The 70,783-nt window shown below is 40.5% G+C and overlaps 10 protein-coding genes across 13 annotated transcripts in view; 6 read left to right on the top strand and 4 right to left on the bottom strand.

The window, feature by feature from the left end:
- gipr (gastric inhibitory polypeptide receptor) overlaps positions 1 to 1,413 on the bottom strand; it is a 13,418-nt gene extending 12,005 nt beyond the window's left edge. For all 4 annotated transcript variants that reach the window (XR_012594690.1, XM_074641190.1, XM_074641192.1 and 1 more), the window contains exon 1: positions 1,252 to 1,413. The gene's annotated coding sequence lies outside the window, so the exon portion shown is untranslated. The remainder of the gene's footprint in view (positions 1 to 1,251) is intronic.
- An 8,206-nt stretch (positions 1,414 to 9,619) lies between these two features.
- LOC141771201 (claudin-3-like) lies at positions 9,620 to 15,301 on the bottom strand. Its single transcript, XM_074641213.1, has 2 exons — positions 14,734 to 15,301; positions 9,620 to 10,994 (listed from the first exon to the last, which is right to left on the bottom strand). The coding sequence occupies exons 1-2, from the start codon at positions 15,208 to 15,210 to the stop codon at positions 10,308 to 10,310; spliced, it is 1,164 nt and encodes a 387-aa protein (XP_074497314.1). The 5' UTR covers positions 15,211 to 15,301; the 3' UTR covers positions 9,620 to 10,307.
- A 4,696-nt stretch (positions 15,302 to 19,997) lies between these two features.
- Positions 19,998 to 21,420, bottom strand: LOC141771181 (claudin-9). Its single transcript, XM_074641189.1, has one exon. It carries the CDS (start codon positions 20,956 to 20,958, stop codon positions 20,290 to 20,292), a length of 669 nt encoding a protein of 222 aa, XP_074497290.1. The 5' UTR covers positions 20,959 to 21,420; the 3' UTR covers positions 19,998 to 20,289.
- Positions 21,421 to 30,988: 9,568 nt separating this feature from the next.
- Positions 30,989 to 56,824, top strand: cldnj (claudin j). The gene is made up of 2 exons (XM_074641212.1): positions 30,989 to 31,115; positions 54,962 to 56,824. Exon 2 carries the CDS (start codon positions 54,989 to 54,991, stop codon positions 55,622 to 55,624), a length of 636 nt encoding a protein of 211 aa, XP_074497313.1. The 5' UTR covers positions 30,989 to 31,115; positions 54,962 to 54,988; the 3' UTR covers positions 55,625 to 56,824.
- Positions 31,032 to 41,388, top strand: cldnf (claudin f). Its single transcript, XM_074641210.1, has 2 exons — positions 31,032 to 31,115; positions 40,011 to 41,388. The coding sequence occupies exon 2, from the start codon at positions 40,184 to 40,186 to the stop codon at positions 40,928 to 40,930; it is 747 nt and encodes a 248-aa protein (XP_074497311.1). The 5' UTR covers positions 31,032 to 31,115; positions 40,011 to 40,183; the 3' UTR covers positions 40,931 to 41,388.
- On the top strand, positions 32,570 to 37,745 carry LOC141771202 (claudin-4-like). The gene is made up of 2 exons (XM_074641214.1): positions 32,570 to 33,145; positions 36,330 to 37,745. Exons 1-2 carry the CDS (start codon positions 32,669 to 32,671, stop codon positions 36,972 to 36,974), a joined length of 1,122 nt encoding a protein of 373 aa, XP_074497315.1. The 5' UTR covers positions 32,570 to 32,668; the 3' UTR covers positions 36,975 to 37,745.
- Positions 42,144 to 43,373, top strand: cldne (claudin e). Its single transcript, XM_074641187.1, has one exon. The coding sequence runs from the start codon at positions 42,239 to 42,241 to the stop codon at positions 42,869 to 42,871; it is 633 nt and encodes a 210-aa protein (XP_074497288.1). The 5' UTR covers positions 42,144 to 42,238; the 3' UTR covers positions 42,872 to 43,373.
- LOC141771180 (claudin-4-like) lies at positions 45,405 to 53,091 on the top strand. Its single transcript, XM_074641188.1, has 2 exons — positions 45,405 to 45,982; positions 52,108 to 53,091. Exons 1-2 carry the CDS (start codon positions 45,500 to 45,502, stop codon positions 52,768 to 52,770), a joined length of 1,146 nt encoding a protein of 381 aa, XP_074497289.1. The 5' UTR covers positions 45,405 to 45,499; the 3' UTR covers positions 52,771 to 53,091.
- A 330-nt stretch (positions 56,825 to 57,154) lies between the features above and the next one.
- LOC141771198 (claudin-4-like) lies at positions 57,155 to 58,423 on the top strand. The gene has a single exon (XM_074641211.1). It carries the CDS (start codon positions 57,301 to 57,303, stop codon positions 57,973 to 57,975), a length of 675 nt encoding a protein of 224 aa, XP_074497312.1. The 5' UTR covers positions 57,155 to 57,300; the 3' UTR covers positions 57,976 to 58,423.
- Positions 58,424 to 59,519: 1,096 nt separating this feature from the next.
- Positions 59,520 to 65,427, bottom strand: sbds (SBDS ribosome maturation factor). The gene is made up of 5 exons (XM_074641209.1): positions 65,197 to 65,427; positions 62,001 to 62,130; positions 61,096 to 61,296; positions 60,184 to 60,348; positions 59,520 to 60,079 (listed from the first exon to the last, which is right to left on the bottom strand). The coding sequence occupies exons 1-5, from the start codon at positions 65,322 to 65,324 to the stop codon at positions 59,954 to 59,956; spliced, it is 750 nt and encodes a 249-aa protein (XP_074497310.1). The 5' UTR covers positions 65,325 to 65,427; the 3' UTR covers positions 59,520 to 59,953.
- Between the last annotated feature and the right edge of the window lie 5,356 nt (positions 65,428 to 70,783).

The following is a 70,783-nucleotide window of genomic DNA, read 5'->3' as shown; positions in this document are numbered from 1 at the left end:
TTGTTTCAGTTTCTGTATACAGGTTGTGTGTATTTCTCTGTGGATTGAGCATTGTGATCATTTCACAGTATTAAGTAGTAGACCTGCTTTATAATAAATAAGACATTGAAATCTCACTTTTTACGACATGGGACCTTTAAGGCATACTTTCCCTTATTAGGTTGTTCACTAAAAGGAACAGGATTCAAACAAATGCATCTGCTGTCTGGCTTTGCTGTTTTAGATTTATTTCTCCACTTATTTATGTAGGTATTTCCTTTAATTTGTCACCTATCTGTACTGTCAGCATTAGATCACAATGTATTCAGGCAGCATGAGGTGTATTTTGCAGGGTCTCAGGTGTCAGTGAATTCTGCTTTTCTGATAAATCTCAGAAATCCATTGACTTGATATCGTGGCTGCGTCAATTACAGGGACATGTATGCAGGGAACTATAACTCACTTTATACTCTTGCTGTGACAGGCTTGTTCTGTAATGAATGTGGACTTTCTTTCTGCTTTATTTTTCACTCTCGTTGTCCTTTTTCTTTCCTGTTTCATTTCAAGTACACACCAACAGCAAGATCCCCTTTGGTGAAACTCCTAACTGAAATAAATAACAGCTTCTTTCAATAACTGTAGCGTAACTAATGTTTTTATTCCATTACTGATAACCTCAAAAAGTCAAATATAGTGACAAATGGTCACTTCAAGTTATCGGAGCCCACAGCAAATTATTAATTGATGATTTGGTCATTAATTGATTGTTTTTCAGCGACTCGTGTCTGACAAGTTTATTATTTATCTCACTCATCCCAGAGGTGGATTCAGTGCGTTGCTCAGTCTCAACAGTGAGTCCATCACACTGACAGTGAACTTTAAAGGTACTCCTCCTTGACCTAAATCATTTTGATTGTTATCACTGTCTCACCTTCAACCCAATTTTTTATAAGCTGAGGACAGAAGCTGTACCTCTACAAGTGACCATTTGCAGAGCTCGAGCCAAAGATCCTTTGTTATACAGAACGTGTATTGTTATCCATATGCTTCTTTTAAAAAACCTGTGACGTTATTAAAGGTTTTGTTTACCTGCTTCCATTTGTGTTTTCCTGTCACTTCCATTCACTCTGCCAGACATTTACCATATTATCATATTACAATGAACGATTTATCATTCAGAAAGAAAAGGCATCGGCTACCAAACACTGGAGACACAAAACACGAGATAGAGGCTGCACAAACATAACAGAGAAGAAGAAATGTGGACCTCACCTTTGGGAGTTTCTGTAACCAGACCCCAGCTGTGCAGGTGAGAAGGAAAAAATAAGCAAGTCTGTGTCCTGAAGTGACCTGAGGTGAGGGAAATCACATTATGCAATCATGGTTTACTGTAAAGCTGACAGACATCCACAGAGACACTATCTCTCTGTGATCTGACACACTCATCACGCCTCTCCCTCTTCCCTCCCCTCTCTCTCTCATTGACTTTCTCTGCGGTAAAGTCGCAAGTACTAAGGGTGGAGTAGCCTCTAAACCAACGTATATATAAAAGATATTATTTTATAGGTCCTACCACACTCTAAAGAAAAAATCTGTAGAAAAACAGATAATGTCCTGGCAGAAAATTACCAGGACATTTTCTGTTAAGTTTACGGACATTTTCGTCAACCCTAAAACGGAAATTTCTGTTGATTTACAGGATGTCCTCCGTACCATTCACTGACACTTCTGTTAATCCTAAAACAGAGAATTCTGTAGATTTACAGTATGTCCTCAGTACCTAGCCAATAGCAGGCCCAACCTTTACATTCTGGAGGGAAAACAGACGCTAACGCTAGCATTTGTACATTACCTATCGGTCTCTGTGGACCACCTGAGGCTGAAACTGGGGCTAACTCTACCTGACGTCCACTGAAGTCTAAAATATAAGCATTAATAAAACGTAAATTACAATATCAAACTTGCGTTAGTCTCAAAATGAGTCAGCAAAATATTCCTGGTGTATCTGGTAACGTTAACGGTCGACAACAACTGAACTAAACAACGTTAAGTCCTTAACATAAATCAATTTAGTTGGACATTAATTGTTGATTTTTTTAACACAGAAGTGTGAGAAAGGTTTTTCCACATCCGAAATTTGAACTAAACTTTGCCGTGTGCGATGGTCTCTGCCTCTTCCAACTTTCGCGCGAGCGAAGGTTCTTGTTCCCACAATGCAATGCGTATTTTAAAATAGGGGTAACAGTCCTGTGAAAAATCTATACAGAAAATTCCTTCATATTAAGACGTTACATTGGCCCGTATTTTTACAGACTTTTCTTAGAGTGCAGGAAAGCAACCTCAAAATGTGCCTCTTGATGCATATGATGATGTAGCCTGATAGTGAAGCTCTGGACCCTTGTTTCATCCTTTAATCTTCTCTAATAAAATGCTATAGTGTAAATCAATCACAACTGGTGTGGAAGTCAACTGTCCATACTCAGATTTCTATAGCTTGTCCCATAAATTACATTACCTGGTTCTACTTTTGTCATGTGGGAATGCAAGGAGAGAAACCACGTGGTTGTGACGTTTGTGGGAAAAGATACACAGCAGGGAAATCTGAAGTCAAACATAAAAGTCCACACGGGAGAGAAATTGTTCTTTCCGGTTTGTTGTGAAAGAACCACAGCAGTTTGAATTGTCTTTTATTGTTTCATTATCTTTTATTGTTATCGTTCTCTTGTGTTTGGTTTAAAATATGTAAAATGTTCCAAATTTTGTCAAAGTTGTTTGTAAATGAGAGGGAAGGGACTGTGTTTCCCAAACATCTGATAAATCTTTATTATATTAAAACCAGTGACGGCAGACAGTAGATCTGTGATGGAGGAACCAAAAACAGAAACTGAACACACTGCACATACAGTAAGGGAATATATCTGTATTTAAAATGTGCATTTTGTGTATCTAATCAATACATTAAACTAAGTCATCTTGAATAATAGATTGTATATTCAGAAAGTCTAATGGAGGAGTGACGCCAAGGTGCGTGGCAAAGCAGCGGGATGTGATGAGTTGGGATGTGAACATGAACGTGTTCGATAAGAATAATAATAATAATAAAAATAATAGTGTGATACCGTGAAACTGTGATATTTTCTGAGGTGATTATCATACCATGAAAATCTCATACCTTTACAAACCTACTTCCACCAACACAGTACTCGCATGGACGAGTAGCGCGCCTAGTTTCTGGGTCTATTTGTTCTTGTAGACATCAGTGCCCCCTAATGGTTGGAAGATGAACTTCCAAAAAGAAGCTCTGATGGTTGATTTTCTTGTAAAAATTCAAATTTGACAAATAAACACACTTGCACCACTAAAGTGTGGTTAGCATCTTGAAGTTTAAATGTAAAGTTCTAAAGATATTGCACAGGACTATTGTGCAGTGCATCAATATAACAGTAGTATTTTATTTCATTACACAGCTCTATAATTGAAGAAGCTTCATATAGATTTTTTTAGTATGACCACTTGAGGGCAGCAGAATATCTTTTTTTTTATATTTCCATTGGGCAAAACACTCTTATAGCGCTCTGCTGTTTCTTTTTATTCCACTCCTCTGTTGCAATACTTCTAGAGAGAATATTATATTTGTATGAAAAATGTGTGTTTAATCAGACTTCTCCTTTAAATTTGAACATTAAGATCCTCAAATCCGAGATTTATTTTTGTCATGACCTCCATCTGACATTTTCACTATGTGTGATTTTTGGTGTTATAGCAGCAGCATCTATTTCATTTTTTCATCTCTTCTCGGCCGGTAGCTGTTCAGTGAGTTGAGAATGTTACTCACTTTTAACTCCCACCAAATGTGTTGTGTTGCTTTTTGAATCTCTCTATATGTTTACCTAACCTCTCTCATTAGGCTGCTGTCACCTCAAACGAGCTTCAGCCTGATTTAAAAGTGAAAAGTGATGAGAGTGGGCGTTTCTTATCGGTGCTCAGCTGGGAGGCTCTCTGCTTGGAATGTAAGGGAGGGAAATGCTCTTTTCATCTGACCGGGAGCTTTATCAGCAGGTACATTCGCTCATACAGTATGTGCCTCACCAATGAGCTAATAGGTAGATGTTCCACCAAAATACACACACACACACACACACACACACACATGAAGTCATTTTGCCAGTACAACCTGACCCAAGTGATCCTTTCGCTCACATTTTTGTGTACCTATCTGCATCCTCCCTTTACTTTCTCATTGAATTTTGAAAGAGACAAACCGCAGTATTATTTATGATCACTTCTTCTTGAACAGAGATTAGTTAGATCTTGTCTTAAAGGTACAGTGTGTAAGATTTGGTGTCATCTAGTGTTGTGTGGTTGCAGATTGCAACCAACTGAGTAACCCTCCGCTCACTCCTCCCTTTCCAAGACTGCGGAAACGTGAGCCGCCGAGTGCAAAACCCTGGTAACGCCGTTCGCCTCGCTCAGAGGCCATCCATACCATAATAACACTACTCTAGGAGCAACGGAAGTCAGACGGCGTCTGGCGGTATCACGGTTTAGCAATCTGCGGTTCACGTTACCGCAGTTTCACAAGCGTGTCGGAGAACTACGCTGGCCTTTAGGCAACATATAAACATGAAAGGCGCTCTCTAGAGCCAGTGTTTGGTTTGTCCGTTCTGGGCTACTGTAGAAACATGGAGGAGCAGCATGGCGGACTCCGTGAATTCTAAGGTAACAAAAACACAACGATTCTTAGTTTCAGGTGATTATACACTAATGAAAACATACTTATGAATATTTAAAACATGTCAAAGAAAAATACCATTTAGTAGAGCAAATACAAAACCTGATAATCTGGTTATTCTGTCTGTTGTACCTTTAATGATATTCTTTAAATGGGATGTGGGGATACATAATGTATTAATTTATTACATAAAACACAAACGTGTCAAGTGCATCACCTTCCTCATAAAACATTTGCAAAACTGATTTTTTAAAAGTATTTTAAATCCAGAGTTGTTTGCTATCAGTCTCCTTCTTTTCCTGTTTTTGCACAAAGGGCCATGACGCTCCTTTTCTTTTGATTCCTGCCCATTTCCATGTCAAGAAGCCAAATAAATTCATTATATCACCATCTGATGTAGCTATTCTTGTCTTTGTCAATTGAAATGGTATGACTGATCGTTTGCACATTCTGAAAAACTAAATTAATAAAATAAAAAGCAAATGAAATGTGTTAAATGGAATAACAACGATATGTATCCATGGATTTCTCAATGGTACGCCCTGGGCGCATGCCTTACAATACTATACAAGTGCGCAAAGGATAATCTAGATATTATTTATTACACTTATCTATGATATTATTATTTCAGTTGCTGCCCATAATGATTCAGACTCAACCCAATGCATTATGGGATATATCTTGCCTTCGGACTATGCACACACAGTTATGAACCAAGAACTGTCAAACATGTACTAATAGATTGCAACGAAGATAGAAAGGAATTCATATCAGGATTAATTGATGGAACATCGGGGAATCTGCTATAGGAAAGACATCAAGCAAAGTACACACTCTTCTAATTAATTATTTAAAATCAACTGAAATCATAGAGAGAATTTAGTTTTTTTGTTAATTTAATTTATTTGTTTATTGTACTGCAAATCTATACTGCTCCACACTCCAGTCCAGTAGTTGGCGGTAACCAAAGAAGAAGTAGAAGAAGAGATCTCAAGCTAGTATGATATGGCTGGTACCGATGGATTCCGTAGGTTTTCTAGTTTCATATGATACCTGTATCTTCACTCTTTAAAGGGACTATTTGTAACTTTCAGAATTGCTGCTTAACAGCGACACTTGTGGCCGTGAAGTCAACGAAAGTCAGCGTCGGGCTCGCGCTTGCTCGCTCTAAATATACCTGAATGAGCATCGCTCAAAACAGTGAGGTGACACACGTCAGCTAAAACCACAATATCACTCTATATTTCAGCTGCAGTAATGCTAGCTGACCAGACGAAGGTCTCTCCATGAACATGATTTAGATCTGATCCTAGTGTTGGCTTTTCCTGCCTCACCCTCCTGCACCCACAGGGAGACACCGGCAACCGGAGCCTCTCCTCCGTTGCCTGCTTGCCTTCACTGACACAGCGCGCACCAACAGAGGTTTTTTTTCCGTGTCTTGTGAAGTGACGAGGCTCCGCAGAGAGAAACGTGAACCGTGACACCGGCACCCGGTGTCTCCCTGCGGGTGCAGGAGGGAGACGGTAACGTTTCTCTCTGGAGGAGCTGCAGCAGTTATTTCTGCACAAACGTCCACTGTACATTCACTAGATATTCTCAGAGCTAAACTAACTCTCCTGCAGTGGGGAGTGAGCGCGCGTTCACGTCTAGAGGTGGAGCGAGTACGCGAGAATGCGCGCTCTGTCTGAGTGAAGGCGAGCAGGCAGCGGAGACGAGGCTCCGGCCACACGCGAGCGCGCATATGAGAGCACGCATGTGTCCCGGCCCGCTACATTTATACGCTTACAAAGTTACAAACAGTCCCTTTAAAACTGAGCCCGCTAAAACCTGAAAATCTCAAGTTGCGTTAATGCTTTAAAGAAATGAGTGGCATTAAAACAAATTTGTGTTAACACATTATTATCACGTTAACTTTGACAGCCCTAAAAATAATAGCAAAACGTTACTGACACAAAGTGAGAGAGGAAGAACTGGGCTTTTTTAGGAGGAAGTAGGAAGATGTGAGTAAATCAGGTATGTGTGTTGATACAGTGGAAATCAAGAGTTTCTGGGAGGGGGGGATCCTGATTAGGAAAATGTGAGTATGTGATGGGTGTGTGTATGGATAACAGTAAATGTCAGGGTTTTTAAGAAATAAGTTCCTGATAGGGTTTTATAACGAGGACTGTGCATCGAAATAAAACTCAGGAGGGAGAACGTTCTTTTGTAGAGTTTGGAAGAACATGATTCCTGCTGAGAAAGTTTCAAGCAGACGAACCTGTTATATGTATATATGTGTATATATATATATATATATATATATATATATTATCATGGTTCTGTAACTTTGATTCAGAGAGAAACCTTCTTGTTGAATCCGTTCCTTTGTGGGTCTGTTGTGGTTTAGATTTGGATTTAGATAAGTTGCTGTTGCAGGTAAGAAACCTCGGTGAGTTTCCGTTCCCACTGAGTGGACACAGTGAGCCTGTGTTATTTTCAGGGAGGAGGGGGGATGTGCTTTCTCTTTCTGACTTCAGGTGCCAGGCAACCTCACTGCCCTTCACATTCCCCAGTATCGGTCATGTGACCTGCAGCGTTTGGCCTGAGCCAGCGGAGCGTGACCGGAGAGACTCACAGAAAGCCTTTTTTCTGTATTTTTTTTTTTTTTACAGTCAGCCAGGTTTAGGTATTTGATGAGATTCAGTTTCATCGTGGCCTCAGGAAGCTTTGGTTTAGGCCTCTGTGTGCTATATCGTTGTTGGTGGTTGATTCTCGTTAAAACATGAACATCTCACTTAGTGTTTCATCTGATATGCTACCGTTTGTAAAAAGGGAAACGTGTGTATTTATGGGTGGCTTTGAAGTACACCTGTTTAAGAATCAATGATTAGCTCAACAATGACCTAACATGCCTGAGGGTCTTCGACAAGTCACTGGAACAGCACGCAGGAGACTGCTCACTGGTAAACATGCTCAGCGATCATGATGCTCGTCACGCCTCTGTGGAAAGAGCTCACTTTATGTGCTCTATGTTTTGTGCTTTTTTAGTTAGTGTTTTGTGTAGAGCGGCAACGATTAATCGATTAGTTGTCAACCAGCAAATTAATTGCCAACTATTTTGATAATCGATTTTAGTAATTTTTTAACAAAAAAAAGTCATAATACTCTGATCCAGCTTCTTAAATGTGAATATTTTCTGGTTTCTTTACTCCTCTATGACAGTAAACTGAATATATTTGAGTTGTGGACAAAACAAGACATTTGAGGACGTCATCTCGGACTTTGGGAAACACTGATCGACATTTTTCATTAATTTAATTGCAGTTAATTGCAGCCCTAGCTTGGACATTAAGTATGAATCACTGATACATGCTTCATATGTTTTTGTTATGACCACTTTTCTGTTGTAGGGCATCTTATATTGCTTTTAATATTTTATTTCAAACATTATTTTACTTGTAGGTTTTGTCTTTTTTTGTCATTTGTCATTGTTTTGTGTTGTTAATTAATTTCCAATAATACATATATACATACATTTGCATAAAGCAGCATATTTGTTCACTCCCATGTTGAAAAGAGTATTAAATACTTGACAAATCTCAGTGCAATCTACTTGACAAACTGATGTGATTAAGAAATGTGATTCATTTGCGATGAATCGTGATTAAATATTTTAATCGATTGAGAGCCCTAGCTTTTCGATTTTTTTTTAATCAGCAAGTAAATAGTTGTATTCTAAATTACTAGACATGATTCAAAGAATGCGGCAATTTTACTAAAAATCCCCCAAAACACAGATAAAATATTAACTTGTTCTGCCAAATGTACAAAAGATATTTCCTCATTCACTTCCTGAGTATCTTGGCGGTAGGAAACCTTTGTGTATTGAGGGCTGTAAATGACTCAAAAGCCACATAATCCAGCTGCAGACTGTTACCGAGTGATTTGCTCTCAACTCCCGCCTGACCAATGAATGCACCAAGCCCCTTCTGACTCATCACAGCGTTCTCTGGAAAACAGCATCTCTTAAAGAAAAGCTCAAATGTGATCTCCTCTAATAATCATTAGAATTTCTAATGAGCTCTCATCTGTAGTTACTGTAATCATGACCAGATGTCAAGCTTGTCCTTTTGTTAGAGGCGACATTGATATGGGAGTTAAGAGACAACAGTTGGAAAGTAATGTGATACAGCACAGAGGGAATATTTACTATAAGATGTTCATGAATTTTTCAAGTCGCTTCCTTTGTCAGGTGTGGCTGCATATGTTTAAAGGCTTAACTCGTGTCTGTCATGGAAACTGATGGGTCTTTTAAATGTGTGAGATAACTACTGCTTTGATGCATCTCAGCGTTACATAAAGATCACAGAGATGAGAGGAAGAACAGATTAAATGGAATATCTCTAGGAAACTGCCCTACGACTTTGAGCAAAAAACACTGAATGCTTTTGCCAGGCACTTCTAATTTTACGAGTTGATCTTGTTCAGTGGCCAAAAGTAGAAGTATGTGGTGATACAGGGCAGCTCCCACTAATGAATAATTGTAAAAGTATGTGGCAGGGTGTTGGAAAGAAGTATATGTAAACTCAGCCAAGCATCCAGTGATAACTAAAGTCTGAAGGGGTAAGAAAAGGAATAAATCATGCAACCTGCCTGGAATGGCTCCACTCCTCTGTGCTCATACTTCTCACCTCTGCCCGTTAACTGATCCTGTGGCTAATTGTTTAGAGCGTGTGTGGTTAAGTTGCCGGTTGCCGGTAACGTAGCCCTCGGAATTGAATGTCAGGGTACTCTTACGAAGGCACCTGGATAGGACGTCATTTTTGTCACCGGTTCACTGACTCGTGCAGTGGTGAATACGCCGTTAAATCTTAAGAATGAGCAAATTAGAAGATAATTTATGTTTGAAATGAAACAAGATATGCAGTATTAAAAAAAAAACAGTCATGTTTATTTAAAAAAACAAACACTTGATGGATACATGTTCTGTAAATAACACACAAAGATCATTTCTGTTATGGATGAACCCTTTTGTTCTCCGTCTGTGCTCACTGTAAAGCCACCCCCTCCCCATCCCCACCTTTACCACACTGCACTAAAAGCTGCGTTGAATACAGTTATCATACGTCTTGACAGTTACAGGTGATTAATGATACTCTTACTAGAGTATTTTACAACACATAATCCCGGTCGTACCATTTAACACATCCAATTCTTCCATTTTGAACACAGCAGTGCGTCATTATGAAGGTGACGCATGAAGCAGTCATGGCGGTTTTTATAAAAAGTATTCAGTGGTAAACATTAAGAAGCCAGGGCTGTATAAAAAGTATATACTGATTGTGACAATATCATTTAGCGTGCTGACCTTAAAAAAAGACTAATAACACAATTTTCTTTTTGTTTTGAAACATGATTAAAGGAGATTTCCGCTCCAATGTCCTTTCAGTCTCTGAAAACAAAAAGCCAAAGTCAGAGATTCTTAACATTAAAGGCAAAATCAAACACATCCTTCATTACGGATTCTCCTTGTTTCCTTGAGCTCTCTTCCTCCCTTCAGTTTGGTGTGGAGAGCAGCTTTGAGATTCACTAATGTCTCATTTTCTTTGGCCTCCATTCATACATAGTCTTTCCTTTCCAACCCCGGGCCACCTGCGGACCGCGAGGCAGAGTAAGCCATTCGTGAAGGGTTGTATCTGGTCTCGCGTGGCGGACAAGAGCAACAGAGCAGCCCGCCACCAAGAATCAGGAGGGCGGCAGCTGCCCAGCCGATGTACAGTGCGGCGCCCAGCTCCCTCCGCTGAGCGTCAGTAAGTAAAGGGTTGTAGAAGTCCCTGATTATGGTGTTGGCCGACCAGGAGACGGGAATGAGCTGCATGACCCCGGAAACAATGAAGAAGACCCCGGCGATGATCATCACCTTGGCCTTGGATGCCTCGTCGTCAATGCAGTTGGTGCACTTGGCCCCGGCGATGGAGATTAGCACTGCCAGGATGGCTAACAGGACGGAGATGATGGTGAGGGCGCGGGCGGCTTGCAGGTCTTGGGAGAGGGCGAGCATGGAGTCGTAGACCTTACACTGCATCTGGCCCGTGCTCTGGACCACGCAGGTCATCCACAGGCCCTCCCAGATGATCTGAGCCGTCACGATGTTGCTGCCGATGAAGGCCGTCACCCTCCACATGGGGAGGGCGCACGCCACAATGGCAATAATCCATCCCGAAATGCACAGGGCGATGCCTATCAACTCCAGCCCTACAGACATACTGGAGCGTCTTCTTCTTCTTCTCCCGCTGCTGAATGTGTGTCACACCTGAGAGGAGATCACAGAAAGGAGAAAAGTCAAGCAGAGACCCAACTAGTAATTAAGTTAATTTCAGGCCTCGCATCTGTGAGTGTGTGATGATCTGTTGCCTCAGCGTCACAAGTATCCTTTATAAGGCAGATCAGGTGGAGGGGAGGAGTCCTTGAAGGAGTCGACATCACCAAAACAGGGGGAAGGACCTGGACACACTCTGCTATCAGCTTACACGGCCAGCTTCACAATGGGCCTGGCCACAAAGAGGCCTTTTACAGCTGCAACGCACGCAACTATTGCACGTGTTCTTATAACCAAAGAAACAGTTCTCAGGTGGATTAAAGCGTATTGTATTATAGAAAATAAAAGCTTTTAATTTTATGTACAGATGCAAGAAAAAAACTATTTTCTATATCATGCTGATGAAACAAGTTGTAAATGTGATCAGACCTTTTCAGAATCAGCAGTACATTCAATAATCACTAATAAACTCTTGTTCTTATCTTCAATAAATCCACACTAAAAGATTTTTCATATCTTAACAGATGTTGAAAATGTGAGAGAGTCCACACATAACAACATGTGTGGGGAGCAACGATTTGGCCAAAACGGCCAGAACACCACACACTAACATAAACAACAAGAGTCCCGACTCTCAAAACTGAGAGTCTCTCAAACTATCTTGCGATCAAACGTGACCTTAGAGTAAACAAACATGGCGAACGACGGACTGGAAGACTTAATGTTAGTTTTTGCGCAACTTTGTACTGAAAATTCACAAAGAAAAAAAGAAAATGAATGAATGAAGTCATGGAGAAACGTTATATTAACACTCGTGTTGTTGCCACAAATCAACAAGTTGGTCATTAATTTTTTAAGTCTATCTTACCGCTACTTTATGCTTTGCGTTTGCATTTGCCGGCCGCCATGATAGCAGTTGTCCTTCCGCTTCAGTCAGCTTGGTTCTCAAATGTTCTTTCCCAAATGACCGTGTTATCGCTCGGGGTTCCTCACACACAACCGGATATCTGATCGTAAATATTGAAACATGTTTAATATTTACGATTTGAGATCGTGCGGCCTGGATGGACTTCCGAGCCGATCAGGGATGTAAAAAACACTCTTAACATACCTCACACCACAAGGAATATCTGGAAAGATCATCTTTAGAACCATCAAAAAATCGTTGCTTTGCTGACCGTTGTCGAGAGGTGGGGGAATCGGGGCCCAAAAACAGCTTGATTCTCGTGTAGTTTGTGCCCAGCATAACTTGTAGATCACTTTTTAAAAGTGGCTAATAAATGAAGAATGTCTGACCTTCGTTCATCAGTAACACGCTCCTAACCTTTTTATCACCACTGTGTAGTGAAAACCTCCAAAACAACCGCACTTCAGCATGTAAAAAATAAACATTTATTTTTTTAAATCATACAAAGAGGTTCATAAGACCAAGGATAGGGGAACTTTCTGAGGGCGTGTGTCCATATAGCGTTTTTGTTTTTCAGGCAGAAAAGCGCCAAAGCGCTGGCAGTGCACTGGGGAGCGCTTCAACGCAGCGCTTCATCAAAAAAGCTTTCCCACCGCGCTTGGGCTTTGTTTCTGCTACAAAAATATCTTGGCAACATCTCACCACTCTAACCGCCGTTGACAGACTAGCATCCCCCCTTTGCTATTTATTATCTATTTGGGCTATTAGCTATTTGTTTGACATTGTTTTTTTTCAGATACGCTCGCGGCACGTGGAGAAAACAGACCAAACGCTAAAACTATCGCTAAGGTTCGTCCTGTGCGAACGACCCAAGTGGTTTACATGGGCGCCGAAAGGACACGGGCAGTGCATCTCAGAAAATTAGTTGATTTAATCGACAGATCTGCAAAACTGAGTTTCTCCACAATGAATCACACAAAAGCAGCACTTTAAATCTTGTGTTTACCAGAGATGTGCTCATAAGTTTCTTACAAATTAGTCATTCACCTTAAAAAAAACGACTAAAGAAATCTTAGTCAACTAAGACCAAAACGACAGATTAGTCAACTAATCGACTAAGAGGGGTAAGCCCTACTGAAAAGGAGCACCGGTGACGACACCAGCGGCTTTTTGAAAAGTTGAGATCATTTTAACTAGAAGCGTCGGAACAGCTGCAGAAAAAGTTGGACAAAAGACGATGGGTCGCCGCATACGCTCTCTGCTTATTCGGGAAAAAAAGGTCAGAAAAAAACTCCATATGGACACTCAGCCTTAGTTGGAGTCAGGAGGCTTTCACCTGACAACACTGTTATGTTTGATGGGCCTTAATGACTCCGTCTGTCTGCAGGATGCCCTTGAAATTCTTCGGGGCTTGGACTGTCTCCCCCCCCCTCCAGCGTTGACAGCCCCTCCCCCACTCCCCCTCCTCTGACATGAAGCAGGTTCATTGTTCGTGAAGGCAGGTCAGATAGTCGAGTGTGGGGAAGCTGACAAAGTAGCGGTTCTTGTTATCATAGAGCCAACAGACATGTGGGAGACAGCCAGCTGGATGGAGACTCCCAGTCGTCAGACTAATGGCTGGGAATGCACGGTGCATTGAATCATATACACCTGTTGAGTTGAACTTTACTGAACCTATTTTTGAATGTGTTGTTAAAATTTTCCCATGGATGTTAGTTTAGTTATGAAGAGTAGTTGAATGTACGATCTACCATGACCTGAAGGCCTTTTGAAATATATACTATGGACACATGTATACTGTGTAATAGAGCAGTGGTTCTCAACCGGAGGGTTCAGCACACCTAGGAGGTCGCAGTAGAAATCAGGGCATATATAAATAACTGTATATATAATATAAATAAATGTATATATGTATATAACTGTAATAATAACTGTATTTACTGTATATAAATAACTGTATATATAAAATGATTTAAGGGGGCGCTGGATTATTTAGACGATATCATATGTGTATTAGTAACACAATTTCATTTTTAAATATCAGTGTTATTGTCAAGACCGGTATATCGCGACAACCCTAGTTTCAGCCTCTCAGCTTCAATAAAGATAATGAAACAGACAACCTGAAAAATATAATTGTCAAAAGTGAAAAAACAAGGTCTTTTAATTAAAAACGTAACATGTGAGACATCAAAACATTTCAAAACTGATTTACAAAATGGATAGATAACAAAAATCTGCATTATGTGACCATGACAGACTTCCTCGTACTTCTTAAAGGTTCTTAATAAAACACATACAGTCAATACAGTAAAAAAAAAAAATGCAGATTCACCTAAATTTGGATCACAAATTATACAATTATTTCCATAAAGTATAAAACACAGGGCACACCACGTCACTAACGTGCTTCCAATAGCGCCAAAGATACACACAAAACATTTAACAAAGGAAAACAAGTTTGATGTAGGCTTTGCTCTAAAGGACATACATTATATTGTGACATGAATATCGGGAGTTTTCTCCATCTCAACGTGAAGACAGATATGTATAAGTTATTTAAAAATGTCCTCTCCAGTTCTCTGTGAGCAGTCTTTTCCATGATGGCAACGGTGTGAGAAAAGAGCAGGTGTGAGTTCAGACATAGTCTCTCCTATCGTAGCCACTCGGGGCGAGCGACCTGGTTTGGGAGTACATCATCTTTGACGGTGGCCCGTACCTTTTCTCAGGTTGCGGGGGGCAGCTGGAGCACAGGATGCCCCCTCCAATGAGCAGAAATGCGGCTGCAGCCCAGCCCAGGTACAGTGCCCCACCCATCTCCCTCTTCTGGCCCTCCGGTATGATCGGATTGTAGAACTCCATGATGATAGAGTGGGCAGACCACGACACCGGGATCAGCTGGGTCAGAGAAGCCATGATGAAGGATACCCCGGCGGCGATCATCACCCGAGCCTTGGCCGACTCGTCGTCCACACAGTTGGTGCATTTGGCCCCCATAATGGCCACCATGACTCCCAAGATGCCCAGCACGATGGAGACGATGGTGAGGGCGCGGGCGGCCTGAATATCTGCGCTCAGAGCCAACATGGAGTCGTAGATTTTGCACTGCATCTGACCTGTGCTCTGGACCACGCAGCTCATCCAGATGCCCTCCCAGATGGTCTGCGCCGTGACGATGTTCACCCCGATGAAAGCGGACACTCTCCACATGGGCAAGGCGCAGGAGACGATGGCTGAGATCCATCCCAGGACAGCCAGAGCCACTCCAAGTATCTCCAGTCCCACTGAAGGCATGTCTGAACTATGTGTGAGTCAAAGTGCACAGACGTCTTCTCTATCTGAGTAGCCAGCGGTGGATTGTGTATTCTCTGGAGTGCTGATGGCTCATATAAGCAGCAGAAGGTGGAGTCACTTGGTTATTGGCCAGAGAGGAGTGCAACTCGTCTTCTGTCCCACCTTGTTTGAATGTAAAATCCCCAGCCTTGGCATGTGAACGGCCTCAGCTTAATCATTCAACTTCCTCGCCCCGGTAGCGCTCCCACCTATTTGGGTGAGGGGAGAGTAAACAGAGGGGCCTGTCTCTCAGGTCTGGAGTAGTTAAAGGATAACAGACACGGTAAAGAACGGTGGATGAATGATTGAAAGTGGAAGACACACTATCAACTCCCTCAGGTTCCTCATTGTAATCCTCTCTGACTGAATCTTGGCAACAATATTGCATCATTTTATGGTTTGTGTTATGAAGACTGCAAGTTATACAAAAGGGTTGTGAAACATATTTTCCTTTAATTATTCCTTATTTATATGAAATGACTGCAGAGGGAAGAGGAGGCATGGTGGAAGTGGGAAAAAAATGGTTTAAATGGATCAGGATAGTTCCTAGAAACCGGTGGGAGTGCTCTGATTATCTCAAGGGGGTATGAATTTTTTATCCAGTGAATTTGATAAAACCATTATCCCAAGTTCTGTGGAAAGTCTGCCCGTTTCCATTTACTGTAACCGTCATCTTTTAACGGCCTGAGTGAATCTGAGTGTTATGAACAATCTTGCAATACAGTGGAAAAAACAGCAGCTGGCTTTGGAGAGTAAATAAATACTGAGTAAGAAATACTGACGAGAGAAACCCCAAATGTTGCAGTGAGTGGATACGGAGTGATACCAAAAATCTTTAAAAACACATTTTTTTAAACTTTATTTATTTATTTAAAATTAATACCATTTTAAATGTACGCTTTATTTAGAATATTTTCACTGGTTTACCTTGCTGTCAGACAGCCCCTTCCGACGGGGAACTGAAGCCGTTAAGCCGCGGGCACACTGCCCGCATGAGGCTCGTGTGGCGTCTGCGTCGCGTGGTGGCTGCGTCGCGTGGTGGCTGCGTGATGCAGGAGTCTGGTGTTCACACTAGACGCCTGTCGGCTGCGTGTCGGCTGCGTGTCGGCTGCGTGTCCGCTGCCTGTCAGCTGTGTTTCTGCTGCTGCTGTCAGCCTTTTCTTTCTGCATAGAGTTTGCCTTTTAATGGCCATTTAACTTCATGATAAATATAATTTATATTTATTTTAGACAGAGAAAGGTTCAGAAATGTGTGGTAATTAGTAAATAATAGTAATAATCCACAATTAAAACTCCGTACTGTATTCATTTATGATGCTTTCCAAGTCACTGCTTGTTCCACATCACTGTCCGGCACATATTTCAGAATAAAAGCCTCGTGTTAACAAATGAAGGAATTCTGTGCAAAGAAAACCTGCTTTAAAATAAAAAAATAAAAACAACAACACGTCACGCAGCAGCCACGCGAGCCTCATGCGGGCAGTGTGTCCACCACTTTATCTATGCTCTCTCGCCAAAGCCACCAGACTTCGCAGAACAGTGGAGCTACTGGTCTACCGTTGCCTCGATCAGTTAGCGTTATTGTGTGACTTTGGTTAGTTCGGATTCATCAAAGTCACACAATAACACAAACAAACAAACCGATAGAGGTAGCGGTAGACCAGCAACCCCCGTGTTTTGCATGGCAAGGTAAAGTGGTGAAAATATTCTAAATATAGTGTGTACTTAAACAAATATTTATTTTTTTAGGTGTCTAAAATATGTTTTGCTGCTGCCCCCGTCCACAGCAGTATATTGATTTGCTCCTGTGCTGGTACTCCTGTCTGTTTCTTCAAACTGGGGTCGTGCCGACCGTCATCTACTGTAGGTAATACACAGACTATGGATAAGTAACTCATACAACCCCACTTCTAAACACCAGAAATATCCCTTTAAAAATAATTTCATTTAGAAACAACAAGATAAGGAAATATTGCTCAACTATGTTGGAGTGTGTGCTGCTATGTGATTACGTGATGCTAAAAACAGCTTTTCACAGCTGCCTAGTAAACCCTGGGAAGTTAATAACTGAGACCACATGCGGGAACTGCAATGCAAACAAGACAAACCTCCTGTAAACATACAGCATATGCATGTGGAAAGCACACAGGAAAATCATTTATGAACAGCATAAGTATAACTCTCAGGACACAGACATGTTTCTAGAGATGATTCCAAGGACCACAAAGAGAGACGAGGCCAATGTGTTGGAAGCTGAAACAATTGTCTGTGTGCACAAGGGCAGGGGGTCTTATCAGCGTCCTTGCTCTGAAGGTCGTAAAGTGCATCAGGGGTTTCAACCTCAATTTAACTTGTGCACGTGCCACAGAAAACGACCCTCCTGAATACACACTCAGACCTCCAGTAGCTTTACTATAATACCTCGTCACACTCTGAATCTGAATCTGTAAAATTGCAGTTTATAAAAAAAGAAAGAGACTGAAAATAAAGAGTGGCTGCTTTACCAACGTGATGCGGTGACTAATCAAAAGCTTTACTTTGCCTTTAAACGCACCATGTATTTGATGAGTGTGCAATAACCCAACATTATCTCACAAGTTTCTGATGGCTGCTTGAGGCCATGAAGGAAACGTGGGCCTGTAAAGCCGAAGTTATACTTTCCACGTCAGCAAATACGTGGGGGTTTACTGGGGTCCGTGTGACCTAACTTTTGTCATCAGAGGGTGTACGCATAGGCTCTGTGTGGACAGTGTGACAGTGCGGACCTGCCAATACTACTATGCGTCCGTGGTTTCCACAGCTGTCCGTGTATGATCTACGATCTACTCCCGAAGGAATCATAAACGATCGAAACACTACCAACCCTCAAATGCTGTAACATTTCATTTTTTATAGTCTCTCTTTTGTGCACACTTTGCTTGTAAATGTAGGCGTTTCAGCAAAGATATCATGCTCGTTGTTGTGATTTGTTGGAACTCCTATGGAGTGGTAGCTGGTGCTCTTACGGTAGATATTGCATGGATGTTTGTCTTCTCTAACTCCTGACTGGGAGTCAGCCTGACATAACACATGACTGCACCGCTGGGCTCAGTAACACAATCCTTCCAGCAGGGTCTGCGGTCACTCAAAGGGGAGTTTTCAGGACATTTAGAAGCCTTTCCTTTTAGATCATTAACCTCATTTTTCAAGCCAAAGCAAGTTAAGAAAGCAAGAAATGTTTTCAACCTGCATCTTTGTTTCTTGTTCTTTTATTACTTGTGTGTTGCTTTTAAATCAGGAGTACTGAATTGCCATGCAAGTTTGTATAACTTCTATAAATTGTAGTATGCTCTAAAATCAAACCTGCATTCATTCTAAAAGCCAGCAGGGGGCGACTCCTCTGGTTGCTAAAAGAAGTCTGATTGCATAGAAGTCTATGAGAAAATGAGTCTACTTCTCACTTGATTTATTATCTCAGTAAACATTGTAAACATGAGTTTATGGTCTCAATCGCTAGTTTCAAGTCTTCTTCAATACAGCATGATGTTCATTTAGTAAATTATGGTACCATTTAGAGTCAAATAGACCATAAAGCAGCGGATGCTTTAGGGCGGGGCTACCTTGTGATTGACAGTCGCTACCACGGTGTTGTCCAGTCTGGGAGTTGTCCGTGTTTTCGTCTTACAACTTTAACCCTTTCACAGTGTGTTTTCAGATCAGGAAAGTTTATTATAACCTCTTTGGTCACCTAAAAATGTCTTACTAGGGTTGTACTTAGCTCCACCCTCTCGTGTCACTTCTGGTTGCAAACAGCCCACATGGCGACAACCAAATACCAAAATGTTGGACACATTGTTGGTAAATCCAAAGAGGCGTTATTTTTCCTACAGTACCTTCTGTTGTTTTGTCATTTAGATTTTTTAGAGATTTGAGTCTTAGAGTATTTAGATGCACGTTTATTGTAGTGAATCCCAGCTGGGAAGTAAAGTAAACAGTTGATCCATCTGATCAATAGGGTCTTTGTGGCTCAGCTTGGACTCGGTTACAGTGCAGGCTTTGCAGAAGGAGACTTTTATCTCTCACTCGGTTTCACTCTCGCAAATGGAGGACAGACTACAATGGAAGGGAGGCATAAGGTGCTCCTCTGAAACAAGCCACTCATTGTTTCTCTCCCCCATTTACACTGAAATAAAATACCTCATTTTGGCGTGCACCTCTTATTGGTCAGACTCTGCTGAGCTCTACAGCTGGCGTCTGCCCCTGTTTCTGCATACCAAAGAACTCATGCATGCATAGTTGTTATGTTACACTTAATTTAACCATCAATTTCGGACTCATGGCATGAAAGTGTTAACTCCACCGTGAAGAAGGCTTGAAAACAAGGACATTCTTGTAAAAGTTATGTTCTTTTATTCATGATCTTGTAAAAAAAACTTGCTTTAATCAGAATATAATCTGGGTAGACATTATGCATTTATTTAAGATCAGACAACATCTTAATGTTTCTTAGAAAAAAAGCCAAAACATCCAAGTAAAAGAATGTTTGAAATAAAATATTAAGGCAATATAAGATGCCCACCATTACAGAAAAAATGGTCATAACAAAAACACATCATGAAACATGCATCAGTGATTCGTACTTAATATCCAGGACAGGGCTGCAATTAACGATTATTTTTAATTATTGATTAATCTGTTGATTATTTTCTTGATTAATCAATTAGTTGTTTGGTCTATAAAATGTCAGAAAATGGTGAAAAATGAGCCCAAGATGACGTCCTCAAATGTCTTGTTTTGTCCACAACTTAAAGATATTCAGTTTACTGTCATAGAGGAGAAAAGAAATGTGTAAAACTATTCACATTTAAGAAGCTGCAATCAGAGGATTTTTCCTTTTTTTTCTTAATAAAAATTACTCAAACCAATTATCAAAATATTTGGCGATTAATTTAATAGTTGACAACTAATCGATTAACCGATTGTTGCAGCTCTAGTCCAAGCCCAAGGTGCTGCATTAACATCCATGCACTAGTAGTCATCATATGTTCATATGCCACATGTTCATACATAGTCTCTTCTGGGGTATCCGTTGACTGACATAATCTTGACAGCGGAGTAGTCCACCCGGGGAGGCACGGAGCCGCCACCACTCGCTGCTGTAGCTGCTGTGGACGGACAGGAGCAACAGAGCAGGGCTCCCCCCAGTATGAGGAGGCAGGAGGAAGCCCAGCCAAAGTACAGAGCATTACCAAACTCCCTCTTCCCCGTCTCCTCCAGCATCGGGTCGTAGAAACCCAGCACGATGGCGTGCGCCGTCCAGGACACAGCCACCAGCAGCAGCAGCCCAGCCACCACGAAGGTTACTCCAGCGGCCACCACGAGCCGCGGTTTACTGCTCACGTCCCGGCTACAGTTGGTGCACTTGGCACCGGCCACCGACAGACCGATTCCCACAATGCACAGCACCATGGAGACGATGACCAAGGCACGAGCTGCTTGCAAGTCCACTGGCAGCCCCAGCATGGAGTCGTGCACCCTGCAGTGCATCTGACCTGTGCTCTGCACGGAACAGTTCATCCACAAGCCTTCCCAGATCACCTGGGAGATGACAATGTTCTGACCGATGTACACGGCCACCCGCCACATGGGCAGGCCACATGCCACCATCACCCCCAGCCAGCCGGCCACGGTCAGGATCATCCCGAGGATCTCCAAGCCTGCAGAGTACATTGTTGGAGCTGGGGACGAAGAGGGAGCTTAACAAGACTCTGGTCCAGGGCTCTGTGGGATAGAAGGCCCTCTGTGTCCGCAGGCTCAACCCTCCTGAGATGAAGGCGATATCGGATCCCGTTGGCTCAACGTCCTGCATAAGACTTTTAGTGAGCGAGAAAGAGAGAGGGAGAAACAGATTCTACCTTCTTTATACAGCTTAGACGACTGAAGGTGGAGTCAGCTCAAGGTGGCATCGTGTTTACCTTCAAACTACACTTACAAAAGGAAATACTCTCATATTTTACAACTGGAATTGGTGTCGCATGTGAAAACCATCTGTATTCTCTCTGAAAACATATTTTATCAAGTACCTGTATAGTCTCAGACACCAGTAAACATGTTAAATACACTCGGATTCTGGAGGATAGTGTTGTCTCAAACCACATTTACATTAGAAATGCTTACAGCAACCATTTAGATTAGACTTTATTATATAAAGATGCTTGAACCAGCGTTCCTTTTTAAGTCTTTTTTTTAGTATCTGTGTATGAGACATGCGACAACCTTGAAGGGAATTGCTGAATCACTATCTGAATGAGATCTCCGCGCAAGAAAAAAGAGCAACAATGACGGGCCTTGTGTTTTGCTGGTCAGCTACATAATCCCTCCTGGGAGAAGAAAACCCCGCTGGGTTTGAGTTCACAGGCCTCATTGTCAGTGGACATGTTTGAGGCGTTATCGTTTAAAATGGAGGTAACATAGTTAAATATTTAGATTAGGGCTGTCAAAGTTAACACGATAATAACGTGTTAATGCAAGGTCATTTTAACGCCAATAATTTTGTGATTTTTAGGTCGTAGTGGTCTCAGTTTTAAAGCCAGAGTGAAGATCCTGACATCATATGAAACTAGAAAACTTAATAAATCCATCGCTTGGACAAGGAGGTTAAATAACGCTCCGAACTTTTTGGCGAGGAAAAACTGTCATGGCCATTTTCAAAGGGCTCCCTTCAGCTTTGACTTCAAGAACTGTGAATGTAAATGGGTTCTATGGGTACCCACGAGTCTCCCCTTTACAGACATGCCCACTTTATGATCATCACATGCAGTTTGGGGCAAGTCATAGTCAAGTCAGCACACTGACACACTGACAGCTGTTGTTGCCTGTTGGGCTGCAGTTTGCCATGTTATGATTTGAGCATATTGTTTTATGTTAAATGCAGTACCTGTGAGGGTTTCTGGACAATATCTGTCATTGTTTTGTGTTGTTAATTGATTTCCAATAATAAATATATACATACATTTGCATAAAGCAGCATATTCGTCCACTCCCATGTTGATAAGAGTATTAAATACTTGACAAATCTCCCTTTAAGGTACATTTTGAACGATTAAATATTTGAATGGATTGACAGCCCAAATTTAAATCAACAAAATGCGCTGAGGATATCAGCCTGAAGCAGATAATAATCTTTTGAATCTCCAGGGGACATCCCATTGCAAACGTGAAACCATAAATACATACCCGGGACTTAATGATAGGTCGTCTGTGTAACTAATCCCTTCAGTAAATACCCCCTTTTGTATATGACAGAGAGGACAAAGACCATATTTAGTTTTAGGCCAAAACATTACTTTCTGAGCAAGTCAATCAAACAAAAACTATAAATTATTGTGATCTCGCATTTCATCTATAACTTGAATTACGATTATATCTGAAGCTGAAAATTCTCACCTGAAAATCTAAACAAAAAAAGCAAAGTGAGGTGAAAAAGGCCCAGAAATATCATCATTATCATTTTCTTTTTTTAGCCTTCACAAAATACTGCATCACATCTTTGATGTCTTTATGAGTCAACATCATCCTTTTGTGACTCTGAACACTAAATGAATCAAAGGATAGCTTGTTGTTTCATAGACAAGGGGGCCGTTGAGGTCAGCTGGCCGGCGAGCTCTGTGTCATTACAGGCTTTCCTCTAATCAACAGAGGTCACCTGGGGTCAGTGGTCAGGATGAGTATCTCTGTTATCTTGTGGTTAACCCCCCTTCCACAGATATACATGTACACACATACTCACCCTCCTATCCTCCCACACAAACACAGACACACATCTGACAGGAATCTTAGCATCCGGACCATTTTACTGGCAAAGGGATTTTACATTATTGGGCATCAGTAAAAAGAATAAGCAAAAACATGTATCCTAATCCTTCTTCCATCAGCTTGAATATTTTCATTTAGTTCAGAAAATGTGGCTTTTTTAAAAACTTCATCTTAAAGGGCCTGTTTGTAACTTTTTAAGCGTATAAATGTACCGGGTCGGGACACATGCGCGCTCGCATATGCGCGTTCGCGTGTGGCCGCTGCCTCTCCTCCTCTGCCTGCTTGCCTTCACTCAGACAGAGCGCACATTCTCGCTCAGCTCGCTCCACCTCTGGACGTGAACGCGCGCTCACTCCACACTACAGAATAGTTAGTTTAGCTCTGAGAATATCTAGTGAATGTACAGTGGATGTTTGTGCAGAAATAACTGCTGCAGCTCCTCCAGACCAACGGAGGTTTTCCGTGTCTTGTGAAGTGACGTACGGAGCTCTGCAGAGAGACACGTTGTCGTCTCGTTACCGACTGGGTGCCGGTGTCTCCCTGTTCACTCCGGCTGCGGGCGGAGACGAGACGACAACTCGCTGCAGAGCACCGCTGCCTCAGCCGAAATTGTCACAGAGCGCTCAAAGTTTAAACTATTTCAACTTTGACCTTGTTTGCCGCTGACCTTTTCAAAGGACAACCAATGAGATATCAGCTACAACTGTGGTTGTTGTTGCCTAGAAACAGTGAATGGCGTTCCTTGCCTACTTTCTATAACTCGCTGCAGAGCCCCGCTGCCTCAGCCTGCGCTGAGGTACACACATACTACTGCTGAGGTACACACATACTACATGCGCTGAGGCAGGAAAAGCCAACACTAGTATCAGATCTAAATCATGTTCATGGAGAGACCTTTGTCTGGTCAGCTAACATTACTGCCAAGCAGCTGAAATATAGAGTGATATTGTGGTTTTAGCTGACAATTTCATGTCAGGTATAACCAAGAGCAAAAAATGCAAAATCCAAGAACTAGTTTTGAGAAATACTGTTGTTTGTATTTATTATAAAAAGATGCTAAGGTGAAAAAGTTGGCACATCTTAATGCAAATATTTTAACATATTTCATATTTTTTTATATATATTTTGTTCTTATTTTAGTAGTTATATTTCTTACATCTTTCTTTCTTACGTAATTTACATATTACATACTCCTTTATTTCTATTTTCTTACATTTCTTGTTTATACAAGAGCAACTGTAATGGACAAATTTACCCCCGGGGATCAATAAAGTATTTCTGATCTGATCTGATCTGATAGAAAGGGAAGGTTAAAACATTTGGGAGGCCTGAAACAATGATCCAGGATAGACTTTGGAGACTTTTCAAGAGACTGTAACTGTTTATGTGCATAACAGTGTAAGTGTATGTTTTTACAGGCAGGGGGAGCTACTATTGCATTATCTCTGTGTGTCTGTGTTTGTCTGGTTTTGCAGAAAACACTCTTCATTAGGATTTTGTCTGTTTACGGAGTGACAGTAATAGAAGATTAACGTGTGCATTGCTGATATCAGATCTTTACAAAACAAGGCTGAGTCAATTTAACATCTTTTAAATCTCTTTTTAAACAAACATCTGGGAGCTTCTCCTGATTTTACTTTTTCTATTCCTTACATTACTGGCATTGTTTTTTATCTGTTTTTAGAGAATGATTTTATAATTTGTTGATTTGCATGAAGCACTTTGTAACTTGGGTTTTAAAAAATTGCTCTAAGATTATTGTTATTATATTATAAAAGCACTGATAGGGATGCTTAAAAGGGTTGATTTCAAAAGCATTTGCATCCAAATTGTATTTTTACCCCTCAGTTATTTCTGACGCGTCCAACACACAAGATGCTCATAAATCAATCAGATGTTGTTTTCTTCCTCTGGTTTTGATTTGCGGCTGGCAGCTGTCTCCGTACAAGGAGTGTTCAAGAGAAGGGAGTTTCTGCTTCCAGTGAAATATATGTTTGTGTCTTGGAACCTCTAACAACCAGAGGTCAGAACACCTGGCAACTCTGGATTACCAGATAAATTCAGATAAAACCAGATACAAACTGAATCATAACAGCAGACGTGATTGGCTGATGTTGCCGTCTTGGCAGTGACGACACGGCGTAACTCCCGGCTAATCCAAAAATGAGCAAAGAGGTGGATTGTTTTTGGAGCTGAGGCGGGACTGGGTGATGCAACAGAGCAGACAACTAGCAGCTAGCGACCTGAGATGGCACACACCTGTCACTCAAAGCGGCAACGCCCTCATTTATGCCTAACTTTAAGCCTTAATATAATTTAAACGGGTGAGTTATATAAAAATTCAACCCTGTACAGTTGTCATGAACGGGGAAATTAGCTATAGAGACTAAAACAGTTTTTGTACAAGGCTGTAAACATATTTATTTCTGCTGTAAGTTGGGCATTTTAACATGGAGGTCTGTGGGGATTGACTTGACTTTGGAGCCTCAATTGGCCATTTGAAGAACTGAAGTTTTTAGCACTTCCACATTGGCTTCTTTTCTCAGCAACAGAGGTTAGCGCTTGGGTGCACCACTCGAAATTGTCACAGAGCGCTCAAAGTTTGAAATATTTCAACTTTGACCTTGTTTGCCGCTGACCTTTTCAAAGGACAACCAATGAGATATCAGCTACAACTGTGGTTGTTGTTGCCTAGAAACACTGAATGGCGTTCCTTGCCCACTTTCTTATACTTGCGCTGCGCTTTGCCTTTGCAAGGCTCTGCGCCTGAAGTGCATGTGAAGGCAGCTTAAAAGCCGTTTCACACCAAGCATGGATTTTCGTCCAAAAAATCACATGGAGATTTATAAAAACTGGAAAAAATATTTGGACGGACCTCAATTTCAGTAACTAATGAGCTTTTTTCTGTCCTATGGAACATTTTTCAGGCTATTCTTGTCAATGCAGAAAATTTGCATACGTTTTTTCCCGCATTTTCTAATCGCATTGGTGAGAAACGGCTTTAAGAATGCAAATACCCTGTCATACGTCATAAAACATGTAAAACAATCAACACGATACCATAACTGATACTTAGTCGCTCCATTCTTGCAGTATTCAATACACAACTCATCATTATGAGACTTATAATAATAATAAAGCATGTGCAAGTGGTGTGTAGTTACTCTGAAATAGTATGCAGAACATCACTGAAACTTTGGCAACTCAGATTCAGTCTGAGGCAAGCAGTGTTGCTATGTACAATCAGTTACTTTAGTTTAAAAAACACACCGTTACATCTCACCAGCGCTGCTTTTTTTCTAAAGGTCAAACAATATCTTACTCAATCTGACAAAAAGAGACTGATTTACATTTTGGCTTGGTCTGTCTCGACCTTTGCAATCCTCTTTTCACTTGACTTTGAGAAATCTGTGGACACACACCGCACCCATTACAACAACACGTAGAATATTACACCTGTATTACATCTGTGTGGTTGGAAGATTTGACATTTAAAGCCTGTTATTAGGTTTCAGGTTTCTTGATTTGCGTATGAAGAACTAGATTTACCTCCAGTAAAATGCATGGGGAGGCTGCCTTTGTTTTCTACCAAAATGTATGAACAGCATGTTGAATTGTTTACTGTCCTTAATTCAACTTTGAAGATAGACATTTATGTAAAAATTTATTCACATTTTAAATAATTTCATTCCACTCATTGGATGCCATACTATATTTATAATTTCATGTTGTTTGCTGGGTGGATACAACAGATTGCTCCACAGATGTTTATCCCTGAATAACAGGCCATTCTGTGCTCTTTCATTTAGGGAGTTCACCAGTTTTCTCTGCAGGTGCAGCACCGTGAGTAATCATAACCTGGAAATATACATGTAGCCGCTTGCAGAGCACCTTGCTGAACATTCACCTGTTATGGGAACGGGAGCGAGTCTGACCGGTTTCCATGAGGTGCTGGTGTTTACTGTGGGCTGTTGTTGTTTCACTGTAAGCTTTCCTTAATACTAATTAGAATATTATTTGTGAACAATTACGTCCACATTCACATTCAATTCAAACCTTTTAATTCTTTAGATTTTGTTTGTTGTTGAAGTTACAGAATTTACAAGGAAGCAAATGTTGTTCCAGTGTATTTGTTCAAAGCCAAAATACGCCATAATCCCTACCGCTAACGGATACAAATGAGGAACTGAGAGTGTCCCCAGGCAAAAAATACAAACCCTCAGCCACTCCCGGTTTCACAACCAAAATGGATTCCATCTTGATGATTGTGTTGCCTCTGTTAGCTCATATTACATTTACACTATCTGACTTTCACACATTTACCTGACACGCTCATTTAGACAAACATCAGATGGGATCTGCAGCTCCTATACGTCACCAACATAAAATTAACAAAATAGACCAGAAAGTACATTTAATCCAGTACTGTACTTAAGTACAAATCTGAGGTACTTGTACTTCCATTTCATTAAATTTTATACTTCATTTGAGAGGCAAATATTTTACTTTTTACTCCACTACATTTGTCTGACTTTAGCTTTAGTTACACATTACAGTTTCCCCTTCCTGCACATTGAAAACCACGTATCTCCAGATGTGTTGAAGTTGAATGTTTGTGATAAGCTGAAAGATGAAGTGTTCTTTTATGTGTTGAGAAAATCCTAAATGGCTAAATAAACTCTTTAAAAAGCCTCTCGGATCAGCTGGAAAATGCATCGTCACAAAGCTGAAAACAGGCTGTTTTTCTGACTTTTTAGAGATACATGGTTCTCACAGGACAGCGATGCTACAATCATATGATGATCTTATAGACATTGATGCATTGCTGTAGATCAAACCAGCCAACAGTATATAAAGGAGTTTAAAACATCTATAGCAGTAAAATGCAACATACACATTAATGCAGCTGTAATATTAGTAGTAGTAATAGTAAAACACTGATGAGTACTTTTACGTTTGATACTTAAGTAAGGTTTTGAATGCAGGGCTTTTACTTGTAGTGGAGTATTTCCACAGTTTGGAATTGATACTTATACTTTAATAGAGGATCTGAATACGTCTTCCACCACTGAAAGAGTCAGTATATTGTTTGATATGTATAGATATTGTACACTATTGACATAATTTTTTTTTTAATCAGATCTTCTCTAAGAGATCTGTAAAAATCTCTTCAACAGTCTCTTGAAGACTTCAGGTTTCTGTTTGTGTCATGTGACGATGCATCATGCCCAAACACGCATGACTCACACAAGCATACTTACCGTGCCTAAATTACCCACTGAAACTGTGACTGGCACCTGGACAATGGCCTCGGGGCTCGCTGTGATGACATCACACGCCAAATACAGACATGGTCCGCCCACACAGATACACACACACACGTACCTGTACGTCCCACTCTGACACATGAAACTGCTCGTAGCTTTTTTTACCCAAACAAAGTAACTAAGGACAATTCTCATTACATCACTAAATATTACTAAATCCCCTCATCGTATTTGATGCCTGGTACAGTTTAGTAATGAGCCTAAAGTACTATACTACTTAAAATACCACATTCTAGCATATATCACCTTAAAATATTCATATAGTTACTTGTGATTTAGCTCTGTTGTATTCACCTTGTGGTGTACCCAAAATCATCTTTCATTTATCATATCATATAACATGTTTTTTTGTAGCAACTCAACAGTGAGTTTATGATATTTTTACATACGATATTGGTGTAATATCATCATATAGGGACTGAGAGTCTGTCCTGTCCAGACTCTCTTCAGGTTTTACTCTGTAAACAGCCCGCTCGCACGAAAACGCGCATGGATGCCACGATAATGCGGAGGGCATTTAGCGTGCAATAAGAAAACCATTCTTGCTTTAGGCGTGCATGTGCACTTGTTTAAATTAAAATCTAGAAAACATGGCTGTAGTGTGAAAAGCCAAATGAAGACAACTGAACCCTTCATAGGGCTGCAGGCTGATTTTGCTTCTTTAAACATTTGCACTGATATGCATAATGACCGAACCAGTTTAACTGAAGGGTTTGACACCTGAGTGAGATTCAAAGTCAGCCGTTACTGTGAAGTCTGGGCTTGCCTTGAACTGCCTGTTGACATTTGTCCCATCGGCTCCCTCTGGCATATTCTCACGGCTGCTGGAGTCGAGTCTTTCACCTGCTGCTGCAGAGATTGGACTGTGTTTGCAAAGTTGTCTCAATGAGGAAACTTGAGCTCTTCGTTACAGTTTTCTGACACCATTAATTACTTTAGAAAGTATATCACCTGAGCACACTAAAATGTTGATTACTGCACGGCCTTTACTTTCAAAAACACAAAGTTTCACACAACCAGCTGCATTTAGCACGACTTTATTATACTATCAGTCTGATTTGAAAAGATTTGATAATGCACATACATGACTATTCAGCATGGCATGTCAGCATGACACACACACAGGCTACTCTATTTCATCATCATTTTCATTTTAAAAATGTAAAAACCATCTCCGTTTGCACCAGCGTTTTAGCACCGTTTTAGGAATAATCTCCGTCCATACTAACAAGCCTGAAAAAGCATATCACTTGACCATTCACGGATACACTGGGCATGTGCGTGTTGGTGTAAACAGGAAGCAGAGTTGTCTATTCTGCAGTTGGTTGCTTGGTTACAGAAAATACAATGGAGTAATATTGTCTCCTGTAATTAAAGGTCCCATATCGTGCTCATTTTCAGGTTCATACTTGTATTTTGTGTTTCTAATGGAACATGTTTACATGCTGTAATGTTAAAAAAACACATTATTTTACTCATACTGTCTGTCTGAATATACCTGTCTTTACTCTCTGTCTGAAACACTCCGTTTTAGAGCATTTCTACGGAATTGGAATGGAATTGCAATGGAATTGCGTTGCTAGGCAACAGTTTGGGTCCATGTTTACTTCCTGATGTCATTAACATACATACACTACAACAGGAAATAAACTGAGACACATTTAGAATGTTTACGTTTAAAACCGTGTAATGGTCTAAATATTGTATATTTGTGACATCACAAATGGACAGAAATCCTAACGGCTTGTTTCAAACTCGCAATTTCCGAAATACGGGCTGTGTGTGTATTTCTCCGTATATTGAGCGTTTTGATAGTTTAACAGTATTTATAAAGCACTTAAACCTACTTTATAATATAAAAGACCTGAAAATCACACTTTTTACAATATGGGACCTTTAAAGGTCCTGTTTGATACTTAAGATCTCCCTGTACCTTTTCCACAAAAACACTCAAACAGAGATGAATTTAGTGGGGGAAAAATACTTTTCAACTGTAGCTACAAGGCTACTACTAGGTTACTATGGCCTAACTTAGGTCTTGCTTTAATGAACAGTTACAAATCAAAGTTTTACTACGTTGTGTGTCAAGAAATTTGGTCAACACACGTCTCACTCGTTTCCCCTCGGTTTTGTTGTTGTCACACTCGTAGCTCTGTCCTACTGGAGAGCAGCATTTATGCGTTGTTCGTTTGCAGTTTCTTTGTGAACTTCACAATAGTTGTGTGTAAAAAGTGTGCTGAAGTTGCTGCATGTGTAGGAGTACCATGTTAACGATATGTGAATCTTTCAAAGACGTGTGTTTGTGGCCCACCAGGACCTGTGCATCAGGACTAATCTCACCCTGAAACCATCTCTCCTCAGATTCTTAATTGTGTAAATTCCTCCCTGCCTCCTTGTGTGTGGAACCCAATCTCCATAGCCAGGCCGAAGTAGCTTTAATGATCCTACCTTGGATAAAATAGAGGCATTATAGTCCTAACGGCAGTTTTGGCCCTTAAACACTGCCTCTATTCATGTCTGAAACAATCTGATTCCCTCTCTACCTCTCTTTGCCCCCACTCACTATTCCCTCTTTTTGCAACGGTGTGTCAACAGGGAATCACTTGGCTTAGCGTTCCCCAACATCTCCCTCCTGATATCTCGTGACTGCCGTGGAAAACTGTCGATAAAACAAGTGGGAACCCCGGACTGCAAGGAGTACAAGGCAACCTACAGGAGAAGGCTGCAACCCGTCATCACTGCAAGGTCAGCTTTAATCTCTTGTTTTTTCACCTACTATACATGCTCATAGAAAGTACATCGTACAAATAGGGTTCATAAGAAAACAACTATTGAAATTATTTAATTGTTTTCCTTTCTAATGGAATCATTACCAAAAAATCATGCTCATTATAAACATATTTTCATGGGCGTGACGTTTCACTGAGCCAACGATGCTCTTCTGTGACACTACTATGCAAGTAAAGCTGTTTAAATCAGTGTAGGATGTAATTATGTACTTGATTAATATATTTATACAATAAATAGGGTATAATAACATAATTAATTCAGCATTTACCCAACCAGCTGCATTCTGTGGTTTATAGTTTATCAAAGTAATTTATTTATTATAGACAAAAATGTACAATATGCTCCGTTTCTGTTTAAGTAAAAGTAGTAATACCACAGTGTAGAAATACTCTGTTACAAGTAAAAGTCCTGCATTCCAAATTTTACTTAAGTAAGTACAAAAGTATTAGCATCAAAATATAGTTAAAGTACAAAGAGTAACTCATTCTGCACAACGGCCCATTTCAGAATAATATATCACATCTAGGGCTGTCAGTCGATTCAAATATTTAATCGCAAATTAACTGCACATTTTAAAGTGCTACTCATTTTAAAGTAATACTCTTATCAACATGGGAGAGGGCAAATATGCTGCTTTATGCAAATGTATGTATATATTTATTATTGGAAATCAATTTAAAACACAAAACAATGACAGATATTGTCCAGAAACCCTCACAGGTACTGCATTTAGCATAAAACAATATGCTCAAATCATAACAGGGCAAACTGCAGCCCAACAGGCAACAGCAGCTGTCAGTGTGTCAGTGTGCTGACTTGACTATGACTTGCCCCAAACTGCATGTGATTATCATAGAGTGGGCACGTCTGTAAAGGGGAGACTCGTGGGTACCCATAGAACCTATTTACATTCACATATCTTGAGGTCAGAGGTCAAGGGTCCTGACATCAGTGGGTAGAAAGCACACGTTCACTCCTTTACAGTCAATGTTTGATGAAAATCCCGAAATTCTGAGAAAGTCTTTGCTGTGTCTCTCGTTTCAATCACAAATTAAACATCATGTGCACCTTTACAGCCAGAAAAGTCCAATCTTTAGATCCAGGAAACATTTTGAGAAACTATTTGGGTGATCTCAAAAATGTAAAAAGCAGACGCAAAATAGCATTTTGAGGGTGTGGCTGAGTTTTTTTTTTGAAGTTTGCTAAACTGATCTCAGTACCTGTGAGTCACAGTGTGTTCCCACTGTTCAAAAATTACCTGCCTGAGACAAAAACTGACATGATGACACATGTCCATGTGGGTTTGGTGGTAGTTATCACGTCACAGCTCTGTGTGACAATATGTGCGTGTGAAGCCCCTCCCGATTTGAATGTATAAAAGACCCCCTCCAACCTTACTCAAACATTTACTCCTGGGGATCTCTCAAGCAAGACTTCCCTGACCTCCAGAGACACACACTTTTGGACCTTTTTTTTGGACGACTGTGCAAGAAGCTTACTGAGAAGACATGGTGTCGGCCGGCTTTCAGATGTTGGGCTCTGCCCTGGGCATTATTGGGTGGATTGGGTCCATCGTTTGCTGCGCCCTTCCCCAGTGGAAAGTGTCAGCCTTCGTCGGCACGAGCATTGTCACGGCTGTAACCAATTGGGAGGGCATTTGGATGAGCTGTGTGCACCAGAGCACAGGCCAGATGCAGTGCAAGGTTTATGACTCGATGCTGGCTCTTTCCAGTGACCTCCAGGCTGCCCGCGCCCTCCTCATCATCTCCATCATGCTCGGCGTCGTCGCCATCCTCCTTTCCTTCGCAGGGGGAAAATGCACCAACTGTGTGGAAGACGAGGTCTCCAAAGCCAGAATCGGCATTGCATCCGGTGTAACCTTCATCGTTGCCGGTGTTTTGTGCCTCATCCCTGTGTGCTGGACGGCGAACAACATCGTAAAGAACTTCTACAACCCGCTGGCGCCGGAGAAAAGGGAAATTGGAGCTGCACTCTTCATCGGCTGGGGGGCCTCAGCCCTCCTCATCCTGGGTGGTGCACTCCTCTGTGCCAACTGCCCTCCCAAGGATAACTTCTCTGCCAAGTACTCAGGTGGCTCCCGGCCAACTGCACCCAAGGACTACGTCTAAGGAGAGAAGAGCCAAAGAGACTGAAAAAAGACTTGAGTCAAATGCTTAGTGGTCCATACAATGGATTCATGTCGCTGCAAAAAGTACGATTTCAATTTCAAAGTGATTTTATTGTGCTCACAGTTTAGTTTGATAATTTCATATTGAGTTACAGCACTTCAATATTTGTTTCATCAGTGCCAAGATGGAGAGATGTGTACCACACCCAAACAATGTGGACTGAGTGACACAAAGCTTAATCAGTGCAAGTGAATAAAAAACCATGTAGTATATATATTGGAACTACATTTAACGTGTTAATTTTGATTAATGTTTTTTTTGTTTTCATCCATTTGTGTCCTTTTACATATCATTTCATTTGTGAAAATGTGTTTTATATGTGAGCGTCTGAAACTGTAAATAAAGTTTTTTTATCAACATTGAATTATCATGCTTTGTTTTGTTCTTTTAAATTTTATAACATGCCATTAAAACAGCTCCATCTGAAGGTGAAGCAAAGGTTTCAAAGAGAAGACACAAGGCCGGACTCTGCTACACACAACCCACAGATTTTAGCTGATTAATATTTAAAAACAATGAAATGCAAAAAGTTTACATATATATATATAAATATGTATATATATATATATAAATATGTATATATATATATAAATATGTATATATATATATATAAATATGTATATATATATATATATATATATATATATATATATATATATATACACATAAAATTCTACATATTATCAAGTTGTCCCAAAAGTAAATCCTAAATATAGTGTAAAATAATCTCTTCTTTAAAAATGTTTCTGGAGTGTAAGTAGACAAAAGAATTGTGGGGAAAAAAAACAACTGAACTTAATTGAGATTACTTTATAATACAACATAATCGTGCAAAAAGCAACACAATACACTAATTTATGATCAACTTTGTATTAGATGTGCATATAATCTAGTCAGACTTTTTGCATTATCCTCATGATCTATGAGATGCATGTTTGTTTTGTTTTTTTACAGGAAACTTACATTTTCCTAATTCAGTCATTACCTGTCCAACACTGCCCCTTGCTGTTAACAAAATAACACATCCTGTTGTTTCTCACATATGATCGTGTGTAAACACCCTGTAAAATAGGCGTTGGTTTACTGGATACCAAACTTGTGACCTCAGTGATGCTGATTGAATGAACCCTTAGATGATGGTTCTATGAATGTCATTTACAATCTCCACAGGTTGTCCGGTAAGAACATGAATATGATGATGATGTATCAATTAGTCCAGGTCACACACACACTCTCTTTGAGATACCACTCATTTATTGATTAAATAAAATGATAAATGATAAAATAGAAAACATGTGCAGGCATTAGTAACATGTAGTAATAATAAACAAACACATGCAAGCATAATTAAATGCAAGCTAAACAGTTTAAACAGGAGTAAAAGGAGAACACAGCCTTCTTAACAATAAGGGAACGTCAACAAATAGCAGACTCAGGCTCTCATGCAGTACAATGAGCATAATGCACACAGAGGGTGATATGATGAACGGTCCCTTAATGACGGCCGCGTATGCCCGCTCACTGCGCTGCTCTAACTTAAATGATTGTTGACACAAAGACACACAACTTATTAACTTAAACAACATCGTCGGGGATCATATACATTACCATAACTATATGCATAAATCCACGATGTGTAAATTGGTGTGATATGTCCGTCAAACTGTTATAGAAACAAGAGCACGAGCATTATAACATCATACATGTGACTTTATAATTATTATAGCGATGCAGATACTGAACAATAGACAACTATAATAATTACTCACATTCTCATGGACGCACAGGAAAGATCATATCAATGAATAAAGGATGATAAAGGAGGACAGATGAGGCTTGTGATCTGCGCAGAAGGTGATTGGAATCACAGCACTCTCTGATCATGTGAAGACCATGCGCCGAGCCGAGACTGTGCATGTGAACAATGCATGGGCTGGTGAGGGGATGCTTTTGGGTTAGACTGCTGCAGAATACGTGACCTTCTGAACACACCCACTTCTATCACCTGTAGTTGATGTATAAGTAGAAATGCATTATAAAAATACAGCAAATGTTTTCATTTTTAAATCATATTACCTGTTTTGGCTTTTATTCTAGTTCAGACCTGAAACTTGAATCCATTATTCAGCAGTATAGTTTGTGGTTTTCCACTCGAACAAGTTGGATGTTTACCACATCTACTGTACATGTGCAGTGTTAATAAAACAAAGTTTAAGTTACATTTTTAGGTGACTAAAATGTTACAATTAACTTTCCTGAACTGAAAACACACTGTGAAAGGGTTAAAGTTGTAAGACAAAAACACGGACAACTCCCAGACCGGAAAACGCATCCCCTGCTTTATTGTCTATTTGACTCTAAATGGGACCACAATTTACTAAATGAACATCATGCTGAATTGAAGAAGACTTGAAACTAGCATTTGAGACCATAAACTCATGTTTACAATGTTTACTGAGGTAATAAATCAAGTGAGGAGTAGGCTCATTTTCTCATAGACTTCTATACAATCAGACTTCTTTTAGCAAGCAGAAGAGTCGCCCCCTGCTGGCTGTTAGAAAGAATACAAGTTTAAGGCACTTCAGCATCTTCACTTTTCAGATCTTAGAGTTGCCCACTGCATAAAAGCTTTATAGCTTTTTATGTGAATTTAGAAGAAGCCTCATTTGTCAATTTTCCATTTGAATGTGCTTGTAACCAACTTTTTTAAATCATTTAGAGAACAAAAGGTTAAAGGATGAGGACATGTTTCCTTTGTTTGTATCTGACCTTGAAGCTTTGGATTCAGGCAGCTCAGCACTACTAAAGGTCACTGGGTCTTTGTTTGTGTGTAAACTGCTTCTAGCCAATAGGAGCTGAGGACTTGTGGTATCACATACCCTCATGTCTGCGTCCCGTCTTCCCACACAACAGCCTATAAATACAAGCTCACATCGCCCTACCTGTCTTTCTTTCTGGATTTTAGCGTGTGAGGAACAAGGCCGTCAAAATGGTTTCTCAAGGGATTCAGATGATTGGTATATCGATGGCTGTGATTGGCTGGTTCATGGTCATCGTCGTGTGCGCCTTGCCCATGTGGAAGGTCACCGCTTTCGTCGGAGCCAACATCATCACAGCTCAGACCATCTGGCAGGGCATGTGGATGAACTGTGTGGTGCAGAGCACGGGCCAGATGCAGTGCAAGGTGTATGACTCCATGCTGGCTCTGGCCCAGGACCTGCAGGCCGCTCGCGCTATGATCATCATCTCCATCCTGACTGGAATCGTTGGCGTGTTTTTGTCAATCGCTGGTGGGAAATGCACCAACTGCATCGAGGATGAGCGAGCCAAGGCGAAGGCTTGCATCCTGGCCGGAGTTTTGTTCATCGTCTCGGGGTTTCTCTGTCTCATTCCGGTCTCCTGGTCCGCCAACACCATCATCAACAACTTCTACAACCCGCTGGTGATCGAAGCTCAGAGGTACGAGTTAGGAGCGGCGCTGTACATCGGCTGGGCGGCGTCTGCACTGCTGCTCTTGGGAGGGGGGCTACTGTGTTGGAACTGCCCGCCCAAACATGAACAACCCCACTACGTACCCAAATTCACACCTGTGAGGTCGGTCTCCACGTCAAGAGAATACGTATAGGATGGTTCGTACTTCCTACATGGACTCTTGAGGTCACAGGAATTGCAACAGAGAGAAATGATAAAAACTAAAACATATATTCACTGTCAATGTAAATATATAGAATGAAATCACCGCTTTCCTCGAGCTGAATCCTGAGTTTTGATTGTTGTTAGTGTAAGTGTCGCAGTGACCTTTTGTCACAGCAGACATTTTGTCTTGTCAAGCAAGTTTTACAAACGGCATAAACAATGACTTCATGCCATGTAGTTGTGCCAGCGGCTCACTGTCACACCTCGATGGAGAGAAGCCAGCATCAATGTGCTTTTCCTGTTATGATGAGTTATAATGTTTGCTGTGAAAACACCAAAACAGGAAATAGGCTCATGCTTCAGTTTAAAATTTCAAAATAAAAGAGCCTTTTAAACATTTGAATCCACGTTGTATTGTAGCTGCTTGATTTAAATCATGATTATAATTAATCTGTGTAAATATTTAGTCTGATTGTTGTAAGGATTTCACAGTGTAATTATCTTTATTATCATTCAGATGGTAACATCAACAACAAACAAAGGTGAAAATACTTGTATGACTTCTACTTAAGCAAGTTTTGCATTTATTATATCTGTCTTTATAACAAAAAGCAATACGTAAACGCCGTCGGAAAATCTATGCATTTTTATTTATCTGTTGTCATTTTCATTTTCACCAAACCTGCAAATCCACATTTATATTTCTGTGCCTTTGAATCTTGTAATGTTCTGTTACTGTAAATAAACTCAATATTCACTGGATGATTACGGTTTACTTACTTCTGAGAAACTCAACTCATATGATGGTGTTATAGAGATTAAAGACGAGGGAGGAGGTAATGAAATCAGCATCACAAGGTGAGCTGAGTACCCATAGAACCCATATTTATTCACATATCTTGAGTTCAGAGGTCAAGGGACCCCTTTGAAAATGGCCATGCCAGTTTTTGCTCGACAAAATTTAGCCTAACTTTGGAGCATGTTTTAGCCTTCTTCACAACAAACTAACACGACATGGTTGGTCCAATGAATTCCTTAGGTTTTCTAGTCTCATATGATATGATGACCAGTACCGTCACTCTAACTCTAAAGCCTGCCACAGCCTCCAGAAAGACAGTAAAGTTGGTCGGGATCACCGGCAATCCAGTGGGCCTTTTAATTAAAAAGACAATTTTGCTAACATCTGGCAGGCCAAATCGAACCTGATGGCGGGGCCCACTTTGGGAAGTCCTGGTTTAAACTAAAGTGGCACTATTTCTGTGTTTTTTAACCTGTAGAGCATTTAAATGGTGTGTTATGGAAAAGTAACATCAAGTATTCCCATAATCATCATTTTTCATTTTTCACTTTCGTCACTGGATCGCATTGTGGGAAATGGTTGTTTGGGCAGTATCACGTTACTGGATAAGCTGTGCGAGTGTCAACAGCTTATCCAATAGAGGTGTTTGTCATAGGATGTATTAGTGTGATTGCAAAGCGACAGCGTCAGCGGCTTCTTGTGTCTCATCAATCCATCAAGGTGATCGTTATCAATCCTGAGACAGATGTCTCCTCCTCGGCTCGGGGCTGAGTATCTGTCTCAACTGGGCCACACCTTGATGTTCTTGGCACAGGTCATGATAAGGTCTGCTTGTTGTTCATGCCTTTCATCAGCACATTCAACATGATGATACAAGCAACTGGAACAACAAGAAATACCAATTAATTCTTGTGTGTCTTATGTCATATCTATTTTTGGTTTGTGCATCATGATGCTAACAAACCCAGTGTTTCTGGTCTGGTTGTATTAAAGATACTGTGATTGACAGCTGCAGTTTAGTTCAGTGATTCAACAGAATATATGTAAACAAATTTAACCTTAAAGGACCAGTGTGAAACATTTAGGGGGATCTAGTTGGCAGAAATGGAATATAATATTAATAAGTATGTTTTCTTTAATGTATAATCACCTGAAAATAAGAGTCGTGTTTTCGTCACCTTAACATGAGCCGTTTATATCTACATAGGGAGCGGGTCCTCTTCACGGAGACAGCCGCCATGTTTCTACAGTAGCCCACAACGGACAAACCTAACTTTTACTGCTTGGGCCAGAGTCAATAATGTTAATCGCTCCGGGAGCTCTGTTGGTTTTGAGGAGTTAAACTAACTCTCTTCCGCTCATTTGTTCGCTCACATACACTCACCGCCGCTCTCTCTCTTACTTCACCACTCACTTCCCTTGATGTGTGTATTGTCATATTCTTGACCAAATCAATTAGTGACAAAAAAATCTTGTGAAAACACTTTGCAGAAGGATAAAGAGATACCTTTCCTCTAAAACTGTCTCAGTATGGTAGCAAACACGTAAGGGATAATGTACAGCGAGCCGGTCAGGGCGACGTCTACTCCTGCTGATTTCAAAACAGGTTTGTTGTTCACAGTGTTGCATTATCAGGGTAAAAATAGGATGCGTCCCATCAGGTTTAGTTGCGTCATGCTTTTGAGCGGGTTTTTTTTCTCTCCGCGTGGCTCCAGTCCCAAAGAAACTAAAACATGATACAGTGTGAGTATGCGACATTGTGCATGCGGGAACTGTGGGACAGCATCGATACACAGGAATCATTATTCACAAAAGCATGAGATGCCAAGGAATTGGACAAGTGTGAACCCATTCTTAACGGGAATTGGTTCTCTGATCCCACCACTAGCGTTTTCCCTGTCTGCCAAAGTGGCCTGCCGATTTTACCCACCCCTGCCAACAATTTACCCCCATTTGTCTTATCAGTTGTGTTTGGGGATTCAAAGCTGTGATTCACTGATTATAAATTAACACAAGAAAGAGAGAAAGAGCCTGTTTGTGAACTGGACGTGATTTGATCATTTGCATCGTTCACAGTCTGAGCTGGTTTCAGGACCTTTGAAGTCCCTAAGTGGCTGTAAATCCATCCAATAACCCCATCCGTACTGCAGGCAAATCTGCATATGAAAGTGTGTTTTCTAAGAGCAAGAGGAAACCATTGTTTAAAAATGAGTGCCACTCCTCTAGCTCTGGGAAGAGGAATCTTGTTTGGCCAGAAGAACTCATCTGACGACGAGACGGCCCTCCTCCCTCACATTCCCTGACAAACAACAAGCGAGGAAGCTGTCTCACTCCGAGAGAAGACCAGACCTGTATGCTGAAACGCTCTTCTCTTCTGCCGCAGACAAAGCCTCTTCACCATGGGGCGAATTGGCAAGGAAGTGGCAGGTCAGGTCATAAGCTTCATAGGCCTCATTGGGGTGGCGGTGACCACTGGGGTCCCCATGTGGAGAGTGACCACCTTCATTGGAGCCAACATCGTGACGGGCCAGATCATATGGGACGGCCTGTGGATGAACTGCGTGATGCAGAGCACCGGGCAGATGCAGTGCAGTCTGAGTGACTCGGTTTTGAGGCTGTCCAGCGATCTGCAAGCCGCCCGAGCCCTGGTCATCATCTCCCTCCTCTTCGGCTTCATCGGCTTCATGGTCACCTTCATTGGAGCCAAGTGCATGGGCTGCCTGAAGAAAGACTCATCAAAGGCCAAGGTGGTGATCATAGGCGGCTGTCTCCTCATTGTTGCCGCCGTCCTAGTCCTGATCCCCGTCTGCTGGTCTGCAGCCATCACCATCACAGACTTCCAGAACCCTCTGACCATCGAGACACAGAGGAGGGAACTCGGAGCCTCCATCTACATCGGCTGGGCCGCCGCTGCCCTTCTTCTGGTTGGTGGGATCATCCTAACCACGTCCTGCCCTCCTCAGAAACGCTTGTATGGATACCCAGGCTTCCCACCAGCACCACCGTACCCCTACGGACCAAACCCAGCAACGTATGGCCCTGTGTATGCCCCCCCATCCAGCCGACCATACACAGGCACTGGGTCATACGTACCTGGCAAACCGTATGCAGCACCAACCGCATACTCTCCCAGACAATACCTCTAAGAACTGAAAGGACAGAAAGAGGATAAAGACTGAGATTTTAGCCACGATGGTTTCAGCAACTTGTTATGCCACTAGAAAGTAAAATAGCACCAAAATACACATTATCCTTCTAGAGGATGGTGTGTATTCTAATACATTGTTGGTATTTAAAATTAATTCAATCCATGTGATCTTTTGATTATCATCAATCATTCATAAAATGTTTTCTCTGTTGGACTGATTTAAAGCAGAAATCTTCCTAGTTTATGATGTCTTGATTTCAGATGAATATTATGTCAACATGGCTGTGTGCACTGAGAGTTGCATTTCTTTTCAATGGTTCAAGGAAGTCACTGTCGATATATTTATTTCCCTGTCATACAGAGCCTGATTTTGTAAATAGTGATGATTTGTGATGTTTGTTTTCTGCAAATGAAACTTTATTTTTTAAAGATGTTCAATAAAATGTTTGAAAAATATTCACTTATGTGTTTGTGGAGTTATTATAACAACATATTGTTACTATTTAATTCAATGTTATTAAATATTATCTCATTTTAAAAGGTCAGGGCCTTTCTGTGTGAATGAGAGGCAGAAATGAAAAAAAAAACAATATACATTTTCCTCTTATATATAAAAATTATAACCAATTTAAAACTTTTATTTAATTTTAATTATGTGTCGTTTCACTGTAAATTGTGAGGAGCTTATTAAAGATTATTTAATTATTAATTATTATTATTTTTATTAATTATTTAAAATAAAAATAAAAACACAAAGATACATGATAAACCTTGTGAAAATAAAGACAAAAATTGATTGAGAAAAAACTTAATTAATTCCTAGACTAGTGTATAATATGCAAATATATGGTGATTAAACATACGTAATGAGTAAAAACATAAATGGAGGTACTTTCCATTAACGTCTGACATCCGGTGATACTCCCAACCATGATGGTGTTGTTTTTAAACCTGAAATTAGTGACTGGACCTGATCTTCCGGTAACGGGCCAATCAAAGGTTGGCCAGTGTTTAGATAAGGAAGGCGGTGCCTCTTTACGGTCCTCATTTACATAGAGTCCGTAATGTTCATCTCATCGAAACTACTCTGTACAAGTGATGTTAAGAATCTGGTCGGGCAGGTAATTCAATCAGCGCACTGGTTTCAGGTCAGAGGGACGGACGTTCTGACTCCACCTTCAACAAAGACCTTATAACCAAAGGAGACGTTCAACGGTCTTTATTCAACTTTACAACCTGAGCTGAGCTGACCTGTTCCTGAAAACTCTTCTGCTTCTGTTCAAGTGACTCAAAACCAAACCTCATCATGGTATCACAGGGACGACAGATGCTGGGCTTTGTCCTGGCCATCATCGGCTTCCTGGGGACCATCATTGTGTGTGCCCTGCCCATGTGGAAGGTCACAGCTTTCATCGGAGCCAACATTGTGACTGCGCAAGTCATCTGGGAAGGCTTGTGGATGAACTGTGTGACGCAGAGTACAGGCCAGATGCAGTGCAAGATCTACGATTCTCTGCTGGCTCTGCCCCAGGACCTTCAGGCCGCCAGAGCTCTTGTGGTCATCGCCATCATCGTCGCTGCCTTTGGGGTCATCTTGGGCATTATCGGAGGCAAGTGCACTAACTTTGTGGAGGACGATGCTGCCAAAGCCAAGGTGGCCATTGCTGCTGGAATCGTCTTCATTTGTGCCGGTGTTGCAATCCTCGTCCCCGTCTGCTGGTCTGCCAACACCATTATCAGGGATTTCTACAACCCCCTCTTGACCAACGCCCAGAGGAGAGAGCTGGGGGCTGCACTCTACATCGGCTGGGGCACAGCAGCGGTACTCCTCCTGGGTGGTGCCCTCCTCTGTAGCTCCTGCCCAAAAAAAGAAAGCCCCGAGTATCCAGTCAAGTACGCCCCCGCCAGGTCCACAGCCACCAGCCGAGCCTACGTCTGAGACGTCCATTCTCCTGAGAAAGACTCCTAATTGCTTTTACTTTTCTTGAGTAATCCTCCTTCGTTGTGAGTTTCTGTTACCACCACAAGTTGTGTCTCACTTTTATTTTGTTTAAAGTGTCACACAGTGAGAACTGATTTTCTGAGAAATTCAGATTTCTTTGGTGGAGGCAAGAGAGAGGAAGGAGAAACACAGTACAAACGACGTGGGGTGAAACTATTGTACTGGCAAGAAAATCTTCCAACGGCATGATGACTGGACTGAATGAGAGCTAATCTATATAAAGCTTGTATCGAAACTAATTTTTCTCTGTATGTAAATCTAAGCTGTGCTAGTTGTTATTGGTCAACAAGAGCTATGATAAAAGGAAAGGTGCACAGTAACCTTGATATATTGTGAATTTGCTGTATAAAATCATTTACCAATATCTTTTGCAATATTATAAGAATGTTTTTGTTTACTGAAATCACAGATTTTTAATAAAACATTTACTTAAATTATATTCTTTTGTTCGCCTATTCTGTTCTCTTTTTTCTTTTTTTTCTTTTTGCATTCACAGTGTTGAATTTAAAGTTGAGAGTCCAGAGCAACTTCAAATGAATGCAACAGGAAATGTTGTTTTTTGCAAACTCAAATCAGATTAGTCAGCAGTGATTGATTGTCAGTCTTTTAACATTTTGTTCATGCCAGACTGAAAACAAGTCTTTCAGCTTGATCTTATCAGAAGGGCTGAGTAATGCAGCGATGACCCAGCTTATCATGCTGGCTGGCAGAAAGCAAACTGAGGTGCATGTTTCTGACGGAATACATTATAGTTTTAGAAACACAGTAAGTATAACGAAGCAGGTGCAGAGTGTAACAACAAAGTGTATTCAAAAACATTCAGCGGTATGTTGAAATCTTCATGCAGACGTTCAACCAGTTCAACCAGTTCAGCCAGTTTTACAGAGTTGAGTGTCAGTTAAAACCTTTTTATAGAGTTGGCTACAATGTGTTTTAAGAGCCGTACCTATACACAATTAAAAAGTCTTCTATTTGAATAAAGAAAAGACTAAATAAACAATGAGGTTTGAGGACTGACTTTCAGTTCTAAAGGATAAAGCTGGCGTCAGTCGACATTTTTGTAGAACAAATCCGACCGAAAGCAACCATTTCTCAGTACTTTCTTACTTCCCTCCTCAGTCTCTGGCACTCAGGCCCAAGCACATTGGTTTCTACTGATGACGTAAATCTTGTGTCTAAATATAGGTCGCAAATGTACCAGTATAGTTTAATTGTTAAAAAAGGGGTTACGTAATTTACTAGCTGGGCACTGTTATTGTTTAGCAAATGTTTGTCAAACATGAATACATTTGTGCATTTATTGGGGACTATTTCCAGCTGTGAATATTTACCCCTTTAGTGAGTATTTAAAGCAGCAGGATGTTGGATTGACTTAAAGTAATCTACAGTGTTCATCGTAATGCAGCGGTGCTCATTGGTGTGTTTTTAATAGTTATTCAACAACGATGGAGTTACAAAAAGGAATTTCAAAAAGGATAATAAACAAAACTTACTATGTCATAGAGGTATAAGATATATCAGGCTTTTGGTACACATACAATACTCAACTCAACTCAGCTTTATTTATATAGCACCTTTCATACAAACAAGCAGCGCGTGTTTCACATAGCAAGACTAAAAGACCACAGACAAAAATAAATAAAACAACAATAATATATTCAATTTTGCAAGACTGAAAATTACAATAATAAAATGTTAAGTAAAATGAAAGTCAATAAAATAAAATAAACACTTTGGATAAAATGATTAAACCCTAACAACTAAGGTTATGACATTACTCCAAATTAAAAGCCAGATTAAAATGATAAGTCTTTAATTTCCTTTTAAAATACTTAATAGGATAAATTCATTGTTACAATAATAAAAATATAAAATTACAGAAAGGTCACAAAGGAGCCTTATCCTTTGTTTTTTATCAGACTGAATCACAGCGGATGTAATTAGGATTTTTTTGACACTGAAGAATAACAGACCGTTGCTATGGGCGTAGTTCTGATCTCAGACTCTGGAGGACCATTTTTGTGTCAAATTATTTGTATCAGAGAACCGATTCCCGTTAAGAATGGGTTCTTACTCGTCCAATTCCTTGGCATCTCATGCTTCTGTGTCTTTCGATTCCTGTGTATTGATACTTTTCCCGTATAATGATATGCGTATGCGTTCCACAATGACACATACGCACTCTGTTTCATGTTTTAGTTTCTTTGGGACTGGAGCCACACGGAGAGAAAAAAACCCGCTCAAAAGCATGTCGCAACTAAACCTGATGGGACGCATCCTATTTTTCCCCTGATCATGCGACACTGTGAACAACAAACCTGTGTTGAAATCAGCCGGAGGAGATGTCACCTGTTAGCAGTTGGTGGCAACTGCTCACGGCAGTTCGTGAAATAGACACAAAATTTAATCAATTTGATTCGTTCTGACTCCACCTTCAACAAAGACGTCCTTATAACCAAAGGAGACGTTCAACGGTCTTTATTCAACTTTACAACCTGAGCTGAGCTGACCTGTTCCTGAAAACTCTTCTGCTTCTGTTCAAGTGACTCAAAACCAAACCTCATCATGGTATCACAGGGACGACAGATGCTGGGCTTTGTCCTGGCCATCATCGGCTTCCTGGGGACCATCATTGTGTGTGCCCTGCCCATGTGGAAGGTCACAGCTTTCATCGGAGCCAACATTGTGACTGCGCAAGTCATCTGGGAAGGCTTGTGGATGAACTGTGTGACGCAGAGTACAGGCCAGATGCAGTGCAAGATCTACGATTCTCTGCTGGCTCTGCCCCAGGACCTTCAGGCCGCCAGAGCTCTTGTGGTCATCGCCATCATCGTCGCTGCCTTTGGGGTCATCTTGGGCATTATCGGAGGCAAGTGCACTAACTTTGTGGAGGACGAAGCTGCCAAAGCCAAGGTGGCCATTGCTGCTGGAATCGTCTTCATTTGTGCCGGTGTTGCAATCCTCGTCCCCGTCTGCTGGTCTGCCAACACCATTATCAGGGATTTCTACAACCCCCTCTTGACCAACGCCCAGAGGAGAGAGCTGGGGGCTGCACTCTACATCGGCTGGGGCACAGCAGCGGTACTCCTCCTGGGTGGTGCCCTCCTCTGCAGCTCCTGCCCAAAAAAAGAAAGCCCCGAGTATCCAGTCAAGTACGCCCCCGCCAGGTCCACAGCCACCAGCCGAGCCTACGTCTGAGACGTCCATTCTCCTGAGAAAGACTCCTAATTGCTTTTTACTTTTCTTGAGTAATCCGTTGTGAGTTTCTGTTACCACCACAAGTTGTGTCTCACTTTTATTTTGTTTAAAGTGTCACACAGTGAGAACTGATTTTCTGAGAAATTCAGATTTCTTTGGTGGAGGCAAGAGAGAGGAAGGAGAAACACAGTACAAACGACATGGGGTGAAACTATTGTACTGGCAAGAAAATCTTCCAACGGCATGATGACTGGACTGAATGAGAGCTAATCTATATAAAGCTTGTATCGAAACTAATTTTTCTCTGTATGTAAATCTAAGCTGTGCTAGTTGTTATTGGTCAACAAGAGCTATGATAAAAGGAAAGGTGCACAGTAACCTTGATATATTGTGAATTTGCTGTATAAAATCATTTACCAATATCTTTTGCAATATTATAAGAATGTTTTTGTTTACTGAAATCACAGATTTTTAATAAAACATTTACTTAAATTATATTCTTTTGTTCGCCTATTCTGTTCTCTTTTTTTTTTTTTTTTTGCTTTTTGCATTCACAGTGTTGAATTTAAAGTTGAGAGTCCAGAGCAACTTCAGATGAATGCAACTGGAAATGTTGTTTTTTGCGTTGCAGTGTGTTTTAAGATCCGGGCCTATACACAATTAAAAAGTCTTCTATTTGAATAAAGAAAAGACTAAATAAACAATGAGGTTTGAGGACTGACTTTTAGTTTTAAAGGATAAAGCTGGCGTCATTCGACATTTTTGTAGAACAAATCCGACCGAAAGCCACCATTTCTCAGTACTTTCTTACTTCCCTCCTCAGTCTCTGGCACTCAGGCCCAAGCACATTGGTTTCTACTGATGATGTAAATCTTGTGTCTAAATATAGGTCACAAATGTACCCGTATAGTTTGATTGTTAAAAAAGGGGTTACGTAATTTACTAGCTGGGCACTGTTATTGTTTAGCAAATGTTTGTCAAACATGAATACATTTGTGCATTTATTGGGGACTATTTCCAGCTGTGAATATTTACCCCTTTAGTGAGTATTTAAAGCAGCAGGATGTTGGATTGACTTAAAGTAATCTACAGTGTTCATCGTAATGCAGCGGTGCTCATTGGTGTGTTTTTAATAGTTATTCAACAACGATGGAGTTACAAAAAGGAATTTCAAAAAGGATAATAAACAGAACTTACTATGTCACAGAGGTATAAGATATATCAGGCTTTTGGTACACATACAATACTCAACTCAACTCAGCTTTATTTATATAGCACCTTTCATACAAACAAGCAGCGCGTGTTTCACATAGCAAGACTTAAAGACCACAGACAAAAATAAATAAAACAACAATAATATATTCAATTTTGCAAGACTGAAAATTACAATAATAAAATGTTAAGTAAAATGAAAGTCAATAAAATAAAATAAACACTATGGATAAAATGATTAAACCCTAACAACTAAGGTTATGACATTACTCCAAATTAAAAGCCAGATTAAAATGATAAGTCTTTAATTTCCTTTTAAAATACTTAATAGGATAAATTCATTGTTACAATAATAAAAATATAAAATTACAGAAAGGTCACAAAGGAGCCTTATCCTTTAATTTCAGGGTTTTTACACTCAGGCTGTCATTGTTATACCGCAGTATTTGTACGGTTTTGTTTTTTATCAGACTGAATCACAGCGAATGTAATTAGGATTTTATTGACACTGAAGAATAAAAACAAAGCTCTACAAACTAACCGTAATAAATTACAAAAATTCAACATTGTACTGTATACAAGGGTATATATGGGTCCTACACAGTTCACCCAATATGTGTGAAATCCCTCAAAGTCCCTTAAAGGGGAAAGTCAGTATGTCAACCTCATGGTCATTGTTTCATTTCAAATCCGATGTGAGTTACGCAGAAAGTTTTACGTGGCTTTGATGATGACAAAATTGGTCAATCACGGCATTCTGCGGTCTGTTAATTTTTTTTATGAGATGTATAACAGACCGTTGCTATGCATAACAGACCGTTGCTATGGGCATAGTTCTGATCTCAGACTCTGGAGGACCGTTTTTGTGTCAAATGATTGGTATCAGAGAACCGATTCCCGTTGAGAATGGGTTCTTACTCGTCCAATTCCTTGGCTTCTCATGCTTCTGTGTCTATCGATTCCTGTGTATTGATGCTTTTCCGACAGTTCCACAATGACGCCAACGCACGCTGCATCATGTTTTAGTTTCTTTGGGACTGGAGCCACGCAGAGAGAAAAAAAAACGCTCAAAAGCATGGCGTACCTTAACCTGAGGGGACGCATCCTATTTTTCCTCTGATAATGCTACACTGTGTTGAAACCTGTGTTGAAATCAGCGGGAGGAGATGTCACCTGTTAGCAGCTGGTGGCAACTGCTCACGGCAGTTTGTGAAATAGACACAAAATTTAATCTACACTGTTTTATTACACGGCTTTGTTGAAAACTCGATTCTAATTGGTTAAATGAGGCGTAATTTCTGTATAGCAGACCCTTGGTATGTATAGCAGACCGTTGCTATTGGCGCAGTTCTGATGTCGAACTCTGGCGGTCCGTTTTTCTGTCAAATTATTGATTTCTTAATAAGTAGCCGTGTAATAAGCGGGATAATGTACAGCTGGCGGGTCATTGTTGTGAAAGGATCCCCTTCAGGGCGCTGCTGGGGTTTATTTCTCAACAATGACCAGCTCGCTGTACATTATCCCTTACATGTATAACTGTCAAAATGAGACGATCCTCCTGAGAAAAATGACATAATCAGTCATTTCAGCAATTGCCTTTATGTTCAAGCCCTAGTGTCCGTAGTAATTGAGTCCGTAGTAAACATGAGACACAGTCAACGTTAGCTTCTTTTACCATGACCGTGGTCATACCTGATATCCAAGTGGTTAGTATTATTCAACACAGTGTCACGGCCAGGGTCCGAAATTAGCACCCGCCACCAGCCAAATGTGGGTAAATTGTTGGCAGGCCACTTTGCCCGACTGGGAAAACGCTAGTGATGGGATCAGAGAACTGATTCCCGTTAAGAATGGGTTCTTACTTGTCCAATTCCTTGGCATCTCATGCTTCTGTGTCTATCAATTCCTGTATATTGATGCTTTTCCCACAGTTCCACAATGATGCGTACGCACGCTGTATCATATATCAAAAAACGCTCAAAAGCATGTCGCAACGAAACCTGATGGGACGCATCCTATTTTTCCCCTAATAATGCAACACTGTGAACAATAAACCTTTGTTGAAATCAGCAGTGTACATAGACACAAATTTCCCCTTTTATTTCGTGACGCTCAGCACGACTTTCAACAACGTATTTTTCATGCGTTTTTCTACGAATGTCCAGCAACACGTGACGCACGTGTCAATTTCTGCTCCAGTCTTTTCAAATTAAAACTACTTAGTTAGGTTTAGGAAAAGATCGCGATCTGGGTTAAAATAACACCGGAAGTGGCGCAACTTAAGTGCGGAAATTACGTGACAAAAATTACTTAGTAAGCTTTAAGAAAAGATCGTGGTTTGGGTTAGAATAAGTCTGGAAGTGCTGGTACGGAAGTTACGTGACAAATAAATCAACTTTGATTTGTGGTTTCACAGGGGACACGGAACAGCGGTCTCCTGAGCGAAAGTCCTGTGTTTTGTTGACCCATTCATCCACCCTGACCTCCTCCCTACGCGCTCTCTATACTTCCCGGTTCACAATTACATGGATTAAATATGAACTGATATTTGTGCTGACCATCACGAAAAAATATTTGAAATTTGTGTCTATGTACACGAATCAATACATGACATTTCATCTGCTGTGCGACTGGGCTGTATTATTAACCAAACCAAATCATAACCAGACATCAGATTTATTCATTTTGCAGATTTATTTTTCAACAGTGATTTGTAACAGTTTTGCAAGGCTCAGGTGAATGTTGGTGTCAGATCAGAAAACACTTTAAAAAGGCAGTTTCAAACAGTGTATTTCGTCAGCTAATTTGGAGGATTTGTATGCAAGTACATGTTATTGTACAAAGTCTAGGAAATGCATTTCTATTATGTTCCACAGACATTTCCTTACGGACATGATGTCAGCAGTGCAGCGTTGCTGTACAAGTTGTTTCACTGGTGTGAACACACCCTGTTGTGTTGTTGGTTTCACATTCCTAACTTGCCCTCTGCCATTAGAGAGAGAATCTACCTCAACCTGTTATGGATCAATGATTGTGTGCCAAACTGATGTCAAAGTAGACAATGGAACAAATGCATCACAGTCTAATGAAGCAGTGATTAAATATAAAAGGTTATGTTAAAAGTGGAAAAAGTATTTTCTACTTTCGATGTAAAATGCCTTTTTAAGTATGTTATACCTGATCATAAACTTCATTTTCCACCTTTTAAAAGCTTTTATGCTTCTTGATAGTTTTAAGCACCTGATGATATATTTACAAGGAAAATTCCAAATGGCATTATAGCTTTTAAAAATCAGAAACTGAAACTTAAAGAATCCAAGTTGTTAATTAAGTTAACAATGAAACTAAGGAAAATTTAGAGCAAAATTTGAAGTCACCTAAAGTTGTTTTGAAATATGTCAATAGATCGATGCCCAAAAATACTGCAGCTGCTCAGCGTTCAACGGTAATTATTAAAAAAAACATTTTAAACTTGACTTGGAAGTCAATTTCTACTTCACTCTATACAATTTTGTTTTATTTATTAGTGGTTAACGCAAATTAATTTTAACGCCACTAATTTCTCCAACGCAACTTGCAATTTTTAGGTTGTAGTGGGCTCAGTTTTAAAGTTAGAGTGAAGATACTAGCATCATATGAAACTAGAGAACCAAATGCCAAACATATCCTAAATTATGGCGAGGAAAAACTGTCATGGTCATTTTCAAAGGGGTCCCTTGACCTCTGACCTCAAGATATGTGAATGAAGATGGGTTCTATGGGTACCCACGAGTCTCCCCTTTACAGACATGCCCAATTTATGATAATCACATGCAGTTTGGGGCAAGTAATAGTTAAGTCAAACCACTGACACACTGACAGCTGTTGTTGCCTGTTGGGCTGCAGTTTACCATGTTATGATTTGAGCATTTTGTTTATGCTAAATGCAGTACCTGTGAGGGTTTCTGGACTATATTTGTCATTGTTTTGTGTTTTAAATTGATTTACAATAATAAATATATATATACATTTGCATAAAGCAGCATATTTGCCCACTTCAATGATGATAAGAGTATTAAATACTTGACAAATCTCCCTTTAAGGTACATTTTGAACAGATAAAAAATGTGTGATTAATTTGCGATTAGTTGCGATTAAATCGACTGATAGAAGACTAAAGTTAATTGTCATGTTTTATTCACCTTGCTCTCAAACTAGTTGGAGTTTCACCCACAGCCACCACCCAACTAAACTCCAATTACCAGGATAATTGAAATGCTCGCTTGCACTTCAGCTCATTTACCCGCCGCCAGTGATTTATTTAAAATAAATCTCAAACACTCGTCAGTGTGCAGACATGGAAACATGTATGTACACATGGAGACAAATCCCTGTTTGCCTTGACACTGTGTCATGAGTAGCAGCATGGATTCATTTAAGTCTCACTGTTTGCAGACTTTCTTAAACCCTTATGTCAACACTACTGTCTGCGCTCCGCTGTGCATTCAAACTGCCAACATTTTCAAGTTGGTGAATTTTCTGTCACATACGTCCTTTTCTTTGTTGAGAGTACCAACAAAACCTTCTGTAACACGATACTCATCTCCATCCAGGTGACAAAGTGAACCTTTATTGTTCTGACACACAAAGAATCCTGCATGACTGGTATTCTCTGACATGTGTCCTTATTAGCCTTCACGCCTCCCATTCTTCAGTCTGCTTCAGAGGAACGCAAACACCTGACCTGCTCCTAATATTCTCTCAGAGACTCTCGGAGAGAGAAGACGATGGCTTCCATGGGGATGCAGATGGCGGGCTGCGCCATGGGCATTCTGGGCTGGATCGGGGTGATCATTGTGTGCGGCACACCCATGTGGCGGGTCAGTGCCTTCATTGGCAGCAACATAGTGACATCCCAGATCATATGGGAGGGCATCTGGATGAGCTGCGTGGTCCAGAGTACAGGCCAGATGCAGTGTAAGGTGTACGACTCCATGTTGGCTCTAACCGGTGACCTGCAGGGGGCCCGGGCTCTCATGGTGGTTTCCATCGTCGTCGGTATCATTGGGATCCTCGTAGCTTTCTTTGGCGGAAAGTGCACCAACTTCATTCCAGATGAGAGGGCCAAGGCAAGGGCGTCGATAGCAGCGGGTGTGTTGCTGATCATCAGTGGACTACTTTGTCTTATCCCTGTTTCGTGGACTGCCAGCATTATCATAAGGAACTTCTACAACCCTGTGCTAGTTGACAGCCAGAAAAGAGAGCTCGGGGCCTCTCTTTACATCGGCTGGGGGGCCGGGGCTCTGCTGCTCTTGGGAGGAGCGCTCCTGTGTGCCAGCTGTCCCCCTAAAGAGGAGAAGACCCCCTCTGCTAAGTACTTCCTGAACAAGCCTGGAGGAAATAGCGATTCAGGCCGATCGTACGAACCGAACAAGACGTATATTTGAGATTTCTAAACGGACAAAGAGAAGTCTGGTTGATGTAAAATAAACATGGAGTTTAATCTGTGAAACATCCAGAAAAAGGACGAACACACAGACGACCCAAAATGAAGGAAATATGCACTTTTATGTTCTCTGTCTGAGATTGCTTTGAATATTGTTGGTACTCTTGGTAATGAACATGTATATGGTGGTAGCTTAAATTATAAAAACTGTGTTTTACATGCTTGGGAAAGTGGATGAAGAAGTAATTTATTGTAATTACACTGTGCACCTTTTTGTCCTTTGATATTTGTATTTTTTTTCACAATAAATGACCTTCTGTTGTACATTATGTTTCTCTCATGCTTCCTGTTAATGCACATTTAAAAAAACAAAAAGCACCTGTGGTTGGAGAACCTGTTTGTCAGGTACTTACCGAAGATCACTATCCAGGGAACAAAGATGGTGACTCAGGGATTTATAATCCTGTAGGCTGATTTGTTTAGTAAAACTTGACCTGCTTTCAAAAGTCAACGTTTTCTGCATAAACACTGAAGGAGTTTAATAGATTAAAGTGATTAAAAGGGGATTATCCAAAAACACAAAAGTTAAAACTAATGTTTTTGTTATTTTTTTTCTCTCCCGAGAGTCTCAACTATTTGAGATTAAATTGGTTTTGGAAGATGGTTTTGATTTGTTGTTGTCGTCCGTTCACATTCCCACCAACCTGAAGGTAGTGTTGTGTTTCCTCTTGTTATCGGGCTGCAGATCAGAGAGATGGGAGGAAGGGAGGGTCAAATTACTCACATGTCTCAGGAAGTGTCTGAAGAGCTTGCAGCGTTCAAAATGACAAATCTCTCCACTAACTGTTCATGTTTTCTCAGAGGTTTACTTTCATGTTTTTGTACACAGCAACTCTCTGTATTCTGAGCACAAGAAGTGAAGAAAGATAGATATTGATGATCAACAAGGTCTACACTGATTCTTCAAACTTTAAGGGACGTGATATCTTGACATAGCAAGTGTTATATTTACAGTAGTTCGGTTCAGTCTGGTGTGGATGTGGAGGTCAGACATTAATCCCACCCTTTTATGGTGATAGTGAAATACCTTGCATTTATAATACATACATTTTGTCCTACTCGAACAACTCACTGCCATCATTTAAAACCTACGATGCAAAGATTATACCCCAATAAGACATTTGTAAGATTCGTTATTAAAAAAAAAAGGAGTGCAGTATTTACATATTTGCAGTATTATGAAATGGGTGTCTGTGGTGACATTCCCGGGGGAAAAAAATGCTGAAAAAATGTAACAATGCACACAATTCTGAAAACGTGAAGCTCATGTACATAGGAATATAATTTTTCTGTTTTATTTCCAAGCTAATGTGTCCACAAAAGACTCCAGACTGCTGAACTCTGAGCACAATCCCATTGTTTTCACTCAAATATGATCCAATCCAATCTAAATTTATTTATAAAGCACATTTAAAAACAACAAAAGTTGACCAAAGTGCTGTACAATTATACATAAAAAACATAAAGACAACACTATAAAACACTAAGGCCAACTTAAAACCAACAGGACATTAAAATAATAAAAGCGTTAAGACCAATAGGAAAGGAAAAAGGATTAAAATAGTCAACTCTCATGCCGAAAGGTAATTCTGCAACACCACATAAACATTCTGATAAAAAAAAGTTGATTCGGCACCGACTGTTCAAAAACACTTCACTAGCAAATTGTAATTTCATGTCAGCAATTATTCTGCAACAGAAGATGACACTTTGTATTTATTTATTTTTTTCAAATTGCAAACATTGAATGTTGAGGTATATCTTTTCAAAACAAAACTCAGATTCTTCACCTGAGTTTGTCGCATCCACTCATCAGTGTCATTGTGTTTGTCTTTTGTGACGTACTGCGACCTAGTGGCCGTTTGCCTCCATGGCTAGATAACCCCTACATCTTTATCTGATGACATCAGTTACAGGAAACGACTTCAGTTTTACGGAAAAACCTCTCCGTGGCTGCTGTTATCATATCCGATAACAGTGAACACGGTTTATCTGCATACAGACACTTTGTATCTTGTGTCTATCTCTCTGTAGTCTTTCTTATTTTATATGTCTTTAGTTTACATGATCCCTTGTTGCAGGTTGAAATGAAAAGCCGCACATGAACATGAAGGTGTTTATGTGTTTCCCAGGGTGTGAGAGGGCCTGCTCGGTGTCCCATGGCGGTGCAGGAGCTGGGAATCAGCTTGTCCATGATAGGCGTCGCCGGCACCATCCTGATCTGCGCTCTGCCCATGTGGAAGGTGACGGCGTTCATCGGCACCCACCTGGTGGTCATGCAGGTGTTCTGGGAAGGTCTGTGGATGACGTGTGTCAGTGAGTACACAGGTCAGCTGCAGTGTAAGCTCTATGACGCCCTGCTGGACCTGTCGCCAGACCTCCAGGCGGCCCGCGGCCTCATCTGCATCAGCCTGGTGCTGGGATGCTTGGGATTCCTCATCTTCCTCCTGGGAGCGCGCTGCACCAACTGCCTGAGCCACCCGAGGATCAAGGCCCGGGTGGTGCTGAGCTCCGGGGCCATCTTCTGCCTGGCGGCCCTCACCACCGTGGTCGCCGTTTCCTGGACGGCCAACTCCATCGTCAGGGACTTCCACAACCCACGCGTCCCCGAGGTGCTGAAGAGGGAGCTCGGCGCAGCCATATATATCGGCTTTGTGACCTCTGGGCTGCTGTTCATTGGGGGAGCCATTCTGTGCACAAGCTGCCCACCACAGAGGGCCAGGTTCCCCTCCAGTAGGTACACACTGGCCAGGACACCCACGCACAGCAGCTACGCCATCAAGAACTATGTGTGAAGTGAGGACAAACAAGTTACCACTTAAAGTTGTTTTGTTTTTCAACCTGGACCCTGTTTTTGGAACCATAATTTTTGAAACTGGTCCAGTAGTGAGGGAGAACGCTGTAACCAGCAGACGCTAAACAAGCTGCGAGGGCGAGTGAGCAGTGAGTCAATGTAACATTACGTTCACTAAAAGTGCTTGTTTTTGCCACTGACAGGCTTAGATTGTTATTATAAGTGTCGTAGTGGACGTAAATGACGGTGCCAGCTTGCCCCAATAACACCATATTGCAACCTGTTAGCAGCTACCGTCTACAGCGCTCTCCCTCAATACTGGACCTGTTGTCCCTATTAGTCATCCATCCATCCATTATCTGCATTGTAATCGCTTATCCTGGGGACTGAAGTCGAACCAAAGGGGCTGACACATAGAGACAGACAACCATTCACACTCACATTCACACCTACGGGACATTTAGAGTCAACAATGAACCTAACCTGCGTGTCTTCGGACTGTGGGAGGAAACCGGAGAACCCGGAGAAAACCCACGCTAACACTGGGAGAACATGCAAACTCCACACTCAAGCTGGGTTTGGACCTGCGACCCTCTAGCTGTGAGGTGACAGTGCTAACCACTGCACCACCATGCCCCCGCCCCTCCCTATTAGTCAGATAGACACAAAAACATGGGAAAATAGGGTCCATGTTGAAAAATACCCAAGTTACCCTTTAAGGATTGGAAAAACACAGCATGTTTAAACATATGAAAGGACTCTAAAGGTATGCTTTGCAATACATTATATTACGTTGTCATTTTTCTTCGGGGTGATATGTGGATTTGACCATTATCAATACTTTAGTTCTGTCCACAGTGATGTCAAGACCAGACGTTTGCCAGTTATTGTGGTTCCTAGATCTCTCTATAGTGGAAATATATTTCACTGTATGTCTGATACAGCTATCTGACATCCTTTGAAATGGCTGCAACAATAGGTCAAAGCGGATCATAATATGGATTGTTCTGGTCTCATGAAGAAGGACTAGGTGACTAATTTCACAAAGAAGGCCAGAGAATCTATTTGTACCCCTGTAGCTGAACGTGCATGCATTTTTAAATTACATTAATCGTGTTTAAGGCACCATTTTTTTGTGAAATTATACGCTTGTGTGCTTGTGATCGCAACCTAGAATTCAAAATAAAGACTGTAGAGTAAAGATGTGCCAGTTGGTGATACAGTCATTAAATCAGGTTCAATTAGGTGTCGTTGTTGTTCTCCACTCACTGCTACTGTGAGAACAATAGCGACTGACAACATCAGTTAAGAACTCGTGCTCTTTCAATCAAGTTCTCCCTCAGAAACATGACAGTGGCTGAAAAGTCAGAGCACAGGGAAAGCTTTGTTTTTCCCCTCTCCGCTGTAACTGGGAGAAAGGGATTGTTTTGAAACCATGGCAGAGAAAACAGAGGGATTTCCCTCCTCCACCCAGCTGCAGGCTGTGCCTTCTTTTCATGAATTCCAAAGAACTGGTTTCCCCTTCCTGAACAGACACACATACCTACACAGAAGCTCTCGGCTCTCCCTATATGCACACGCACTTTTTAAAAACAACACACACCCCACCCTGCAGCCAGCTGCTTCTGATTAGGCAGTTGGGACGGTGGTGAAGAGGAGGAGCAGCAGGCCGGAGTCATGGAGTGGCAGCTGGAGCTCGCCGCTCTCGGTCTGGCCCTCACAGGGTGGCTTTGTGCCATTCTGACACGCTGCCTGGCCCTGTGGAAGGTGAGCGGCACTGTGGACAACACCACGGCTACTCTGCCTGCATACTGGGACGGGGTGTGGCTGGAATGGGATCACTGGGATTTGGCCCACGATGGCAGCTTGCACTGCTCCTTCTACAAGTCTCTCATGTCTCTGTCTGGGAGCTTTCGGACGTGGAGAGCCCTCATCATGTCAGCCATCGGAGCCGGGGCTTTTGCTGTGGTGATTGGAGCAGTGGGGGCGGTGTGCTTCCCTAAGCGTGGCCAGGTCAAAGTGTTTTCTGGTGCTCTCTTTGTTTTGTCTGGAATCCTGATGCTGGTTCCCACAGCCTGGACGTGCCACCACACCAGTCAGCCACTGGGGGGGGCTGTGTTGCTGAGAAGAGACTGGGGACCTGCACTGTACCTCGGATGGATCTCCTTTGCGTTGATGCTGGCCGGTGGGGTGTATCTCACCACCAGATGCCCCACTGGTGAGAGAGAGGTGTATCTGCCTGGAGAGGGAAGGTACCCGCGTCAGGAGGAGGAGGCTAGTCATCCTCTGAGCCGGATCAACAGGACTACGTTCACAAACAGCCAGTATGAACGCGGATCAGTGGTTACCTGAGTGGACTGTGCAGTAATATTTAACAGAGTGATTTAACTGGAAAAGCAATATGTGAAATGACTGGATAGATTCAACAGCAGAGGCTGCACATGTTGCATAATGATGCACTGACTTAACTAAGCATGAGGCACAGCGACGTGTCATGTCACTACTTTTATTGCTCAATCCTCATTTCCCCCTTTAATCATATCCCTGTAAAATTACACTTCTGTCTGTTTGCTTTACTCGATGACATTTTTGGTACTAAACTGACATTAAGACATTACAGACTTTTAAATGTGAGTTAATATACTGGCCTTAAAACTAAATACTGTATTGCACAGATACATTAGATTAATGTAATGTCATATTTGTTTTGTTTACTTGACAGTGGAAAAAAAACTGTTTACATCTGAGATGAATTCTTCTGCACAAAATGACACTGTGGAATAAATTGCATTGCAATGTTTCCAAGAGTTATTTGACTTTGTCTTAGAGTGGTTTTATCTCACTATGCCACGGAGCACTTGAGGATAAGGTGAGCAGTCATTTTGAAACAGTAGGGTTTAAAATTATGGACTTTTCAGACTTCTATTTGTAAATCTACATCCATGTTTTGTGGGTTTATCATGGGAAGTCAGTACGTTACACTTTTCAGAATAAACAACGTAAAAGAGATTGCACTTTCACTTTGTCCTGTCCAATTTCACAGTGGAAGTCAAAGATGAAACATGACAGGAAGACATCAGTTTTTCCTCATGTTGCACTTTCCCTCCGTGCGTTCCAGTACCCATATGCCTGGAAAAGTTTTAGTATGTCCCAATACACAGTACGTCAAATGCAGTATGCCAAAAATACCAGGATGTCCTACTACATCCGGTCGCATTTTGCAGTAAGCAAGCCAGCATGCTGTTCTGGCTATTCTGTCCCACAATCCTCTGCACAGCGGATAAACTGTATGAGCTAGAGGGTCAAAGTTAGTTCAAGGCGCAACGTTATCATGAAGTAGTATGTCCCAATTGTATGCCTACTGCATGCAACATTATGTACTTTGTAAGGGCAGCTGCAGTACGTACTAAAAGAAAAAGTATGTCTAGCCCATATTTTTGCATAAAATGACTGACATTAAATGTTTCTTTTTAACTCAGAGCTAAATTTCACACATTTCTGATTCTACACTCTTTCGTACTACAATTTTGCAAGTAAAAACACTTTAAAAAACACATTTAAAATCATAGTTTACAGTGTATGATTTGCCGCTTGAGATTATTGACTGTATTTCTCAATTTCTCTCCGCATTTGTAAAAAGTTACTCCTTTAAAGAATTATTTAAAATCCCTTTTGTTGTTATCTTCGCCACCATCTTGACTAAGTCGAGAGGGAGACACAGCTGGCAGGCTGAACTCTACTGAGTGCACTTCTCTAGTTTTATATTGTGGCCTGTACAGCACTTTTGTACAAAGGGCTGCACCAGATGGAATTGCTTTAAATATCACCGGCTTGGATGTTATGCTCTTCTCTTGCAACATATTAGGAAAATCACTGAGCATCCACAGAAACAAACCTATTGTGTTACATATTTATTTGCTACAGAAACGTATTCATTATGACAAAATAAGTAATTATCCATAAAACTGGGATATTGAGCATGACTAAATGGCACAAAGTCTGATGGAAGGCAGAACATTTCTGTTAATGATACAGAGGTACTGACATAAAAAACAGAATAAATAAGTGAATGCACATCAGAACTATTTACTGTCCTGTGAGTTACATGCTCAGCCAAATTTTCCACAAATACATTCCACCCAGCATGCAAATCTGGCAACACTTTTCCTTCTGTTAAACACTTCCTTTAAACATAGAGAGATTCAGAAGCAGGAACGGCTGAAATTAGCATGAATCTCATCAAAAATATAGACTCTTTACTGAGTTTGTGTCGCGTTAGTGAGGCGTGTTTAGTGTGGATAAGGTGCAGGAGCCCCGGCTGGTTGGGTTTCTAGAATTTCTCATCTCCCTCCTCCACATCCTTCAGACTGAGAACCTCCAGAGAACCTCTGCCTTTAGTCTCACAGCGGATCAGCTCATCGATCTCCCTGAAGCAGCCGGGATCCACCAGACACACCTGAGGAGGAGAAGGAAGGATGTACGGGAGAGGAATAAAGGTATCGGTTAATACAGATTCAGATTTTTTTTTTAAATACAATTTAAAATCTTTTTTTTTCTCACCATTTCCAGCTCCTCTACAAAGTCTTCACTCTCCACGACCTGCAGGAGCGGTTTCAGCTTCTCCTTCAGCTTCTTGGCCTCCTTGGCTGGCAGCACCAATCGCAGCCTCATGTGGGCTCTCTGGATCTCCATTGACTCCTTCAGCTGCCGGATCACTTCCAGAGCCTCGGGGGAACAACAACGGGACAGATGAGTTTGTTACAGGTCGTACAAAAGGATCCAGAATAAAGTGAAGGGGAAAGCATCAGAGACACAAACTGTTGCAGCTTGATTTCTCCTGCATGCAGAGCTTATAGATGGCTGCCAGAACCTGACCATATCAACGATAATAAAACCCATCTCCAGAGTGTTGTCTTAAATGCATCACCGCCAACTGTAATTGCAGGATGACACTCTGGCTAATTAGACACCGATGATGGACGAGAGAGTCCAGGATCAGCAAGTTTTGTTGTTCACTGGTGGATTTCATCTGAACTTGTCGTTGGCGGCTGGTATGATGTCAGCAATCAGTGAGATTACATTTATCTGTCTTTATGCCTTATAGTTGTTTATTTGACATAAATATTCAAATTACACCATCTGTTTTTTTTGTTAGTTTTAAACTCCGACAACTAGTATTCTGTCACATCTCTCACAAATTGAAAATGTATTTCTGGTGGTCAAAGCAGTGGTATTTACGGTGGGAAACATCACATTATCATACATAAATGCACCATTCAGTAGACATTTCAATCAATCTGCTAATTTGAGTACATCTCCACACATACTTTTTTGAAAAGGAGTACATAATAAATATAGTAAAACATAAATCTTTGTAGCTCAGATACATTCTACATGTGGGAAACACTGCTGTGTGCCGTCTATAATCACGAGAATGCAAACAAAGCGAATCGATGTGTGTCTCCTCCTCACCTGCTGTTTGGTGCTCTTGTTGGCCTTGACAGAGTAGTGGATGTCCTTCATCGCCCGCTCGATGAGATTGACCGTATACGGCCTCTTGGTCTCCGGGTTGACACACTTCTCCGCCACAATAGTCGCAATGTCCCTAAAACTCGTCTCCAGCTGGGACTGCCTTTCCTTGTCGGACACTTGGAGCTCTCCTTTGGACAGGATCTGTCCCAGAGAGAGAAAGGGAAAAGGTCAAGAAGTGAAGGAGAATAACGTTTGAGGATAATAAAATAAAAATAAAATAAATAATAATAATAAAATAAAATAGTTCAAAAGTTATACAACATTGAGCAAAGGAGCTATATATGAGAAAAAGTACAATAAGTAAAATAAAATAATTAAAATAATCACCGTCAAAAGTTAAGATACAAGTGAGAATTCAGTTCATAAATCCTGTGAAAGCACACTTGTAATAATTTGTTTTTAAAGGTCCCATATTGTAAAAAGTGAGATTTTCATATCTTCTATATTCAGATAAAATTATAAGATAAGATATGATGAACCTTTATTAATCCCTGTCAAAGCAGCAACATCAGCAAACATCAGGAAGAATCATTATAAAGCAGGTTTAAGTACTTTATAAATACTGTGAAAGTATTAAAACGCTCAATCCACAGATAAATACACACAGCAATTGTGCATTTGAAACAAGCCGTTAGGATTTCTGTACATTTGTGATGTCACAAATATACAATATTTAGACCATTACACGGTTTTAAATGTAAACATTCTAAATGTGTCCCAGTTTATTTCCTGTTGCAGTGTATGTGAATAACATCAGCTGACAGGAAGTGAAACTGGAGCCAAACTGTTGCCTAGCAACGCAATTCTGTTGCAATCCGTTGAAATGCAGGGACATTATTTCTTACTTGTTTGCAGATTTCTGTCAGATCATCTGTCCCAAAACAAGTGGTCATGTCATCCTTCTTAGCCACCTGACCTTTGGACACATTGACAAAGACTGAGTGTGTCTGCAGGACCTCGTCCAGGTCTTTCTCTCTGGAAAGGAAACACACAATGTTTGAACATTCACAAGATCAGAATCAGAATCAGCATTGTGTTTATTGCCAGGTGTAAGAGGTATACACTAGGAATTTGCTTTGGTTTTGTTGGTGTAAAATAGGCAGTATAATAACAAAAGAATAGATAAAAACGTTAGAGTAATATAAGAATAAAAAAAAAAATGTAAATTCTACCAATATACAATAAACATGGATAACAGAGCCTTAAACTGACATTTATAAAGCAAAACAGTAAATATCCTTATATACTTTAAGAGATAATAAACACGATATATTAGTAACTATTTAGTAAAGTGGGTGTTTAGTGGGTGTTGTTGACATTTATATATTGAAGTTTTAAACTGCTGACCCCATATTACATATAATTCACAACTTATACTTTATTTATTATTATTATTTTTAATTTACTTATTTTTCTATTTTTTTTGGTCCTTTCCTTTTTTTATTTATTTTTTTTGTTTTTGTTTGGTATATGTTTTATTTATTTTGCTATCAGATTTAATTAATTCATATGTATAAATGTATTTTTTTATGAAATTAACTCGGCTTATTTAATGGTGAAGTAATATTGTTATAGGGATTGTTGTTGTTTATACAATTATTTATTGGATTTTGTACAGAATACCAATAAAAAGACTTTTATAAAGCGAAACAGTAAATGTCCTTATATACTTTAAGAGATAATAAACCATATATATTAGTAACTATTGAGTCCGGTGTTACGGTTTAACTGGCGACCCTGTTAACTGGCGACTTTCAGCCGAATGAGTCTGTGGTTGTCGTAGTTACGGCAGCTGTTGAAAGCAGGAAGAGAATACGTAGCTGTCCTCGTGAATGCCTCTTTGTTTAGTATTTCATTACAATGTTTAAACATACCGGATTGGTCTTTGGAGCTTTGGAGTCTTGTTTGTGGAAACGTGTCCGCTATATTCTGCTCGCGTTTGAAACGTTGCTTGTTATGATGAATATGTTGAAATCAGGAAGAGCAGCGTCGCTCTTCCTGTAAGCTAATAAAAGTTTCTAAATACACATATTCGTCTTTGGAGCTTGTTGTAGTAAACATGTGTCACGTAGAAGAACCTCATCCCTTTAAGAAAAAAAAATGAATAAAAATGTCAGGTTTTACGGGATTTGAACTCATACCAAAATCACAGCTTGTGTGACAGACGGAGGTTTCCTCCAATGCGCCACCAGCACTGAGGTGCTCACAGGTGAATGTCATATTTATCTCAAATATCACACGCTAAGTAGTCACTCTGAGACGCAGAAGGCAGCCAGATTAACTTGTGACCACACTGTCCGTGTACTTCAGACCATCTGATTTACAACACAAGTAAGTGTCTGTTTATGTTGTTGTTGTTGTATTCACGTGGAAACATTGAAGTTTGAAGATCTCGCATCAGCTGCACCATAAAGAAAATGTTTTCAAACCAAAAAGGCACTAGATTGAGAATTGACCCAGACAACAACACAGGAGTCAAACACTCAAGTTATTTTTATTCAGGAGAGGCCAACAAATTTCACTTGTAGCCAATCAATCTGCACAACATATGACCCTCTCAAGGGGAAAACATACTATTTACACAAAGGGAGAAGAGGCAGAGAATATTGCAGGGCGTACATTATGTTATGTTCACAATATATGCATCCATTTTTGACATATGGATTGTCCATGTTATATTTTCATTATATCGTTACTCTGTACACACACAACATCTATTGCACGTCTGTACATCCTGGTAGGGGGATTCCCCCCTCCCCCCATTGCTCTTCCTGAGGTTTCTTACATTTGTTTCCCTGTTCAAAGGGTTTTTTCCTCATTCAATGACAGGGTCGCACTGTAAAGGACAGAGGGTGTCGGATCCTGTACAGATTGTAAAGCCCCCAGAGCCAAATTTGTAATTCTGGGCTATACAAATTGAATTGATTTGATCTCTGCTGAACCTTCTTAGTGACACTACTGATATTCTGCTCTGACTTGAGGGTGATGATTGAGCCCAGGGAGCAGATGTTTATGTATGTTTTCTATAACTGATGATCTTAACTTTTAAATTTAATAGCTACTAACATAAATATATAATTTATCTTAGAAAGAACCTGTGTTAAATGGCTGCTTTGTGAATATAAGATTAAATAGTAGCAGGTTGTACAGACATGTGTATGTTGTGCAGATTGATTGGCTACAAGTGAAATTTGTTGGCCTCTCCTGAATAAAAATAACTTGAGTGTTTGACTCCTGTGTTGTTGTCTGGGTCAATTCTCAATCTAGTGCCTTTTTGGTTTGAAAACATTTTCTTTATGGTGCAGCTGATGCGAGATCTTCAAACTTCAATGTTTCCACGTGAATACAACAACAACAACATAAACAGACACTTACTTGTGTTGTAAATCAGATGGTCTGAAGTACACGGACAGTGTGGTCACAAGTTAATCTGGCTGCCTTCTGCGTCTCAGAGTGACTACTTAGCGTGTGATATTTGAGATAAATATGACATTCACCTGTGACCATCCCAGTGCTGGTGGCGCATTGGAGGAAACCTCCGTCTGTCACACAAGTTGTGATTTTGGTATGAGTTCAAATCCCGTAAAACCTGACATTTTTATTCATTTTTTTTTCTTAAAGGGATGAGGTTCTTCTACGTGACACATGTTTACTACAACAAGCTCCAAAGACGAATATGTGTATTTAGAAACTTTTATTAGCTTACAGGAAGAGCGACGCTGCTCTTCCTGATTTCAACATATTCATCATAACAAGCAACGTTTCAAACGCGAGCAGAATATAGCGGACACGTTTCCACAAACAAGACTCCAAAGCTCCAAAGACCAATCCGGTATGTTTAAACATTGTAATGAAATACTAAACAAAGAGGCATTCACGAGGACAGCTACGTATTCTCTTCCTGCTTTCAACAGCTGCCGTAACTACGACAACCACAGACTCATTCGGCTGAAAGTCGCCAGTTAACAGGGTCGCCTGTTAAACCGTAACACCGGTGTGTGTTTAGTGTGTGTTTAGTGTGTGTTGTTGGTGTTTACTCACGCTCCTGTCCTCCAGCTCATCACTTTGTTCTTGTAACAGGCGATTTCAAACCTCTTGCCTCCTTTCTTCATCCTCACCACCGCCACGTTGGTCAGCCGGATCTGATTTGTTGGTGTAAATATAGACATATTGATGTTTTATTAGAAACAGCAGCTCTGGAAACATCTGCTGCTAAATTACTGCGTCGTCAATGCTGCTCTGAGTCTGTTTCCAGAGAGTGTCCGATGTGAAACATGGACGTCGAACAAAGGTTCCGCTTCCGTTGTGCTTCCTCAGTCGATTTCAATATTTTTTTTTTCTTAGGATTATTTTAAATAAATAAATTGAAATAATTAAACAAATGGAGTACCGATGAAATAATATAAGTATATATATAATATAAGTATATATATAAGTTTCAGAAATAATTGTCATGTACATAGTGTACATGACAATTATTTCCACCTTGCAATGTAACATTGCATCAGCACACATTTTTAAATGTTTTATTATTATTATTATTATTAGTGTTGTTTTAAGTGTTAGATAGAAGATTTAGTCTTGTGTCAGCATTGTGTCTTGTTAACATTTCAGTAATTAATCTGTTATCATTGCTTTCACCTGAGTTGTTTTTATTTCACTTATTTTGTATCTTGTTATTGTACTGATGTTTTATTTTAAATCAAATGATTATGTGATTTGTTTTCAATTATATGTGAAGGAATTTGAGTTGCCTTGCCAGGGGAATACCCTGCTGGCCTGCTGCCCCAGCGACCCGGCACCGGATGATGGATGGATGTTAGTGATCAGAGGATTTAAGCCTGTTCTCCTCTTACTCCTACAGTTAAAGTGTGTTGGCCTACATTGTGTTTTTGGATCCTGACCAATTGGATATTAAAGGTCCCATATTATGCTTATTTTCAGGTTCATACTTGTATTTTGTGTTTCTAATAGAATATGTTTACATGCTGTAATGTTAAAAAAAAACATTATTTTCCTCGTACTGTCTGCCTGAATATACCTGTATTTACCCGCTCTGTCTGAAACGCTCCGTTTTAGTGCATTTCAATGGAATTGAAACGGAATTGCGTTGCTAGGCAACAGCTTGGCTCCATGTTTACTTCCTGTCAGCCGATGTTATTTACACACTGTACACTGCAACAGGAAATAAACTGGGACCCATTTAGAATGTTTACGTTTAAAATCGTGTAATGATCTAAATATTATATATTTGTGACATCACAAATGGACAGAAATCCTAACGGCTTGTTTCAAACGCCCAATTTCTGAATACAGGCTGTGTGCATTTATCCATATATTGAGTGTTTTGATAGTTTAACGGTATTTATAAAGCACTTAAACCTGCTTTATAATATAAAAGACATGGAAATCTTACTTTTTACAATACGGGACCTTTAAATGTTGACTGTTGTTGTGGCAAATAGAAAACTTGTTGGGTCTAGTTGCGTCTAGTTAGGGTGAGATGAATATCTTTAAATACTCAAACACAACATCTGTCTTTGTTGACAACTGCTGACATTGCAGAATATCTATATCTGTCCTCCTCTCGGTCTGCTCCCCCGCCTTTACATGCTCGCAGTCTTCACCTGGCAACGGTTGTCATGCAGTTGATATCATCAGATGTGGTACTTTTACACAGACACATGAGGGCGGTGTCTAACTCTCACAGACACATGGGGGCGGTGTCTAACTCTCACAGACACATGGGGGCGGTGTCTAACTCTCACAGACACATGGGGGCGGTGTCTAACTCTCACAGACACATGGGGGAGGTGTCTAACTCTCACAGACACATGAGGGCGGTGTCTAACTCTCACAGACACACAGAGACTCGGAGAGAGAGGCTGAATAGGCCTACTTCTCCAGGCATTTATCCTCCTTACACAATATCATTACCGTTTGACAGCAGTCACTCTTAGTTATATATTTCATTATGTTTTGGACAACACGTCCCATAACATGACTGTTGAGATAAAATAATAGTTCAGGAGCTATAATCCAGTTGACTGATATCCTCTACTCTTTCCTCTACTGAATCTGCACCTGGCCTGAATATTAGGATTGTTAATGTGTGCACACACTTTCCTGTAACCTTTATTTAGTGCAATTAGAAAACTGTATTTCTTAAAGCCTACACATGTGTCCTGTATACAAATAAATATAAAAAAACAGCATGGAGTAATACTGAGTAATGAAATATAGTAACAGACATAAATGATATTTGTCTATGGAAGCAAATAAGAGACATAAGTATTTTAATTTTAACTGAATTCATAGCGTTGAAATATTTAACTTTGAACAGTAAAAACTGGGAACCAAGTTTGATCGTTTATTTGAAGCCTTTATTATAGAGACAATTGATTATTGATTGATTATAGACCAAGGTATAATAACAATTATATAACACTGACAACACTGCAAGATATAACAATTATAAATGCATAAAAGGCAACTCAAATTCCTTCACATATGATTGGAAATCACATAATCATTTGATTTGAAATAAAACATCAGTACAATAACAAGATACAAAATAAGTGAAATAAAAACAGCTCAGGTGAAAGCAATGATAACAGATTAATAACTGAAATGTTAAAAAGAAAAACAGTGTTAAAAATGTTATCACAAAACAGACCAGTCCCCTCCTATGGGTCAGGGTGCAGCTCAAAGCAGTGATCCCTATAATCACATGTATCCACAACAAAACCAAGAAAAACAAGCAAACATAACTATATATACAATATATATAATATTTTATATATTTTATAAAAAACTAAGGGGACGCCTGCACCCTGTCATGATCATGATCAATGGTTGACTTCTAATCTTCAAAACCTTTTTAAAGATATTTCCTATTATTATTATTATTATTATTAATAATAATATTATCATTATTAATATTATTATTATTATTATCATGGGGTATTCATATCTTTAGGTATTTCTTATTTCCTATCTTTTATGGGATATGTTGTATTTTTTAACTACATTGTTATTGTTATTTCACTTAGCAATAATAATTAATAATAATAATATCACATACACAGAGTTTATGTAGTTTCTTGTTAGTTGTTTCTGTAATCTCTCTTTGTCTCTCTCTTTTTCTTTTTTATGTTCCAGTTCAAATGTTTTATTTGGCTTAATGTCTAACATCCATTATTTTAAAATCAAGTATATAACACACTGTATTAAAGCCAATGAGAAATGAGTGAAGTGAAATGAACATCTGCATATTAACTCTCTGTCTCAGCTGAAAGCTGCTCTCCTCTCCTGGTCCTCTGGTTCACAGCAACTACAACAACACAGAGCATCACCAGCAGAACACTGAGCACTGAGCATCTCACTATGTAGAAGGTGGAGGGAAACCCAGAGGGCTCTCTGTACTTTAGAAGAGTTTTGGTTGTTGACACACACTGAAGATCTAGATCAAAACCTGCACACCAATACTCTCCTGTGTCTTCCAGTGAGACATTAGAGATAACCAGAGATGTGTTATCAGAATGCTCGCTCACTCTGCTCATCATGCTCAGATCAGTAAATGTATTAAAGATTCTTCCGTCTGTTTGGTTCGACTTGATGAACCAAACTGGTACCAGACTCTTTCCCAAATCTCTGCATCTGAGAGTGATTTCTTCTCCCTCTGAGAAGAGCTCTACAGCAGGTGGGCCGAATTTGGGGCACACAAACAACCAATACGTTTGCAGTCTTTTAGAGGTTTCACAGCTGTACAAACCTGAGTGATTTAACATCAACGATGAAAACACCAGCGAGTAGTTTTGTTCCACCTCTTGTTCCACTAAAGATATATTGTGGTCGTATTGTCCTTTGTCAGCATTGAAGAACATTATAGGCTTCTTCCAATGTGGGGGCTCGTCATCAATGAAATCAGTGTCAGTGCACGGCAGCACAGCCGTCTCCTCCACTGAGCGGTAGATCGTAGAATAGGATGCAGGCTGTACAGGGTGACTGCTAACACACTGCTGTTGGTTCATCACCAGACAGGTGTACGTTGTGTAGATTGTTGTTCTGTAGTCAGATACACGAAGATCTGATGTGTTTGTCACCACTTGGTATCTTCCTTTAACATTGTCCATCACTGATGTCGTATTGTCCCCAAAAACTCTTGTCCATATTTCTTGCTCAGATCTAATCTCACGCTTGAGCCACTGGATATCCAGATTGTCAGCCGCTATCTCACATGGCAGGTCCACTGATCCTTCAGGACGCACTATAGCAGATCTTACCTCATCTATTGAACTACAAATAATAATACTGATGTTTTTCTCAGATGTCACTTTGCCCTCGTTCCAACACTCCTCTTGGTACGTGCCGGAGTCTGAGTGGGTCAGGTTGTGGATCGTGTAATTAGAAATGCTGCCAACTGAAAGTCGTCCTTTCAAGTCTTTAGGTACTGTGGAGTTCTGGGACCAGAGGTCAGAGGTGTTCCACAGGACAATCTTCTCCTCGCCAACAAATCTGGAGATCAGGCAGGAGGAGTTGGCCTCCTTGGGGAGCTCAGAGGTGTAAGAGTCCCTTTCCTTTTGGATGATGATGAGTTCCTCTGCATGAATGTTGTTGATGAGCGCAAACAGCAGCAAGGAGAGCTCTGCGACTGCAGCCATTCTGCTCGGACGTCTGCTTGAGAGTGTTGCGCAAACACCGACACAACTGACCTCATAAGCTCCATGTCAACCCTCATCAGCAGCATCTCATTTGTGGTTGGATGAACATGACTTCTTTATCACTTTATTTCATCATCATTGGAAACTCTGAAGCAACAGGCTCTCTATCAACTAATCTATGTCCTTTGGACGGGACTAAAGCCACTGAGGCTGTCGTGTCTTCAAACACTGATTATTGAGAGATATGGGGAAACCAGCAGCAAGAGGTGTGTGTGTGATGGGAGAGAGAAGAGCATAAATAAATATAATACAATATTTAAAAAATCTAAAAGTGGGGTAGTAAAGACTACGACTTTAGAGTGAATCTCTTTAGGTTTTCGTATTAAATGCCAAGTCTCAAGTTAATTTAAATGAAAAATGTCCACCTCTCTCGTTTCCTGTAACAACCAACATGACAACATGACCTCCGCTCCGCTTCCCTGTTGGGGTTCATTTCACAATAACGACCCGCTCGCTGTACATTATTCCTTACATATCTGTTTGCTTGAATAATCTGTATATAGTTTTGTGAATGTATTCTTGTTTTGGTTAATTGACCTCTGAGCAATTCCAATGTAAGTGACAGAGGACCAAATCCACTGTCTTTGTTCTGTGCAAAAATACATCCAAAGTTCAACTGTTAAGTTGATATGATGCATCAACAGTCTGAGATATCAAGTTGGTATTTATTAAGTTATATATTTTTTAGTATTAGTAAGTTCCCTCTTTGCACTTCCACAGATAGTGTTTCCTGTCTTAGCCGTGGCAGAGAGATACTGACACAAAGTGTGAAATTGGTACTAAAAAGACTGGAATAAATAAATAAATTGACTTGGAATAAACACTTTATTTGTCTAACTCAAACTGCTAAAGCTTCGTATTAGCTTCAGTTAATTTCTGCTGCGAACTATATCTAACCTTTTGAA

This window comes from Sebastes fasciatus, chromosome 7, assembly GCF_043250625.1.
Source record: "Sebastes fasciatus isolate fSebFas1 chromosome 7, fSebFas1.pri, whole genome shotgun sequence".
Taxonomy (NCBI): domain Eukaryota; kingdom Metazoa; phylum Chordata; class Actinopteri; order Perciformes; family Sebastidae; genus Sebastes; species Sebastes fasciatus.
The sequence above is the reverse complement of the archived record's forward strand: the minus strand, read 5'-3'. Positions and strand labels throughout refer to the sequence as shown.

Coding starts and splice junctions, on each gene's coding strand:
- LOC141771201 (XM_074641213.1), bottom strand. CDS start 15,210: ATGCCTTCAGTGGGACTGGAGATACTTGGAGTGGCTCTGGCTGTCCTG. Junction 10,995..14,733: donor CGGAGGGCCAGAAGAGGGAG/ATGGGTGGGGCA, acceptor CAGGTGTGACAC/ACATTCAGCAGCGGGAGAAG.
- LOC141771181 (XM_074641189.1), bottom strand. CDS start 20,958: ATGTACTCTGCAGGCTTGGAGATCCTCGGGATGATCCTGACCGTGGCC.
- LOC141771202 (XM_074641214.1), top strand. CDS start 32,669: ATGGTGTCGGCCGGCTTTCAGATGTTGGGCTCTGCCCTGGGCATTATT. Junction 33,146..36,329: donor CGGAGAAAAGGGAAATTGGA/GCTGCACTCTTC, acceptor GTGAGGAACAAG/GCCGTCAAAATGGTTTCTCA.
- cldnf (XM_074641210.1), top strand. CDS start 40,184: ATGGGGCGAATTGGCAAGGAAGTGGCAGGTCAGGTCATAAGCTTCATA.
- cldne (XM_074641187.1), top strand. CDS start 42,239: ATGGTATCACAGGGACGACAGATGCTGGGCTTTGTCCTGGCCATCATC.
- LOC141771180 (XM_074641188.1), top strand. CDS start 45,500: ATGGTATCACAGGGACGACAGATGCTGGGCTTTGTCCTGGCCATCATC. Junction 45,983..52,107: donor CCCAGAGGAGAGAGCTGGGG/GCTGCACTCTAC, acceptor CGGAGAGAGAAG/ACGATGGCTTCCATGGGGAT.
- cldnj (XM_074641212.1), top strand. CDS start 54,989: ATGGCGGTGCAGGAGCTGGGAATCAGCTTGTCCATGATAGGCGTCGCC.
- LOC141771198 (XM_074641211.1), top strand. CDS start 57,301: ATGGAGTGGCAGCTGGAGCTCGCCGCTCTCGGTCTGGCCCTCACAGGG.
- sbds (XM_074641209.1), bottom strand. CDS start 65,324: ATGTCTATATTTACACCAACAAATCAGATCCGGCTGACCAACGTGGCG. Junction 62,131..65,196: donor ATGAGCTGGAGGACAGGAGC/GTGAGTAAACAC, acceptor TTTCCTTTCCAG/AGAGAAAGACCTGGACGAGG. Junction 61,297..62,000: donor TGACAGAAATCTGCAAACAA/GTAAGAAATAAT, acceptor TCTCTGGGACAG/ATCCTGTCCAAAGGAGAGCT.